The sequence below is a fragment of the Ictidomys tridecemlineatus genome, chromosome 10, assembly GCF_052094955.1.
Source record: "Ictidomys tridecemlineatus isolate mIctTri1 chromosome 10, mIctTri1.hap1, whole genome shotgun sequence".
NCBI lineage: Eukaryota > Metazoa > Chordata > Mammalia > Rodentia > Sciuridae > Ictidomys > Ictidomys tridecemlineatus.
This window is the reverse complement of record NC_135486.1, coordinates 41,242,170-41,314,258: the sequence shown is the minus strand read 5'-3', so window position 1 is coordinate 41,314,258 and position 72,089 is coordinate 41,242,170. Positions and strand designations below refer to the sequence as shown.

Here is a 72,089-nt window from a genome sequence, read left to right as displayed (position 1 = left end):
TTAGTTTCCCCTAAATCCCAGGGCTTTAGGATGACATTGGTGGATGTGGAAGATGGGGGTGTCAGCCCTTCAGTCATCAACTCTCCAAGCTGGCCTCTGATGAGATGACCTAACATTAACCTGCTGACTTTCATCAGCTCTTGATGGCTACTCCTAGGTCATTCTGGAAAGACTGCTGTGCTGCTCCAGGGTGGCAGGACCCAGCTCTGGCTTCTTGGCTCTGTGAACTAGGTCTTGCTTTGCTTCATCACAGGCACTTCTTTGAGTTCCAGTTGCCACCCACCTATTTAGGAAGCCGGGCAGTGCACCCTCTGGTCTTGGAGCTCGCAACTGCATCAGGAAGGGGTCTGTCTCCCTTCTGTCCTCCACTCCAGGAAGGTCAGGGGCAGGGTTCCCATTTCCCAGCGACTGCCAGCTTCAAAGCTTTCATTACCTCCTTTTGGAACTTTCTTTCCATTCCATTCAGGAATTTTCTTTCCATTCATGTAAATGAAAGTGTGCCATATTTTTCTCTAGCTTTTGGAATCTTCAGGTTGTGGGATAAAGAAATGGGGGTAGTGGAAAAACTTGGCTTTTAGTTTTCATGTATTTTCCAAATTTTTCTTGTTTAGGTTTTATGTTCTCAGTTTTCTCTGAGATATCTCTCAAATCTGTGTCTTCCCTTGTCACCTTTTCTGAGTTACAGAATCCAGGAAGTTCTAGCTTGGGGCTCTCAACCACACATGTACATCTCTTTGAGCACCCAAAACTAATACGCATGCAGTAAGTCCACTGGCAGGGTTTCTGATTTGATGGGTCTGGAGTGGGCACAGGCATGGGGATGGGCGTTATTTTAAAAGTTTCTCAGCAGGTTCTAGCTGTAGTTAGGTTTGAGAACTGCTGTTGAGCCGAGTTGTTAAGGACAGATCCAGAGTGTTAGAGAAAATGCAGAAAAAAATATCACTTAATATTACAAAGTGTTATCTAGTTCCAGGAGGTTAGAAACGTATTTAAAGATCCATGCTTTCTTAGGGAATTTTGAATTTATCACATTGGGAATGTAAAATATTAAAAGAAAAAAAATAACTAACATCTCCTTGCTTACCCTGTGCAAAGTGTTATGCTTTACTTATTATAAAATTTTTGTTGTGAATTGATAAATTATAGTTGTATATATTATGGGATGATGTTGGTTTATGACTACAGTGAAGATTAAATCAAGCCAGACTGCTAAATCTATCACTTCAAATACTTCTTTTTTTGTTGTGAGAACATTTGAAGTTCACTCAGTGATTCTGAAATGTGCAATAACAATACACTATTATACTCACCATGCTGTGTTATTAAAAAAAAAAAATCAGACTAATCTCCTGTCTAACTGAGACTTTGTTCCCTTTGACCATCATCTCCCCATTTCCTCCGCTTCTCCAGTTTCTAGTAACCATGATTCTACTCCCTGATTCTGAGAGTTCAATTATTTCATAATCCACATGCAAATGAAAATGTGTGGTATTTTTCTCTTAGGCATGGCTTATTTCACTTAGCATAATGTTCTCCAATTCTATCCACGTTGTGGCAAACAACAGAATTTCTTTTCTTTCTTTTTTTTTTTTTTTAAGACTGAGTAAGGACTGGGATTGTGGCTCAGTGGTAGAGTACTCACCTAGCATGTGCAAGGCCCTGGGTTTGATCCTCAGCACCACGTTAAAAATAAAATAAAATAAAATAAAGGTATTGTGTCCAACTACAAGTAAAAAATAAATATTTAGAAAAAAAGACTGAGTAACCTTCCACTGTTTATATATACCACATTTTCTTTATTCATTTGTACTAGATTCATTCCGTAATTTGGTTGATATGACTAACGAACATGGGAATGCATACATGTCTTCAACAAACTGATTTCACATCTTTTGGTTAAATACCCAGAAGTAGGATTGTTAGATCGTAGGGTAATGCCATTTTGAGTTCTTTGAGGAACCACCATACAGTTTTTCACAATGGCTGTATTAATTCATATTACCATCAACAGTGTATAAGGGTTTGCTTTTCTCCACCTCCTCACCAAGGCTATCTTTCATCTTTTTGATAGTTGCCATTCCAATAGGTAGGAGGTGATATCTCATTGTGACTTTATTTGTACTTTCCTAATGATTAATGATGTTGAACATTTTTTAAAAAATATTTGTTGGCCATTTGTATGTCTTTTTTGAGAGATGTCTACTTATGTTCTTTGCCATTGGTATGGTTTATGCTTTAGATATTTATCAATTCTAGCCAGAAATGAGTCTTGCAATGTTGGTCTTATTTACCATCAGTTTTGCAGGTAGGGAAATGGGGATCAGTGAAATTGGATGAAATTTCTAAAGGTCACTGGTTAAGAAAATGGCAGATCACCGATTAGAATCTAGTCTGTCTGATTCAAAAATCCAGGTTATTTTGAAATACTGTTGCCTCCCAAAGTGAAATCATAAGATAATGTATTAATTGAGTAAGTTAGTGACTAGTTCTAGCAATAAAATCGTTGAAGGGCAAAAGTGGAGCTCTAGGAAATGGATTAGCTTCTTGGCTGTAGTTACCTTCTCTCCTGGTGCTTGTCACCATCTGTTGAATGGTTATTCTTTCTTAGGCCTTAAGCTTTCTTTCATTGTGGATAATTAAGGGAACCAGAATTTAACACACTTGCTTGTATTTGTTGTACAAAAATATAGTTTTTCACTAAGTAAATTTTTTTTTGTGTGTGTGTAGGAGTACTTGGGATTGAACCCAGAGGTGCCTAACCACTGAGACAGGTCTCCAGTCCTTTTTTAATTTTTATTTTGAGCAGGTCTTGCTAAGTTGCTGAGGCTGGCCTTGAACTTGTGATCCTCCTGCAGTCTCCCAAGCACTGGGATTACAGGCATGGGCCACTGTGTCTAGCTAGCAAACAGTTTTTTAGTAATAGATTTTAGTATTTTTTTTTTTTTGGTAAGTAAAATATAATGTCACAGAGGAAAGATAGCAAACCAAAGTCCAAAGTACCTTTGCTATGACTGTAAATGAGTTTTTTTCCCCTAATCTTTTTTTTTTTTGGTACTTATATATGGACAGGATGCTTTTATTTATTTTTATGTGTTGCTAAGGATTGAACCCAGTGCCTCACACATGCTAGTCAAGCGCTCTGCCACTGAGCTACAATCCCAGCCCTGTGAATGAGTTTTAAACCTTTGCTTTTTTTTTTTTTTTGGATGGTACAAGCAGGCTAGGCAAGTACTCCACCACTGAGCCACATCCCTAGTCCTTCCTTTGCTTTCCTTATATATTTTGGAGGAAGGTCTTTATTTTATTTTCCTTCACCTGTATGTTATTTCAATCCATTTTCATCAAAGTTATCAGCATTATCAAGTAAAAGTTGCTAATTATTTTCTTAATGGTGACAATTTTCTTACTTTCTGCTTGTCATTATGTAGGGCACATGAATATTCATGCCTACAGTCTCTATTTTTATTTCTTAAGGTGAAAGTGGGCAAAATTCCTTATTGAAAGCTCATTGCTGAAGCATGGCACAGTGGCACATCCTGGTTACTCAGCTTCTTAGGAGGCTAGGGAAGGAGGATTGCAAGTTTGAGGCCAGCCTGAGCAATTTAGCAAGACCCTGCCTCAAAATAGAAAGAACTGGGGATGTAGCTCAGTGGTAAAACATTACTAGGTTCAATCCCCTGTACCAACATACCAACAAAAGCCAAAAGGACTTATGTCTGCTGAATAATTTACTTGCTTAGATATTGTCATTCATTTTATATGTGGTTTCTTATAGAAGATTCTGGAAAACCAGAATCTATTCAAAGAATGACTCGCTTCCACTGCCTATCCTGTGTTTACTTATCCCAGTAACTGAGGCCCTTGTGGAGCACCCCCATACAGCTCAATACACGTTGATTCTAATGTGATCTTTGTGTTAAAACTGCGTGGATGAGCCAAATACAATTCATCATCCGGTGTGAAATGCAAATATCCTTGTTATGCATTGAGCGTCCAGAGGTCTAAGATTCTGATTTGAGAGGAATGCATAATGAGTCCCTCCTCTTCCAACATACAACATTAATGCACAACCCTCCCTGGACATGATGGTGAGCTTTCCTTTGATGTCCCACGATCTCCATATTTGTTTCATTTCCTCTTCTAGTCCCACACACTTATTTATTTTCCCTGTGTATGTTTTGGGGATGTATCTACTTAGGGAAAGAACATTTGCAATAACCTCTCCTGCTTTTATGATGTTTCTGTTAGCCTTATTCTTTTATTACACAAGTTCACCTGGGCCTCATCAAAGCAGGAAGAGGCCTTCTGGATCCAGGTAGGACAAAAGAGCAGTGGAAGCAAAATTTGGTACTAAACCCCAGGGCAGTTTGAAAACAGGAAAACTGATGGCTAAGAGGAGAAGTCATGAAGGTGGGTGGTGAGAGCAGAAAGGTGTGCCGAAGGAGGCATGTGTGTTTTTGAAAACCAAGGGTGGAGAAGAGAAATGGCCTAAGAGCTAAAACATAAATATGTTGGTTCATTTTAAAGAATTATAGTTGAATAGGAACCCTGATTTTTCAAGTCTCTGATGAATTCTCTTGGCTTATTTACATTTGCATTTTGTTAAAGCCTATTTTATTATTATTATTATTATTATTACTGAGTCCTCGATGTTGTTCTGATCCTATGTTAGAGCAGCTTGGAGGGCACAGGGGAAATAGCTTTTAAGAATATGTAACCTGGGGGCTGGAGTTGTGGCTCAGAGGTTGAGTGCTTGTCTACCATGTGTGAAACACTGGGTTTGATCCTCAGTACCACATAAAAATAAAATAAAGATATTGTGTCCACCTATAACTAAAAAAATAAATATTAAACAAAAGAATACATAACCTGATGGGGGTTGTTTTGAAAGTTTCATGGTCAGAAAGGGAGGGGCAAAAAGGAATTGGATAACATTCTCCTATTAGGAAGGAACATTTAGAAGACTTGAAGTTTGAGCAACTGCTCAACTAAAGGGATCACTTTAAGCCGCAGGGTGTTTAGAGAGGGGAGACTGGGAAATAGGGACAGAGGCATTGAAGGAAGCTGCTGCGCAATGCTGTTAAATTTATGAATTTGATGCTTACTCTGTGGAAATAGCTGCCCCAAATTTGGCTGTATTTGACCCCTTTGCAGTTCTCTGAGCTGGTTCAGCCTCAGTTCAGGATGAGGCTGACTCTTTCTCTTTTGTCTTTTATTCCATTTTGATGAACGAGGCCTGGGTCAGTGATAGGAAGCAAGTGGGTTGCCATATAAAAAAATAAGATGGAGGAAAATGGTAACAAAATGGTGGCCTAAAAATGGCTTCCTTAGCCCAGCATGGTGCACGCCTGTAATCCCAGTATCTTGGGAGACTGAGGCAGGAGGATCACGAGTTCAAAGCCAGCCTCAGCAACTTAGTGAGGCCCTAAGTAACTCAGTGAGTCTCTAAATCAAATACAAAAAAGGGCTGGGGATGTGGTTCAGTGGTTAAGCACCCCTGGGTTCAATCTCTGATACCAGGAAAAAAAAAGAAAAGAAAAGGAAATGGCTTCCTTCAGATTATAGATAATCGTACACAGATGCCACACTGCTCTCCCCAGTTTCATCTCTGTGGAATTCTACTCCAGCTCAATTAATCTCCTTTCTATCAAAACTGTCCTACATCCCCAGGAGGGCATATATTTGCTCCCTTTTCACTGAAAAAAAAAATTCAGTGTTCTTTTATTCTTCCTTCAGAAAGTCTGTGTTTTAAAGCTTTAACTTATATATATTAATAAATATTTATAATAATTATAAAAATTTATTAAAATTAATAATAAATAAAATATTTATTATTAATTAATAAATATTTTTAAATTAATTGCAGGTTAAAATGCATGGAAAATATTAAAGCAATGTTTCCTTTTGGATTGAATTGGCAAGTTCTGCTTTCAGTTTCTGTGTGTACACACATGTGCACTAATCTTTAAATGTGCATGCACATGTTTGAAGGCAGTGGCGGTAAAGAGGTCTATCATTTTGCTTCTGGGCCCACGGCCCACCTTGACTCTGTATCCTGGATTTGCCACTCCCCAGCTATGTGATCTTGGGCAAAGTCTTCAATCTATCCTCAAGATGTGTGTTCTTTTGTGTAACTGGGGATAATTCTAGCATCTGTCTTGTACGACCAATACTCAGAGGACAATGACATAATGCCCGCAAAGGACTTAGAACAGTGCCCTTCACTAGTAAACATGTGATAAATATTAACTATTGACATAATCATTATTATTAGGATACTTTTGCTTAGAAGTTCTTTCATCTGTGTAAATCTTGTGTCTTGTCCCAGGTTATAAACTTCTTTTGGATAGGGACTGTTTCTCTTTATTCTGTCTTCTTTCTCTTCTGTAATCCTAAGCATAGAGCAAACCTATATATGATTATGAATTCCTTACTTGTTGGAAGTAGAAGGACACATCAGAGTCCAGAGGACCCAGGGTGCTTCCCAACATTTCCCTGAAACATTCCAGGCAGTAAAAGTGTAAAGGTAAATGATAGTTCTGAACCCAGGAGAAACCCATATTTGGTCAGAAAGGCCAGTGGCCTCTGAAACTTTCTGAGATAGTCATAAGAAATATTTATAGCTATAGGCAAACCTTTTTTCAACAGATAACATTAAAAAGAAACTATATATACTCCATGCTCTAACCAGGCCCATATTTTAGGGGTCCTACATTCCATGGATGATGAATTTGGACAACTTTTGTTTTTTCTTTTTTTCTCTTGTTCTTGTTTTATTTTAGAAATATGATTTGAACTTAAAGTTCTGCTTCATTTCTATGTCCTGAATTAATCTTATCTAGGACAGAGTTGGTTTCTAGTCAGGGCAAAATTAGCCTGAGACTATTTAGTGCAACTTTTCAGTCTCTGTATTTGAGAAGGAAAAGGAAGAGAGGGCCTAATAAGACTGTGGTATTAGAAAAATGTCTTCATCTCCTTTTTGAACATTTTGGGGTGAGTGAAACCCCACATACATATTATTAATAAATATCTCCTTTACCACAAAACTGTCAAATATTACAAGAGAAATTAAATCCTTCAGACTCTGATTCTTTTACACTCGACTCATCAGAATCTTCTTTTGTAAAAGCAACTTGATAGCTAAAAAAAAAACCTCAGAGCCTTTATTCTTGAACTAAGAGGTCACATTTTTGCCAGCACTTATTGCAACTTGAACCGAAGAGAATCTCAAGTTCAAATTTAGAACCCACAACCTTGAAGAGTTTCCATGCTGATAAAATCCACCCTCCCTGCAAACTCACTGGGGATAGATAGGTTGAATACCTTTGAAAAAAAATGTGTTCTAGGGAAGGAAAGCACTGTTGGGTTAATGGAGTTATGTTCAATGGGTCAGGTGATAGGCAGAAGTCAGCTCCTGTTGTGACATTCTGGGAAAGATGAGAAGTGGATTCCAAGGAAGTGTGCCACTAGCCCATCAAAGAATAAAATGTCAGGGGTGTAGATCAGGTGAGTGGGCTTTGTAGACTGAAATCTCAATGAGTTATCCATAATGAGTACTCATAATATGTTATGTGTTCATATATTCTTTCTTTCTTTCTAATTGTAGATGGACATGGTACCTTTCTTTTATTTATTTATTTTTATGTGGTGCTGAGGATCGAACCCAGTGCCTCGCATGCGCTAGGCAAGCTTTCTACCACTGAGCTACAGCTACAGCTCATGTTCACTTATTCTTTTAACAGATACCCATTAAGTAGATGCTGTAAACAAACAAACATCAGAAATACAGAAGTAAATACAACAGAAGTGTCCCTTCTGTCATAGATAACCAAAGCAGGACACTAGATCAACTGCTCAGAACAGATTTTAATTAGTAATAACTACTGAAATAAGAGCAAGAGTCCAGCATGAATTGAACTCAACTTCAATTTGTATATTGGCAACTGAGTATTTTAAAAATAGAATGGGGGAGAAGGAGAAAGGTGAGTTGGGGCTTGATAGAATCAGAGATGTGAAACATTATCAAAGCAGGAAGGGGTTGTGTTGGTTAATGAAAACCATCTGGCTTTGTTAACTGGGGCTTATTGAAGTTAGGTTCCTACCTTCCCACTGAAACTGGGAGTCAGTGGCTCTGTCTTTAGCTGTTAACTGGAAAGAACAGAAAATCCTTTGTAGAAAGAGTGCTTATTGTACACTCCAGATTGTCCTAGCAGAACTGGTAAAGAGGTAACTTATCCATTTTACATGAAATAAATTAACTTGGGAAATACATGCAAGAACCACATGGTATAGTGTATAAATGAGGCCATCTTCTTTTTGAAGTGTTCATTTTCAGGTTCTCAGAAATTGGGATGCCTGAGCAGTCCACTCTTCCACCTGGCATAGCAGAATGCGTGGAGACTATGTTCAAGATGAATGTCACGTTCACAACCTGTGAACTCTCCCAAATCAAGGATTCAGATGAGTCAATTCAATACATGAACACATACTTATTTCCCTATTTTAATTTTAACCAGATGATTTGAACTTTTAGAACCAACCATGGCCCAATTCTTAAGATACCTTCTTAACTCAGTCACTCTCTCAGTACCATCTTCTGACCATGGTTTATCTTTTCAAAGTGGGAAACTCATCATCTCTGGTCACAAAAAAATATGAGCAAAAGTAGAACCTCAGTGCTGGTTTCATTTCCTTCCTACTTGCTCCGTGATACAGGATAAGTCAACACTTTGGTGCTTCCATTTTCTGCTCTCAGCTCAGCAGGATGCAATGAGATATACCCAGATGGAGGAGTACAGAGATTATCGGAACACACCCTGTGTGTATGCAAGTTTCTATTAATTTCACAAGTACACATTGTGCATGGAGCATCCAGCTCTGGATTAGGCACCACAGAATTGTCCCTGTGCCTTCACATATAATAGCAGATGAGAGATGAATCAACAGCAAGGGCAAAGCAGTGGGGGGTACAGGACACAGTACAGGTCCCTCTGGTACCTTCTTTTATATAAAAATTATGCTACATCCCTCTGGGAAAAAACAGTCACAGCTTAGGAAGGGCATTAATAACAAAAACTCGCTGAAAAGCCCAAAAGGATGGAACCCCTAGGCCTGATTTTCCTTACTTGAAATGCATGTTGTTGCAAAGGCAAGTGACCTTCCATTATTGATGAAATACCTTGAAATCTTCTTTCACAGTTGGTGGCTGCCATGCTCCACAGAGCACATCGTGCTGCCTTCCTGTACTCCCTAGAGGAGTACCTCAGGACCACACTGGAAAAAGTGAATGATCGATTAATGATGAAATTGGCCAACTTGCCAATAACAACAAATCGCTTTGTTCAACTCACAGCAAGGATGCCTGCTCAGTGTGTGGCCTTGTGCCTGGAGGAAAAGGATGGGAAGTCTGGTCAAAATTAACATAGATGAGTTTTCAGGCCCATAATGAGCACAATAACAACAGTAAGAGTGGCTTACATATCTCTCTTGTTTTTGACCGACTTTGTTTCAGGCAGTCTCAAGATCAGATATTTATATTTGCAGAAGAAATGCAAGAGATAATGGAACACTTTCTGACTTTGCAGAAGATCAGCCATGGTAGCAGTCAGAATTTGGTCAGAGCAAGCTTTTTTCTCCTTTATGCGTGTAGATGAGAGTGTCACAGATGAACATGCAAACTTCAATGTGTGTAAAACTCTCTGAAGACAACAAAACAACTAGAAGATCCACTAGGAATCAGCAGTCCCCTTGAGGAAAGAAAATCTGCACATGAAAGAACATGAAAATAAATACAAAACATCATGTCAACAAGGACAAATTGATATACACAGTCACTATTTTTATTGAGTATTTGTGAAATCATGGAATGAACTTTTGGCAAAATTTTAGAGTAATGTTATCTTATGTAAAATTTTAGAGTAATGTTAATAATGTTATCTTATGCAAAATTTTAAAAATACATAAAAAAATAAAGATGAAAATGAAGAAACTATTAACTGCAATTGACTCTCTCGAAAAAGGAAAAGCCATCACTGACCATTATTTCTTTTTTCTTTTAAACTTAGACTTTTTTAAATATCTTTATTTTACTTATTTATTTTTATGTGGTGCTGAGGATTGAACCCAGGGCCTCGCACCTGCTAGGTGAGTGCTCTACCGCTGAGCCACCACCCCATCTCTAAACTTAGATTTTTTTAAAAAAAAAAAAAGTTTTTTTTTTTTTTGGTTTTTTTTTTTTTTTTAGTTGTAGATAGACATAATACTTTTATTTTAATTAATGAATTTATTTATTTATTTATGGTGCTGAGGATTGAACCCAGTGCTTCACACGTGCTAGGCAAGTGCTCTCTTTGCCTCTGAGTTACAACCTCAGCCCTAAACTTATAGAGTTTGATCACAGAAGAATTAAGCTTACTCATAATGTGAAATTTAACACTGGAAATCATTCTTAAGTGTTGCTAACTGGAGTTAATTGAAGTTAGGTTCTTCCCTTCCCATGGAAACTGGGAGATGGGCTTTGCATCCAGTCATTGACTGGACCAAGCAGCACTGTGAAAGGGCACATGCCTATTATGGAGCCAATTCTCACCTTTAAAAATATTTATGTATACATAGATGTGGTAGGCTTGGATTATACTTATTTTTGTAAGTAACATTTTCCTAGTGTGAAAAATAAGCCATTTTTTAGTACAAAAAACACCCATTTAAGAAAAAAGAAAGGTAAATTTCGCTGATTATCTTTGCAATGTTTTTCCATGTAACTGTGTGTGTGTGTGTGTGTGTGTGTGTGTGTTTGTATCTCCATCATTAATATTTGAATTTATGAAGACAAAATTATACCAAAGATATCAAATGCCTTTTTCTTAAGCATGATTTTGTAAATTATCTTAGGAAACTAAATATGTATATTGCCTGATTTTTTTCTGTTTTTTTTTGTTGTAGTATGGCTTCATGCAGTTACTATCCATAAAGAGGCCAGATGGATTTAAGATAAAGGGAAGTGAAAGAAGGATTGTAACCTACTAGGATGGAGCTTTCTGAAGCAAGCCCCACATCCACTGTATCTGCCATGCTCCTCTCAGTTGTCTCCTGTTGCTCAGGCCTCTGAATGGCGTAAAGCGTTGCAGGCTGGGCTCACTTTCTACTGTAGGTGCAGGACAAGGGCTCGTTTTGTGGATCCTAGCGTTGTAGGTGTCCTCCCTGTTGGAAGCCAGGCTTCTCGGTGAGAGGCGTCCTCCTGATAGACTCTAAGATCAGGGTGCTCTTACTGAGCACTGACTTGAACATCAAAGGGGAGAGGAGATGATACGGAAGGGCAGAAACTTCTCTGCTGCCTGCTAAGGGATTATGTTTCAAGGTACACAGAGAATTTGTAAGCACTCCTTAAAATCTGTAATCATTTCGAAAAATTTCCAGCTCTTATAACCAGTAGCACTGTAGCCAGATTATAGAAGGTGTGAACTGTGTCCTGGGGCTCAACAAATTGAGGCCCTGTGTTTATAGCTATCCTCCTTAACTGGCAATTCATATCAACTGATGGTAAATCATTTTGTGCAGTAGCCACACAGACTGCAGACAAGCTGAGAGATTTGCACTGAGGTTGTCGGTAGGGGTGAAGTGGCATGTGCGATTGAGGTTATGGTCATTCACTTACTATGGAAAATCCTAAATACAAGCTTCTCAGTGTAAAGAGATCTTACTACTAGATCAGTGGAGTGATCTTGGACAGTCTTAACTTTCTCTGTGCTTTGGCTTCCATTTCAGTATAATGGGTTTACTACACTTTTTGTGAGGCTTGTTGTTAGTAGATTGGAAATACTTTAAAATACAATAAAGATATGTTATCGTTTGAGGTCTTTTTTTTTTTTTACAGTGGCCCAATAAAATGATTTGGAAAATGAATTAAGAGTACAAAATTTGTTTTCCATATGGATTCAAGTAACTGAATGGCTATTATATTTGGCAGTATGTGGGGGAAAACTTTCTATGTAAATGTATATTAACATAAACTCCTAAGAAAAATTGAGCATCTTTAAAAAGACATATCACTAAAAACACACCTTACTAAAAGGAATATAGTTATTTTCTATACAGCCTAATTTCATTTTCTAATGACCATGTTTAAATTTGCATTAAGGCATCTGGTTGCTGCTTGGGGCAAGGACTGTGAATTAGTTATAGCCCCATCTCTAGCGATTAGTTCAGCGTCTGGCACATAGAAGGCATTCTATGCTTATTGAATGAATGAATGAATGAATGAATGAAAACTGGTGCTAGACATAGGCTTTAGCTATTTAGAAGATGATATGGTAGTTACTGACAGCTATTAGGAAATATAGTTTGTATTAGATACTAGGCTTTTGTTCCATATACTATAACATTAATCAAAAATTCCTTGTAAAATACTCTTATGTTACAATTAGCTATTGCATGATAATGACTTGTTCCCCAAAAGCACACAAATGAAACATGGATAGAATAGGAACTATTTGCACAATTCATGCAAGCTATGGGACACACATATCCATCCACCGACCATTCAGCATATACATGTGCATGAAATGAACACACACAAACATGTACATGAGCATGTACACATATAAACATACACACTAAATAGAAACACAATGTGTATTTCCATTATCTGATTGGGTTATAAAATCTCATAATTTTGAGGCAAACCAGAAAACAATGTATCTTCTTGCTTTATAGTTGAAAGAGTTACTGAATGACTTTGCTTAAGGAGACACAGCAGATTAGTAATATCTGACTTTCTCTCATGGGGACTCAGGGGACGTTGATTTGGATTGGAGTCCAGGGATGAGTGTGTGCAGAACTGATATGTGACAGCAGGTCTTGGAAGTCAAGTCTGAGACCCAGAGATAGACCTCTGAAGGGTGAGACTAGGGTAAAGTTAGGATAGGATGATTTAAGAAGCAGATCCCGGAGGGTAACTCAAACAACACTAGGTTAGGGGCAGAGAGACAGTGTGTGAGAGTAAGTTAGCTTTTTACCAGGGACCTGCCACACAAATTGTTAAAAATGCTCAGCTAATTCAGACCTGTACAGAATTATACCTAAAGCCTGGATGTTTTGACTCCTGGAAATTCCTGAAAACCAGCACAGAAAAGCAAGATATTCTGCCAGCAGGACAATGCACCAGGCATATTCCAAAAGTCAAAAGCCCAAAGCAAAAGATCAGCATGGTGCCTGTTGTGATGGGTGCTCCCCAGGTCCCTGCTCAGAACAGAGGACTTTTCCTCCTGCTGGAAAACCCTAGCCTGTCAGTTGCTTCTAGGCATTTGCCTTTGCTGAAGAAACCCTTTCAGAGAATGCCTGAGTCCAGTGACTGTTCAAATAGGGAGAAAAAACTTACAGCCTCCTCACGCCAATCCTGAAGGGGCACTCCAGCCCCATAGCTCCAAGCAGGATGGGTTGAGGACTGCAGAGTCGGCCTCACAGCTCAACGTCCCCCCCTGCCCTCGCCTCTTCCTTCATTTTCCCAGGTGTTGATCCCAAGAACACACACTAAAAATTACCTGTAAGTTCATTTCCACCCTAGAGCTACTTTTCAAGGCTGATCAGCTTGTCTTTCAGGAAATTAGTAGTTACACTAGTTTGTTAACATGGTATGGAAAGCAATGTTAAATTTTAAAGAAGTGGGAAGACCCGATAAGATCATACAGGTATTTTTCTCTTCAGGAATACAGTCAGTTCACTTTAAGTTTTAGCCTTTTCCACATTTGGTCATCTCAATAACCTTGTAAGGTAGGCAGGACAGGTTTGTCTGTTTTTGCCCATTTTGCAGATTTGGAAACTGAGGCTGACAGAACAAGCAACCTGTGACTAGAAAGTGCAGAATAAGAACTTTGGACTGAACTCTTTCAATCCTGGCTTTGAACCCTTCTAAAATATGATGGAGCTGTCCTAAAAAAAATCTAAAGGATGGAGATTTGTGGGAAAACTACAGATAGGGAGGCAGAAGAATTGTAAAAAGGATCTACTGAGGTATATGGCATGTGTGACCAGTGAAAAATCACAGCAACGGAAATGCCCGCTGGCCAGGGAACTCTCCCAGACGGTGGGGAAGAGAGATGTGGGGATCGTAGAAGATGCTTGGCGCTCTCTGCGATGAAACTGAAAACAGACCTGGTTAAGGGTTTCTGGGGTTGGTAACTCTAACTTTTAACTGAAAAAGCAACTTTTCTGTTTCGGATTTCATGGTCCTACGTGACTCACACCACTTCCATCAAGATGGTCATCTTTTCATAACGAAGGACGATTCTCTCTTTGGTTGCACAAATGACACACACGTACCTATAGATGTGACATTTAATTTTATACTGTATGGATGTTGTCTTAGATCTTATAGATGTAACCCCCCCCCCCAGGCCCCCCGAATTGTTTTCCACGGCTTGCTGTACTGTTTCCAAGCATCCGATATTTTTGCTGCATGGACGATTTCCAGATTAGTCTCTGATTACATTTATTTCTAAAGGCTATCGTGCGTCCTAAAGCACTCGCAGGAGAGCAGAGCGCGGGAGCTGTTTTCTCACGGGTTCCTGTCCCCGAGCCTGGTGGTGCTCGCTCTGAGCGCTCACGGGCAGCTGAAGGCTTGGCTTCTCTCGCGCTGTGACGAGCGCTGCCTGCCCGCTCCTCTTGCTCTGCCCCATCCCCTGCAACAGACCACAAGGTACAAGACGATGATGAGACTGAGAGAACAGCCGCTCTCGGGTGTCTGTGACCCGCAAGGCGACCGCGGAGAGCACACACCGATTGCCCATTCCTCGTAGGCAATTAGCTGATTGCTGCCCGCCCGCAGCCGCAGCCAGCGAGCGAGGAGCGCGCAGGATCTCGCTGCCTGCCCACCTCTCCTGCAAACAGAGGCACGTTCTCTGACTTTGATAGCTCCCTGGGTTCCCGTGAAAAACAACCGCTGCGTTTCCAGAGCGTGTTTCTCAAATACCAGCATCAGGGGATCGCAGAATTACAGCAACAAATGTTACGAGGTAATATTTTCCAAATAGACACGAGGAACAAAAAAATCCAAATAGGACCATTAAATAATAATCTTCATTAAACCCCAACCAAACCAAACACAATCATTCTTAAAAGTGTATTAAAAAAAAGGGGGGGGTGAGCCTCAAATGTTTTAAGAGAAGATTAATAATTTGCTCATTAATTTGATTGGATAATTACACACCATTGGTCTTTCCGGAGCAGTGCACTTTTAAAAATTATTAGAAAAGCCTTTTAGATTTCTCCCATGCAACATACTCATCAGGTGTGCAGAAAGCTTTTTAGCATACAAAAAATGAATCACGATATTAGACAATGTACTGATGGTTTTTTTTTCCCCTATAAGGAGACAGCCTTTCCTAAAACATTAATCTGCTGCAAAAAGATGCTCCTAATTTAGAAGAAATTAGACTCAGAGTCTACTCAGCAAACACCTCTGCTAACGCTTCATTAGTATGTATTTTCACATAATTCAATTAGCCAAAACACATACGCATGCTAGCAGAGCTTTAGCTGCTCTGGGAGTGTCAGCAAGGCTTTAAGCAGATCTGAAACAAAATTGCATAAATGGCATGTAAAGCTCTGTGCATACAAAGATACCTTCAGGGTTCTAATAAATTCATGAAACTTTTTAAAGTATGATTTCCTAGCAGGCAATCACTTTTAATTAACAGGATCACCTACAGCAACACATGTCCTTCAAAAACTTACATTATTTTTTCTTTTTGAATTTCAAAGTTTCTGTAGTAAAAGTTGAATAGCTGAGTAGCTTAACCTCAAAAGGATTCCAGGCTTTTATGACAGTTATAAATCACTGTGGTGCCTTCTTTATAAGAAGAAAAGATTCTTAACACAACAGAGAAAGAAGGAAATCTCTTTTTAGTCATAGCTAGAAGCAAGCATTTTCTCCAAAGGTCAAAAAACTTTTCCTCAGTTAAAGAATAATTTTAAGGACATTGCAGCTACTTGTACAAGTAATCTCTTGTAATTTACTCTATGAATTAAACATTCAATTTCTAGGATTGTGGTTTGACACAGGATGGACTCCCCTCTTTTTCTGGAGCTAGCTTTGTAGAGTTTTCCCTCTTTTCGTTTTTAGTAAACATGGGCCATGGCTGAATGTAGGGTCTTATACTTAATGAGCCCTTCTCCTTGAGGAAAATCAGAATTTTGTAGATTCGCCCAAAGATTCATTTGAGTGGTTCTTGCCATTTCTTTTACAGGCCTTTGTTTGAAAGATAGGGATATGCTCAAAGGCTGTCTAGGGCTAATGATTAGGTTGCAGAATCAGAAAAAGAGACTTTGACAATTTTGAGATGAAGAATGAAGGACACTGAAAAGAAAACCTGTTCGCCTTCCCTCCTGTTGTCCTCAAGCAAAGTGGATCATTGCGGAATGGTAACTGCAGCTCCCACAGGACACCTTGGTGGAGAGACTTGCCCTAGTCCCTTTCTGCCTCCCTGCCACATCCTCTCAAACCCAGTATTTTTTCTCTACCTTGTGAGACTCCCTTTGTTTTGTGATTTTCCCAAGTGCAGGAGAGTAATCACTCAGCGGGACATGTGGGGAGTGTGATCAGGATGGTGACTTCTGCCCTTCAGAAAGTGTGAAGAGACATGATCAGGGGGCAAGGGAAGAGGGATCAACCTTTGTGGGTTTATATCTAAGCACTTCTCTCCATTGCAGGGTACTTCCTGAAGGCAGCCAACATTTCTCAAGCGACTGTAGAAGATTTGGGGTTGGTCCACCACCTCTGCGAGTGCTCCTCTCAAACCCATTCTCCATATTGAGTTCATTCATTGATATATATATATATATTTTAGTTGTAGTTGGACACAATACCTTTACTTTTATTTATTTATTTTTATGTGGTGCTGAAGATCAAACCCAGCACCTCGCACGCCCTAGGCGAGTGCTCTACCGCTAAGCCACAACCCCAGCCCTCATTCATTGATTTTTTTTTTTTTTTTTGAGAAATTAGCCTAGCCATAGACTTTATTTAATGTCAGGGATGAAGAACTTTTTCAAAATGTAAATCTGACTATTAAATGCCCAAATTTGGAGCAAAACTCCTTTATGATCTTACTCTCTGCTTATATTTTCAGCTTTAACTTTTGCTCTCCTTTTACATATTTGAGTTCCTGCCATATGGGACTAACCCCTCTACCAGGTTATTTTCTTTATAATTTTTTTTTTTTAAATGTGACTTTTTAGTCCCACATGTCTCCAAGATCCAGACCCTTCTAGGCTGTGCCAGCACACCTTCTGTCTATGTTGGTGAATATTTATTAAACACATAATCTGTGCTGGGTACTGTTCTGGAGACACAATGATGAATAAGACAAACCTATGTTCTAATGGAGCTTATATTTTAGTGGAAAAGAAATATCCTATAGCTACTCAAATAAATAAATAGGAAAAGTTGTGACTGTGATAATTGGGATGAAGGTAGGAGGCCAACTTCAGGCAGGTATTGAGCAGGTCTCTGTGAGGAATACAGATCTGAACTGAGGTGTGACTACTGAAAAGGAACCAACCTGAGAATATCTAACAAAGCTCATTTCTTTGCAGATGAGAAATAAGCATAAAGTTCCTGAAAGAGGTAAGAGATTGGTGGGTTGAAGACAGAAAGTCAGTGTTGATATTATGTATCAAGCATGTCATGCTTTTCAGGACCTGTCTCAACCTGGGGTCCTGCTAACAGGCCCATCTGGTCTTCTTACTGAGCATTACAACTAAGACTTTACCAGAAATAAAGTTGCTATTTCTTTTCCTTCTTTTTAAAGTCATATATGTTTATTTATTTTTTTAAAGAGAGAGAGAGAGAGAGAGAGAGAGATAGAGAGAGAGAGAGAGAGAATTTTAATTTTTTTTTTTTTTTTAGTTCTCGGCGGACACAACATCTTTGTTTGTATGTGGTGCTGAGGATTGAACCCGGGCCGCAAGCATACCAGGCGAGCACGCTACCGCTTGAGCCCCATCCCCAGCCCAAGTCATATATGTTTAAAGTATAGATATGATGTTTTCACACCACATACACAGAGCAATGATTTCTGCAATTAAACAAATTACCCATCATCTTTACATAGTTACCTTTTATTTATTTATTTAGTGGTTAAAGTACCTAAAATCGACTTTATTAGCAAATTTCCAGTATATAAGACAAAATTAACAACTGTAGTCCTCATCTTGTCTGATGGATATCTAGACATTTATCCCATATATCTGAAATTTTATTTCTCAGTTTGAAATAAGGAAGGGTAGAGGGGTGTCATTTATTGGTTTCCTCAAAAACTTCAGCATTAGTATATTTGTCTTTTCTTCCCCCCACTGTAGTTTGTTTATTTACTTTACAGAGTTTCTTTACTCTTATTGTTTGGATGTGAGGTGTCCCTCCCAAAAGCTCACATGTGAGACAATGCAAGATGGTTCAGAGGGGAGATGATGGGCTTGTGAGAGCCTTAACCCAACCAGTGAATTAATCACCTGATGGGATTAATTGAGTGAAGATTGGAGGCAGGTGGGGTGTGGTTGGAGGAGGTGGGTCATTGGGGGTTTATATTTTGTATCTAGCAAGCGGAATCTCCTTCTTTGCTTTCTGATCATTGCATGAGCTGCTTCCCTCTGCCACACTCTTCTGCGGTGATGTTCTGCCTTACCTTGAGAACTGAGGAATGGAACCTGCTGTCTATGGGTTAAGACTGCTAAAACTGTGAGCCCCCAAATAAACTTTTCCTCCTCTGATATTGTTCTGGTCAGGTCTTTTATTCACAGGGGTGAAAAAGCTGATTAAAACATTTAACATGCCAAACTTTTTTATTTTTTATGCAGTCAAATTTACTGTTTTTTCTTTTATAGTCATTTCTTTTATAGGTGATAATTAAGTTTTTCTCATTCTAAAATTTAAAGTTTCTCATTTTTTTTCTAGCACTTTTAAGGTTTCATTTTTTTCTTCTTTGCATTTAGATCTTTGATCTTTCTGGCATATTTGCGGGGGGTATAATATGGTAGCGATCCTGATTTCTTTTTAAAGTGCCTATACAGTTGTCTTGAAATTTTTATTGAATAGTCTATCTTTTTTCCTAATGAATGTCTGAGCTAACTTTATTAAGAATTACAGTTTTTTTTTTTTTTTCCTGGGCCCAATGCATCCCTGTAACCCCAGCGACTCGGGAGGCTGAGTCAGGAGGCTTCCAAGTTCAAAGCCAGAATTGCCAACTTAGCGAGGCCCTAAGCAACTTAGTGAGACCTCCAGGGATGTGACTCAATGGTAAAGCACCCCTAGATTAAATCCCTAGTACCATACCCCCCAAAACTGCATTGGGGGGGCACTACATTTGGCTGTTCATGTGTGGGCTTAATCATTTGCCATTTATTCAGCTATTTTAATTACTGTATCTTCATAATATTTCATATCTGACAGGGTAAGTCACTCTTGTTTTTTTCCCTTGTATAATTTTCTTATGTATTTATGTATGTTTACATTTTGGTTTGAAATTGCCTTCATTTTGCACTTAATGTTTTCTGTCTACAGTTACAGCTTAATGGCTAGTTCTTCTCAGCATGGTGGAAGATATAGTTCCACTGAGTTTTGGCTTCCATTGTTGGGGTTAAAAGCATGCTGTCAGCTGGGCATGGTGGTACATGCCTGTAATCCTAGAGATCCTGAAGCAGGAGGATGGTGAATTCAAACCAGTTTCAGCAACTTAGAGAGGCCTTAAGTAACTCAGCAAGACCCTGTCTCTAATAAAATATAAAAAAGGGCTGGAGATGTGGCTTGGTGGTTAAGTGCCCCTGGGTTCAATCCCTGATACCAAACAAACAAACAAAACCCCAGACATGCTGTCTCATCATTCCTTTGTGACTCATCTAGCTTTTCTGATTTTTTTAAACATTTATTTATTCTCTGATTGCTTTTAAGAATTTCTCTTTGTCTGATGTTATATAACATGTCTCCTTGAAGATTTCTTATTGCTTGGTGCTTGTTGTGATTCCCAAATCTGAGCATTCTATTATCATTCTATTATTGGAAGTACTCATTTCCGTCTCTGTAATATTGTCTCTACTCTTTTCTTCTGATATAAATGGAGGTATATATGTGACCTTGTCATTTTGTCTCTCATACTATTGATCTCTCCATGGTTTCCCTCTGCCCTAATTCTAAACACCAGAGTGCTCCAGGACTCAATCACTCTCCTTTCTCTTCCTTGGCAAATTCATCCATCTTATGGATTCCACACCATTTCCATGCTGATGACTCTTCAATTTTATTTTCTGCTTTTTCTTTGCTCCCTTCTGACTTATGCATTTATTTGCCTCCTTGCTATTTCCATTTGAAAGTCTCAGAATGCAACTGCCTGTTCCTCTAGTCTGCTCTTATTTCAGAAAATGACATCGTTTTCATCCTGTAGTTCATACCACAAACCTGAGTCATGTCTTTCCATCTTCTTTAACTCTATACCCAACCAGTGAGACGTTATGTCTTTTAAACTTTTATTATATCTTTCAAACTTTTAAAAAAATATCGAAGTTGTTCGTTTCACTTAGTTTTTTTTAAATCACTACTCTCATTCAAATCACCCTTGTCTATCATTTAGACTTCTGTGCTAGCTCTAACTAGGCTTCCTGTGTGCATTTGTTTCCCTGGGCAATCCTTTCTCCCCTCAAAGATTTTCTTTAAATGTAAATGAAATTGTGCCCTTGTTAAAAAACCTGTTAACACCTTCCTATTATTTTGTAAAAATCTACATGGTCTGATCCTATACTCAATTTCTTCAACATCATTTCATATCATTTTGCTCCTTTATTACCACATTGGAAACATAAGATGTGTAAGATAGTTATCTATAAAATGGTTATCTTTGTTATATATATATATATATATATATATATATATATATATATATATATATCCAGAAGTCTATTTTGTCTTATATTAATGTAGCTATTCTACCTTTATTCTAATTTGGTATATACCTAATATGTATTTTTTGTCCTTTGATTTTTTACCTATTTCTTCTTTATATTTAAAGTATATGTCTTATAATAGGCACACCGTGGGGTCCTGCTTTTCTTGTTTTTTCTTTTCTTTCAGGATGACAATCTCTTTCTTTTAATTGGAGCAGTTAGAACATTTACATTTAATGGATTGCTTGGTGAAGTTGTTTTAACTCATCATCTTACTATTTGTTTTCTATTTGTCTTTTTTTCTCTCTGCTCTTCCTCTCTTTCTGTTTTCTCTTTCAAGGAATTAGCTATTTTCAAATATTTCATGTTATATTCCTTGTTGTGGATCAGCTACACTTGATTTGGTTTTTAATGGCTCCTTTGGGGTTTGCTCTTTGTATTTTTAACTTATCACAGTTAAACTTTGTGTTAGTTGGCTTTTAGTTGCTGTGTAAAATGCCTGACACAAACAACTTGGAGGAGGAAAATTTATTTTGGCCCATTGTTATTTCAGAGATTGGAGTCCCTCATCAGTCAGCTCCATTGCTCTGAGCCTGAGGTGAGGTAGAACATCAAGGCAGAAGGTAAATCTGCTCTGCTGTGGGAACAAGAATGGGTGGTGGTTCGGGACCAGAGAGAAAAGATAAATTCTTCCAGGTCACACCCCTAGTGACCTACTTCCTTGAATTAGGTCCCACCCATCTCCTGGTAGTTTTTCAGCCATGAATACATTAATCCACTGAAGAGGTCAGAACCTTCATGATCCAATTATTTCCCCAAAGCTCCACCTCTGCACAGGTGAGATTTTGGGGGACATTCCAGATCCAAAGCATAACAAACTATAAATGCTATCTTACCACTTCATGCTTAGAAACTTGTAATAATGTACTTTCTTATCCTATTATTTTTGACATAAACTGTGTTCTTTACATATGCCATAAGTACCATAATATGTTTTTTTTAAAGATTTTTTTTAGATGTTGATGGACTTTTATTTTATTCATTTATTTATATGTGGTACTGAGAATCAAACCCAGTGCCTCACAAATGCTAGGCAAGCGCTCTGCCACTGAGCCAAAACCCTGGCCCCATGGTTTTTTTTTTTTTTTTAAATAAATAATTACATAAGGGGCTGGGGTTGTGGCTCAGTGGTAGAGCGCTTGCCTAGCATTTGTGAGGCACTGGGTTCAATTCTCAGTACCACATATAAATAAATGAATAAAATAAAGGTCTATCAGCATCTAAAAAAGATTTAAAGAAATAATTATACAAACATGTAATTATTAAAATATAATAAGAGTATTTTATATTAACTTAATATTTATCATTTCCAATGTCCTTTATTCCTTTGAGATACTTCCTATTGCTTTTCTCAAAATATTTATTTTATTTTATTTAAAAAAAATTTTTTTTTAGTTGTAGATGGGCACAATAGTTTATTTACTCATTTATTTTTATGTGGTGCTGAGGATTGGACCCAGAGCCTCATACCTGGGAGACAAGTGCTTTACCACTGAGCTATAGCCCCAGCCCCTTTATGTTCATTTTGGATGGAAATTTTTACTGGGTATAGAATTCCAGGCAGGCTTTTTTTTTTTTTTAATTCCTTCAGGACATCAAAGATTTATTATGTTGTCTTCTAGCTTTAATTGTTTCTGATAGGAAGTTTGACATTCTTATCTTTATTCTCCTGTGTGTGATATATTTTTTCCATTGGTGACTTTTTATGATTTCCTTTTTTTCACTTGTTTATATCAATTTGATAATGATGTGGCTTGATGTGGTTTTCTTATTGAAAAAAATAATAAAACTTCTGCCTGAAGTTTTTTTTCTTGATCTCTAGGTTTCTTGCTTTCAAGTTTTGAAAATTTCTGATCATCATTTCTACAAATAATTTTTCCCTTCTCTGGTATTTCAGTATACATATGTTACACTACTGATATAATGTTATAGTCACTGAAACCCCTTTGTTTGATTTTGGATAGTTCACACTGATCTGTCCTCAAGTTTACTGACTTTATTTATTTATTTATTTATTTATTTATTTATTTATTTATTTTTTAAAGAGAGAGTGAGAGAGGAGAGAGAGAGAGAGAATTTTTTAACATCTATTTTTTTTTTTAGTTCTCCGTGGACACAACATCTTTGTTGGTATGTGGTGCTGAGGATCGAACCTGGGCCGCACGCATACCAGGTGAGCGCGCTACCGCTTGAGCCACATCCCCAGCCCCTGACTTTATTTAAATAGTGTTCAACCTTTAATCTCTGATAACTTTATCCACTGAATTTTCCATTTGAGATATATTTTTTTTTATGACAGAAGTTTCATTTAGTTATTTATTTTACTATCTTCCACTCTTCATTATGTCTACATCTTCCCCTAAATTCTTTGGCATACTTATAATAGCTGTTTTCAATATTCTTGTTTATTAATTTCATCATCTCTGTCATTTCTGTATAAATTTCTATTGACTTATTTTCCTTCTAATTATCAGTCACATTTTTTTCTGCTATTTATCATGTGTGGTATTTTTGATTGGGTGCTGGACATTGTGACCCTTACATTGTTGAATGTCTATAGAGTTTATTGTTCTATATTTGTATAGAATTAAGGTAATTAAATTAATTAAAGACCAGCTTTCTTTTTTTGACGTTACTTAAAGCTTTTAAAGGACACTAGTCCTTATTAGAGTAATTTCTATTCTACTTAGAGCTAAATTAAGTAGCTCTGGAATCTCTGCTGAATGAACCAGTCTCTCCATTTTAGCTGGTTAGACCTTGAACTCCTTTTAGTATTGTGTAAGTTGCAAAAGGTGTGTTCAACTACAGCTCCTAGTTGTTCCTTGTTTGGCCTTGTGGATTTTCATTTTGTGTATTAATAGCATATTCTTCAGTGAAAAGTTCAGAAAGTCTACTACACATATTTTACCAAATTGTACCTCTTTGGTCCTCTATATAAATTCTGGATGATTATGCTTCACCAAACTCTTCTTTTTCTTCTCCATTCAGGGTTATTTCCAGATTCAACTTTGGTACCTCTTCCTTGTGCTGAAGTTCAGAAAATGCCCCCCCCCCCCCCGTAGTAATCTGGGATGAAAAAAATCCAAGATGACATATTGGCATGTGGCAGAGCCCACATTCAAGCCTAAGTCTCCGAGTCTCTAGAGCCCGTGTTCTCTTTCCTAGGGATGTTGTAGAGCAAGTCACCCTGGTTTTCTGGGCTGCAGGACTCAGAGGCCACATAAGTGAAATGCCTTTCAATCAGAATAAAATGACTGTGAATTAACCAAGGCTCACTGGCGGCCAAAGCAGATGAAAGAACTGAGTTTGCAAACAATCAGTAAAGGAGAAAAAAATAGCAGAAGGAGTATGAACATACATGATCATTGCACCAGATTACTTTTCAGTTTTATAATTGTTTTGGTTTTATATTGTTTTGGGTTTTTTGTTTGTTTTTACCTTGACTGATAGGTAGCAATAGTACATTAAGCTGTCGGGTTGTCAAAAGTGTGCAATAGATGTTAGCTTGGCAGATCAAAACATTTTCATCCCAAACTGTTTCTCCCCAAAGCATGTAATACAATGATCCTTCTTTGATGTTCACTAACAATATGTAGATTCTACTAGAAATCATTAATTTTATTTTTCTATAGTTCCTTTTGCTTTCTATTTTTAGAGTGGCTGACCAAACTAATAAAAACTGCAATAAGTCAGGCATCCCTGGTTGGAAAATTCTAAAAATAGCAAAAACATCTGTGCTCAAGTTTGCTCTTGTTCTATTTGTGAAGGATTTGTCAAGCAGGTAGAAGTATCCATTCTTTTAATTGGATGTACTTATTTCAGATAATGTTTATCTATTCCTTAAAGCCATTACTCAAATGATTTCTACTTGAAAATTTCACTGAAAGCAAACTATGAAGGTATAATTTTGTAATATTCTTGCATGAAGAGTTTTCACTAGGTCATACTGGCCTTCCTCCCTGTTCACATCATGTTCTAGTGCTTGGTTATATTTAGAGACTTGCAGAAATGATTTTTACTTGCATTGTAGCATAGCTCATCTCCAACTGCTGTCACCTCCCAGACAAAACTTATTTCTTCTATAGGAGGAAGCTGGTTTCCTAAAGGGTACCATGAGCTTTCAGAATTTTGTTTTATTAGCTGTTGCTGCAAGTACCACATGGGTAGAGGCTGGGAGTGCTCTACCTCAGCAGAGGCTGTCCCCTGCTCCCCATTTCTGCCCTGCTACAATTGCTTTATTCAGTGTCACAGTAAGACTCACCTACTGTTGTTGCTGAATGACAAGCTTTTCAGGACCTTACTGTCAGGAATTTTAAAGGGATCTGGGTAAGAGAGATTTATTTGACTTTTCAAACTACTTAGCAAAGACAACAAGTTTGTAAACAGATACCTGAACATCCAAAGTTAAACTTGTTATCAGAAACAATTGGGCAAGATATTTAAAAAGAAAAAAAAAGTAGAAATCAGTGCAAATATTAACATTGGTTTCTCCTTGCAAACTCTGGAGAAATTGTTGAGGGAACAATTTTTAAATGTAGTTGCCCATGCTCAAGGTCACATCATTACACATCTGGCAACTGGGCTTGTGCTTTCAGATCTCTTGGGTTTTACCTCTGTAAGGACTCTCAAATTGTGGTGAAATTGAACGTGGAGCTTTTATGGGTGAATACTAATTTAAGCAATGTTGTATGCGATAAACTGTTATCTAGCAGGATGGTGATCATCCTGCATAGATTGCTGCATAACAAACCATTCCAAAAAGTTGTGCTTTAAGACAACGATTTATTATTTCTCATGATTCTATAGTACACTGGGGTGGTCCTTTTGTACTCCAAGTAGTTTGATTGAGGATCCCTTGTGTGCTTGAATCCTTTAGGTTCTGGACTTCTTCACAGCAAAGAAGAGAAAGGAGTAGCAGCCACCAAGCATAAGATAGGTCTGCAAATGGCACATTTCTTCCACTGAAATCTGTTGGTTAGACTAAGTCCCATGGCCAGTTCAGGATTCAAAGGGAGAGGAACTAGACTCCATCTCTAGATAGGAAGAGCAACACCTGCACAGACTATGGAGAGAGGCCATCTTTGGAAGCTATCTAACACATACACCAGCCCTCCTGGTGTCTCCCCATTGTCCTTCAATAATTACTAGTACCTTCCTGTACTCTGACAATAGTCTTTGTGTGTATTATAAATTATATGGTTGCACTACTCATAAAATACCTTCTAATATGCCACATTACAAATTTTAACTAGTAAGACTGTTGTACCATGGAGTGAGGCCAAGGCTCCCTCTTGGTTTAATATCTAGCAAGGTTTTTTCCTCAAATAAGCACAATAATGGTTTTGCAAGTCAGTCTTTGTATTTCTGGGTCAGCTGCTTGCTGTATGGCATTTGTGAAGAGGACTTTGTATCTGTGCAGCCTAGACAGAAAAAGATAATGATCCTCTCTTCTCTATCTCTCTGAGGCATTTTAAGTTATTTATATCAAAAATTTCCTAGCAGCAGACAGACACAGCAGAACTGGAGCACAGCACACTTTGTGATTGTGTAGGTTTTAGCTATGTTCAAAACCCCTGCAACATAACTAAAGGATAAAGATTTAAGGATGTTCCCTGGGCTGGGCACATGGAAAACTGTGACCAAGTAGACCAAGACTGTGTTAATATCTTAGTCTCTCCATCTCCTCTTTTTCAGTCTTCTAGGCCCTTCGACTGTATCCCTGTCCATAGTACTTGTTTGTTATCCCTCACTGGTTGTGAAATTTTGTACAAAGATTACCCAGGTGTGGTATACCAGTCTCTTCCCAGGCACCTGATACAGCCTCATCCTCTCCCGATAAATGGTAACCTTTGCTCAATATGTCTACTGTCCTTAATTTGGGACTAGATGAACACTTCAATATTTAAGATGGAAATGTCTGTAAATGTGTTCTGTCTTCAAGGCACATGGTTCTAATTTTGATAGTAGATTTCTTCTGATGAGTGCTAATGTTCCTTAATGTTCCTCATTAACCTGTAACTCAACAGCAATTTCTTAGCATTGATTACTACTTTCTTAAGGGCTAGGGGTATGGCTCAGTGGTAGAACATTTGCCTCACATGTGTGAAGCACTGGGTTCAATTCTCAGCACCGCATATAAATAAATGAATGAAATAAAGGTCCATCAACAACTGAAAAAATATATTTTAAAAAATACCTTCTTAAACTCTCTCTTCTCCATTACTCTGTAAGAACGCAGGTCTCCTTCCTATCAATGAGTGTCCTCTGTGCCTCCCTACATTCCTTGGTCTCTCTCATCTCACTGTCTCAATCTGCTTTTCCCTCTCCTTCACCTTTAGGTACCCTACACCCTATAGTCCTGCCTGAAAACCTTCAGTGGGAAGCCATATCCCCACCTTTAGAAGGGGTCTAGAATTAACTTTATTGTCTTAATGTGGGTAGCTGCTGTTAACCCATATGTTTAGCTGCCACTCAGGTTTATATTATAGAGAAGTGCAGCCTGGGGACTGTCTGGTATCAGTCTGTAAAATATTTGCAGCTGGAACTTGAGGAGAGAAGTATAGACCTTGAAAGTCAATATGCCTCTATCTGGCATTTCTTCAGGCTCTGGAATTTATTGCCACAAGACCAAGTCTCTTCTACTTGCTCTTCATATTGAAGAACTTAATGCAATGATGTATATGTGTTTAAAAATGAAACAGATGTTAACTATCTAGAATGGAGAATTCAAAATGACATGATCAATGGTAGTGATAGGTTATATTATTTATTTCTAGTTATTTGATTCCTCCCCTTCATTGTGATGCATTGTTGAAGGCATGATAAATTCCTTACTCCTCTAACCTAGAATTGGGCCATATGACTCACTTTGATCTATGGATATGACTGTCATAAAATCCAAGCTGAAACTTTCAATGTGCTTCTGTGACTTGTCTTTACTTCCCCTTTGATCTTATGCCCTCTCCCATGGGGAAAACATGCTGAAGTAGTGGGTGGTCCTTCATCCTGGATCTCAGGTAGACAAGATCTGTCAGGCCAATCAGAATCCCACTGGAGCCCCGAAGAACCTGTGGAGCCAGTAGAACTCAGCAGAACTGTTCTAACCCATAGACTTCAAGCAACATGGCAAGAAATCAGTGCCAGTTGTTAAAAGCTACAGATTTTTTTTTTTTTTTTGTGGTTGGTGTAACAACAAAAGCTGATTAATATAGGAGATGGTATCAAGAGTGGGTTTTACCATAACAAAACCTTCAGAGATGTGTCATTGCTTCAGGTAGTGAGCAAATTATAATAGGGATCTGGAAAAACAACAGCCGCAGTATGCATTAATGAAACACTTGGCAAAACTATCCTAGGTGGATAGTTTGGTACCCATTGAGTTTGTGGTTTTGTGTCACAGGGCTTTGAGACAGAATGTTGTGGGTGATTATTACCCGCATTTGATCAGAAACTATGAAAATGATAAGCTGAGAAAAGAATTGTTAACAATGAGGAATGAAAGGGGAAAGGGAGAACCAAAAAATTCTGGGATTTGCTGATTTAATATATGCTACTGCTTTGCCCCCGCCCCCGCTCCCCCAAACAAAAACAAAAACAAAAAACAATTTCTCATTTTAACAAATAACCTGAGGGCAAGGGAATGTAGCCGCTAAAACAGCCTGGGAATAAGACCAAATCAGATCCATGGCTCACACCTCTGGTTCAGATGTTTGGTTGGATTAATAATGTGGCTCCCAGTGAATTATTTCAGTTGGACAGAATAGCTTAGAGCAAAAAAGGAGAGCACTGTCCCACTGAGGTCTGACAAGCTAAAGGTTCCTGTAGTTAAGGGAGGAAAGTACACCAGAGAGGGAGGTACATGAGTTGAAAATAATTGTGCATGTGGCTATTAACAAAGAAGTAGACTAGAATCAAATAGATTAAAAAATAAGCAAACCAAACACTCCAACATTTAAAATAGACCTATGTTACCAAAAGTGCTTTTAGCATGGACTAACAGAGACTTTACTATGATGTAAGATAACTTTGTAGGGACAGGAAGCAGGGTTAGGAAGCTGCTTGACCACTAGGAGATGGTATTTTCCAATGCCCTTTTCCAATATGGCTAAGGATGGAAATAAAAGAGAATGGAACTCCTGCAGAGTGGAGGAAGTAGATGGGGGGCAGTGCTCCCAGGGAATGGGAGTGGGCCCTGGAACAGTTTCTACCTGCAGTATTTTCTCAGTGAGATTTCAGAATAGCTGTGAACTGGTGCTTTCCATTCCTCTCTTTCTGAACAGAAGTATTCATTGAGGTTTCCTGTTCTTGACTTACTGCTGCATGCTGAATGTGCATATGGAGGTGGGAAAGGGAGCACTGATTTGTCTTTTAAATTTATAGGTCTCCAGATCAAAAGAAGATGCAACCTGATTTAATGGACACCATGGGATCCTGGGCTTGAAGCCCAAAGAATTGATTGGATGGGACTTTGGTTCTCAGGAAGAAAGCAAATATTTGTGATCAAGAGCATGGTCTTGATAGTACTGTTTGTTTACAATTATTCATGCTTTCCCTGTCCTTGCTTTGCTTTCCTCTAGTTGGAATATGCTTTTCTACCCTATTGACTTCTGGGTTGGCCCGGTATTTTTCTGGGCAGGGGAATGTGACTGGACATGATATATGCTTGTCCAAGCAGAAGTTTTAAATATGCCTATATGGTTTGGCTTGTCTCTATCAATCCATGATTTTCTACTTCTTCTATGAGAACCACAGGCCCTGGATCATGGGTGCTTCTTCATCCTGGGTCCTGAAATATGACGATATGTGGACTCAATTGGAGCTCAGAGGAGTCCAGAACAGTTTAGAGAGGCCCACTCTTTTCACAGTTCTACCTAAGATCTCAGTGAGCAAAAATAAGTGTTTATTCTTGGAAGGCCCTGAGAAGTGGGGGCTATTTGTTATTGCAGTAAAACCTGACTATTGCAAAGGTATTATAAAATAGGAGAAGAAATCATGGATGAAATGGGAAATATTATGCAGGTCAACTAGATCATGCAAGTGACCAAAATGATGTTGAAATAGAGAATTTATTGCATATAATTTTGGAAAGAAAAGAAAAAAATAAAAATACATGAAAATTCCAGTTTTTACATTTGAGATAATTTTATAATTGAAGAATAGCAGAAAACATCTTTCAAAGTTAGGCACTGATTTAAGAATGTCAAGAGCATTAATTAGTAGTGATGGCACTAAAGTGGTTGATTAGAGAAAAATGAAGGTGGCAGTGGAAGTAGATACATTCTTTACGTCACATTACGTGCATATTTTAAATTTGTTACCAGGAGATATGACATCAACTGATAATGATGATATTTTTTTGTAACACTTCAAAGATCATGTGCCCTCTTCTCTAGATCTGCCTAAATATGAAACATATAAAATTTGACCTTAAATCTACTCGAAGATGAATAAGAGACTGTTAACTAAATGCTGTTAGAGCGATTAGATTTAACTTACATAAGATAAGAGATTCACCAGTTAAGAAAAATGATAGAAAATTCAAAAGGAGACTGTAGATGTTGGTAGAAAATGAAATTAATTGAATTTGTGCTACACATGGTTATTTGGTATAAACTCTAAGTTGCTATATAATGTCATAAAAGATTACAAAACACTCAAATAGTTCTAAGCTTGGTTATTTCATTTACAAAAATGGCTTAAAATACTTTTAAGTTATATAGAGAATTTTTTTTATATTTAAAGGAGTCATGTGTGATATATGCAAAAGCAAAATTAAATGTAAATAAAAAATATGAAAGCAAAAACAAGGAAAGAAAAACATTTATATGACCACAGCAAAGAAGCAACAAGAAGTAGTCTCAAATGAAAAGAGATTTTTAGTAAATTGAATAGCATAATGCAAAATTTTTGGCTTTTTTCCTTAAATAGTCAAACTCTTGAAAAAAATTGAAAGGACATGGAAAATACTGTATCACTCTAGATACTGCTCTAAGAGATAATGAAATCATAATATGAGTGATAGTTTATATGATGAACATCCAATACTTCCTAATATTTTCTGCAATGAAGGTAATCTTCATATATGACTCCATTAATGTAAAACTCATGGTGTGTTACTAAATCTAAGTATTGCTTTTTCTACTGACAATTCCACTTCCTATAGCAAAATCTCTCCAAATTGAAATTAATAAAATGATTATTTCTCAATGGTTTAAGAAAAGTTAATAAATTTGGTATTACTGAGGACAGAACACAGATTACGTGAAATTTTTTATCATAATGTTATTAATGACTTTGCTGAAATAAAGGTAAGATAAATAAATTTTATGGATGAATACAAATAATGAGTATTTTATCTCTCCAGTGTGCGTGTGTGTGTGTATGCATATACATTTAGATCTATGTGTACACATAATATCCATGTGTGTATATATATATGTATATACATATACATATGTGTGAATAATATATATATATATATATGTAATTTTATTGCTCATTCAAATATTTCTGGCCTATCAATATAAAATTTAGACATGTTCAATAGTAACTGTCTGTTTGATACTTTACCCAGTTGAATGTAAGTATATATATAAATTTTAGCTTATTTTCTACTTGCTTCTCTATTTTTTCATTGTGAAGAAATGCTTGCCAAGGTAGAAGACTAAAACATACTGCATTTGAAAGTTTGTGAGTGCCAGGTGTGGTGGCACATGCCTGTAATCCCAGTAGCTCAGGAGGCTAAGGCAGGAGGATTGTAAGTTCAAAACCAGCCTCAGCAACTTAGTGAGGCCCTAAGCCACTTAGCAAGACCCTATCTCTAAATAAAATACAAAAAAGGGCTGAGGTTGTGGATCAGTGGCTAAGCATCCCTAGGTTCAAAGAAAAAGATTGTTATTTGATAACTTTTAAATGTTCAGATGTCTGACATATAAGCTTCCATTTGTACTCTTGTCCTGGTTCCTGGAGATGACAGAGGCACTCTTGGTTAGAGGAACCACTTCTGAGATCTTACTTTGCCCCTTACAAACTATGTCACCTTAAAAAAATTACTAAACTTTCCTGAATCTCATTTCCTTTATACATAGGTTTATGATAATATCTTACTCACTTGCCTTTTAGGGCTTTTTGAGAATCATCTGAAATGATGGTAGCTGGAATTGATGTTCAAATAGAAAATTGACCCTGAAAACTTCAATTGTCATTACCACTTTGGAAAAGCTCTTATTTTGAAACAAACATCATAGGCTATGTGGTTCAATGGGAACCCCCCTTTTAACATATTCGTGGTACTTAAAATTATCTCAGATCTACTAATTTGATTTGATTTGTACAAGAAATAGAAAAGTGAAAGGAGAAGATGAACCAGTTAAAAATCAGATAAATAGCTCAAAAATCCCTAAAAAAATAAAACCCCTCCAATTTCACACACACACACACACACACACAAAAAAAAAAACATAGAATTTTCTAATAAACACAATAATGAATAACTGAAACATTTAGGATGTCCCTGACCCTCCATGATTTTAGAAATAGACAAGTAATTTATCAAGCCATTATTTTAAAAGTCTGTTCTAACAACTATACATCACATTGTATTATTATAATAGTGAGCCTACATGTAGATTCATCTCAATCTTAAAAAAGTTTTAAAATTTTCATAGAATTGCTGCCTACAGAAGAGAGAAAAGCAAACTTCATAGACATCAGATGCCAGATGGTCATTTGAACTCATTCACTATGAAAGGCACATCTTGGGTTTTAGCAAATGGAAAGAGACATGCCCTGGGTCTTTGGGGTCCCTTGTGAACAGCTGAATTCTCTAATGTTAAATCTAGGAAAGATGTGGGCTCCACCACAATCATGTCCATATATATGGACCATAGGGTGAATAAGTAAAAAGACTGGTAAAGTCTTTTAGGTAAAAGAGTCAAAACTTAGGCATTCAAATAAAATTTCTACAAAGTTATTTTCTTAGGATACAATTTTTTCTTACTATAATGAAATGCCTCAGATAATTAACTTATAAAGAGAAAATGTTTTTTTTTTTTTTTATTTTTTTTTATCTCTCAATTTTGGAGGTTCTCACAGACCTATTGCTTTGGGCCTCTGGTGGACCATCCAGATGGCAACCGTGGGGACCATGTGGCTAGGAAACTGCTTACCTCATAGCCAGAAAGCAAAAGAGGAAGAAGAAGGAGATAGTGTCCCATAATCCCTTTGAAGGCACACTCCCAAAGACTTAAAAACCTTCCACTAGGCCCCACCTCCTAACCCTTCTACCACCTCCCAATAGCAGTACTCTGGAGACCAAGCCTTTTACATAGGGACTTTTGAAGGGCATTTAATGTTCAAACTTAGCAGATACAATATCCTTTTTCCTTATTTATCTTTACTTAAATAGAATTTCTTTTGGGAAAATTATTCTAAAATTTCTCTGATATTTTGGAGACAAGAGTTAATTTTTGTTTGTTTTCATTGTTTGAGATGTTCAGAAAAAGTGATTACTATTCCAGCCACATTCTCTCTTTTAATTATAATTGTTGGGAACAATGGCACTCTCACACCAGTGAATGCCCAACTAGCTTCCCAACAGCACTGCCGGAGCCACTGGGCTGTGGATGCTGTGTGCTCAGTAAGGGGAATCAAGAACATTTCCTCACAGCAGCACCCGCAGACTGGGTTCTGGTGGGAGGTTAATGGGCGATATGTTAAAAAAAAAAAAGAGAGAGTTTATATTTAAGCAAGTTTAGGAAACTGCTTAAGAAAATCAAATGTGTCTGTTTTTCCATGCCTAGCCTTCTCAGAACATTTACTATGTTAATAATCACTGTGTTCTCTGCAGGGGGCTATTCAAAGCTTCTAGCTGATGAACTAGCACACACTTTAAGGAATGATGCTTGTAGCAATACTTCATATTTCCTACTCAGTCCCTCCCAAAGGAATTGGGTTGTTGGGGGCGGGGGAAGGGAGTGTAATTTTAAGGCTGCCTCTGAATGTGAAAGAGGTGGAGTAGAAACCAGTGAGCCACACCTGCCTGTCCCTCCCCCTTCTCAAACAAGAACATGAATGGCTCCCCTCCCCTCACCGCTTCCTTTTCTCCCTCCAAGAACAAGAAGCAGGGCACTTGGAACAAACAAAACTGCTTGTGCAAAGAATCGGGCACAGTGGTTCTGAGTTGCTCTAAGGCTTATGCCTGAATTAAAGGCGAGGCCACATGAGAGGAAATAAAAAGGTCTGCTCAGAGATCAAATGAAGCATTTGTATAGAACCTTATTCAAAATGGATACAAATGCATCAATTCTTCAGAATTATAGGTGAATCAAAGGAAAATTACATCCAAGGAGATAAAGCAGCAGCCAGCAGTCCAACCACGTATGGAACAGAGATGCAACTTTGAAGCTTCCGGCCTGGCGTGCCAAAGGGCCAGATGTGGCAGGTGGAATTATAGCGGCTCCCTCTCAGCATCTGGAGTGTATAAATCTGTCCTACAGAAAATTAAGAGGTGCACAAGAAGGTGGTGAGAATGACCAGTTGAAAATATACTTTTAAAGAAAAATTGCTTTGAAGAACATAGAACACGCTTTAGGGAAAAAAAATAAAAATAGGTCTAGGTGCAATATTGCTCTATTTATTCAGGATGGTTTGAAAGGCTCTATATGTCTATATGTGGGTGAGTATTCTTAAAGTTCCAACATAGCAAAATTCCTGAGATTTCCTCCCTGAACTTGGTGGGGTGGGGCACATAGGAAGAAGCTCAAGGTAAAAGCCTATCATTGTGTGTATGTGTATGTATATATGTATATATGAAAAAAAAAAAGGATGCTGTTTGGGGCCAATGCCATCTGTTCATGGTGAGGACCCCAATTCAGTCGCTCTCCACATCTGAAGAAGGTTTATTGTATAGATTGTGCCTCTCTTCCCTAGGACTTCCTTCTTCTGGTCAGAGAATTATGATTGCTTATGTTACTAAAAGACACGTAAACTAAGTAAAGGAGGGGTCATAGATATGAGCAATTTCATAATGACAATATGCAGCAGTACAATTACTGCTGACTACTAGGCATTAATGTAGGTTACTGTGTGGCTTGAAGGGACCTTAGGGATGATCCAGTCAACCTTGTCATATTATAGAAGCTGCAACTGAAGAAAAGCAAGGACGAATGATTTGTGTGAGGAAGGTCCAGCTATGGCAGAATCAGGGGTGCCAGCTCCCAGATTAGGGGCTCTGGTGGTCTCCCCAACCTTTCCTGACCCAGAGATCTTCACTACTGCCTCCACCCATTGGGAAGTGAAATGGAGATGGCCCGTGGTGTCTTCAGCTCCAAGAGGGTCTCTTTTCTAGCTTGTAGTGGCTGTCTATACTTTCCCTTTTTGAAGGAGAGCAGATGGAAAAGGGTCTTCAACTTAGGTGTTGTGGAAAGGTCTGGGAAGATCCTGTGGGAGGTGACACAGCCTCATGGCATCTGTAGTCCTTAGGGAAGATTCTAAAAGCAGAGAACCATCAGTCGAATAACTCAATAACACACACGAAAGCTGTCATCTCCCTTGTACTGAGTGAAGATGGTGGATGGGGGACAGATGAGCCCTCCAGCTGGTGATTTATATACTGAGACGATCATCTTACTCAATTCTGTTCTGAGGCAGACACTCAGAAGCCAATGCTGGTATTCTTCAAGCTCTCTTAGCCTCGATCTCACACAACAAGTGAAACCGTGCTTGTTTGCAGATTAGAAAACAGAGATTCTGGGAATTTAAATGATTTGTCCAAAGGTAGGGTGCAAGTCCAGGTAATCTGACTTCCAGATTTGTGCATTGCAAGCCTGTGCAGCTGCTGCTGTCTCTGTGTAATGAAGATGTTGGGGGTTCACCAGGATGGTGCTTCCTCTAGGAAAGACTTGGTGCACACCGAGTGGGTTAAGAACTGGGCCCTGCATCTGCAAAGGATGAATCAGGCTAAAGAATAGATTAATGGGGTGGGTGGGCGGCCCTGATATGGTGGCAATTAGTGGGGGACACTTGCAGACAGGTTGAGAGATTTAGATTAATCATGATAGAGACTGCTATAGAGTCTTGCCTGTCAGGTGACAATGTCATGGATGTGATGGCACTCAAGGAAGATGATTCTCTCAGATAACAACAGCAACATCATCCACAATAACATCAACATCCTTCCTGTGCCTGATCTCTGGGGCTTCCAAATGTTGCCTGTCACTGTGAGAAAGATAAAAAGCTGTCTCTGCTGGAATCTGGCCAGCTAATCTCAGGGCTCCAGGACAAGGAGCAGTCCAGATGTGTCCTAGCAAGAAAACACTACGTGTTTGGATAAAGGCTTGTTCAGGTATAAAATATAGCTCTGGGGTAGGTGACAATTCCTACCACATGTGTAGGAAGAGAGAAAGTCAAGCTGGCGGGCATAACTGCTGCCTTTTCTTCCTACAGGAAAAATCTGCTCCACCCCTCTGTACAGAAGTTTGGATTGCGCTCTGTTCGCTAAGTATCCAGGGACTAACGTGTTTTTATTTGGAACCAGAATCAATTTCTTAACTTTTCATTAAAGCTCATTCGAAAATACCTCTGGGCTTCCTCATCTTAGGAGACACATGATACTAAGGACAAAGCATTGAATCTGGAACCAGATCTATCTTTAAGATTATCTGAGCCTAATCTTTCTTTGTTGTTGTTGTTGTTTTTTAGGATAAAGTACTGACCTTTTTTTTTTTCTTTTTAAAATTTGTTCTGTTTAGGTACACATGACAGTTGAGTGTATTTTGAGATATTATACATATATAGAGTATAACTTAATTCTAATTGAGATCCCATTCTTGTGGTTGTGCATGATGTGGAGTTTCACTGGTCCTGTATTCATATATGAACACAGGAAAGTTATGTCCAATTCATTCTACTATCTTTCCTATTTCCACCCCTAAGCAAAATGTTTTAAGACAGTGGATGTTCAATGAATTCTTGTTCTTGGTTAAGAGGGTGCACAAAATCAACTTGAGAGTTTTTCCAAAGGGTAGAAACTTACGCTTTTCCTATCTTCTACATACAAGTGTCCTAAAAGCACATGTTTGGAATGAGACTGTGCATCTTCATTTTGAAAATATCCTGGGTAATTTTGGCTCTGTCTAAAACCCCTACAAAAATATTGTTGCTGCTGCTTTAAATAGTTCATGAAGAATTTAGCACCTTGTTTGTATGCAAATAATTGCTGTGTATGACCATATTATCTTAGCTATCCATTAAAGAATATTCTCTACTTGGAAATGATTTAATATTTTTTTGTGTTGTGCAACCATTAATATTTTAAAAACATGTATTTATATTCCATTTCATTCTAATGGGGATTTGAGATGGTTCTTATAAAACAACTTTTCAGCATAAAATTTACTCTCCTTCAGATTGAACTTCATACCTAATTAGTTGGGATTAAGAAAGTTTTTTCAGTTTTTGAGAATTAATGTTTTTCCCAAAGTTCATTTGTCTGAAGCTGCTCCCCCTCTTCTTTTGATTTCTCTCTAAGGATGAATATGGCAGAAATGGTGAATTGTAATGGGTCTTGGGATCGCCTTAATAGAAAAACAGAAACCTCCAGATTGAGGCGGCCGTGTCAGATTCTATCAAAAGGATTTGGCTAAGCAGTCGGAGAGCAAGTCAGTGGAAGGGCCTCGAAGAGGAATACAAATGAGCTCATTATCATGTCAATTTCCCATCATATATGACTGCTCTGTTTCTGCAGGTGCTGTAGAGTCCACCAAATGTTCACCTTTTTTCTTCTCAGTCCGAGAATAGGATGCCAAGCGAAGCCATTACCCCAGAATCACATCTACCTTCCTTTCCCGAAACATCACTTTTAAAGGGAAGAAGATAAAGAATTGCCATTTATTGAGCACCAAAGATTCTATGGGTTGTTTTATTTTGAAACCTTATAAGGAAATTGAAGAGATGTTTGAGAACAGGTCATAAAGGAGTAGATCAAGTTAAGGTTACAAAGAACAACTTAATCACCCAAATGAATAAAACCCTCCGAATACACCAAGTTACAGGACTCAGTGGCATGTGACCTTTCTAATTCTCACTCCCACTTCATTAGCACTCGGATGAAACTCCTTTGTTTCAGACTCATCCATTATTTTGGTTTTGTATGTGGCCTAGTTAGCAGCAGAGTGTTGGCCACCTTCTAAAATGTAGCTGACAAATTAATTACAAAGGGTGCACAGACCTTCCATTTGCAAGTGCTTGACGTTCAGTGTGCTCATCATTGAATTTCGAATTCTGGAGCTGTCTCCATTCCTATTCACCAACAGCAAGCTCCTAATCCCCAGCTCACACAGGCAGAGGGCTGTGTGGGCCAGCCCGCAGCCTCTGCTCTTCTCTACTCCAGTGGATTGGTTTCTTTGAGGCATTTCCTAAGCTCTGGGCTGCAACCACAAGGCACACAAAAATGAATTGTTAATTATTTAAATTATTAGAATTTTGAGGGCACATTTATTGTTTCTTCCTTATATGTGGAGAGTTTTAATTTCAAACATCAACTTTAAGAAGAATGGCACTATTTGCAGTCATTTGTTTGTACGTCAACTAGAATTCTATCAGAATTTATTATTTCTCAGTTGTCACTCATTTCTCTGTATTCTTTCCCACGTGAGCTATGAACTAGATATTTGTGAATGACTTGTAGGATTTATCCTGCCTTCTTTTCCAGATCCCAGATGACTTTTTTTTTCCTTTCTTTTTTTAAGTTGTAGATTATTTTATTTTTTATTTTTATATAGTGCTGGGGATTGAACCCAGTTCCTCATGCATGCTAGGCAAGCACTTTACCACTGAGCCACAACCCTGGCCCAGATGACTTTTTTATTAAATTAAATTTTAATTTTTTTTCAGTAGCTTTTTGATGAGTAAAGAAGAATTTTGAAAAGGAGCATTGCTTTTACTAGGTAAAGTTGATTCATGTATAGTGTTACAGTGTCTGTGTCTTTAATTTTCTCTCAGGGTGTATCAACACAGCAAATCTAATGGACCTTCTGTGTAATATTTCCACCACGTGCATTGCTTAAGAAGTAGGAATGATGGCACACCTCCACCTCCACCATTCACCCACCCCCATTGCCAAAGTCAAACTATAGAATTCTAGGAGTTAGACCAAAATGTTTCATAAGCATTAGACTATTAGAATAATTAATTACTAATTAGAATAATTATGCTAATTATAAAGTCATGAAATATTGGCAAGCATACATAATAAGTGATTCTTATTATGTTATGGTATATGATGTGTTCTTTGTGATGTCCCTCATTAATATACATAGTTCAGTTCTTTTTGCAAAATTACAATGACTATGGTGTATTAATATAGCGTCTCCATTAATCTCATACATACATCTTGATGAGTAGCCTCAGATGATCTGTAATTCCTATTTTTACTAAATAAATTTATGCCTTTAGCATAACCGCCCCCCTCATAAAAAAAAAAAAAAAGAATTCTAGGACTTAAAGACAAAGCCAGACTCCCTACTCTTCTGAAGACATTCTTAACAAGGACCTGTTGTTCCTGTCCTTAAGACCTCAACAACTATAAACCAACAACCAGTTATGATTGTCTATTCCTGTTAATTATGTCACCAAGGAAGAAATTGAACATGATATTGAGGTAACTATCTGTATCCATCTTTTCTCAATCCACACTGGTGTTTTTCAGCCAGTGGTTGGAACATATTCATTAATGGGCGTTGAAGTCCATCAAGTGGATCAAGCTTGACATTAAAGAATAGAATAGAACAGAATAGACTAATAGACTAAAACATGTAGAGTTGTCATGGAACTTTTTTTTTTTTTCCAGGAATGCGTATGTGTGCTGGCAAGAGGTGTGGTCCTATAGATTATGGTAAAAAATATTTGAAAAACTTAAACTTTTGTGTTACAAAAATGGTACTTGGGATGGCAAGTAGGATGCCCCTTACATGAATTCAACCATTAAAAACATGTTTGTTTGTTTTTTTAATACTTTAGGGGTACAGTGTAAAATTGCATTTGGAAAAATTATTCTATTCCTAAATTAATAAAAAAGATTGAAAAATCACTGATCTATATCTAGAATATGTTGATGGGTGTCCAGATTATGTTGATGGGCTCTCGGTTTAGAATTATACTGCTCTTCCTGGGAAATACCCAAAGGTCCCTAGGTTTTTAGCCTTTTTTTAAAACTTATTTTTAGTTACAGGTGAACACAATATCTTTATTTTATTTTCATGTGGTGCTAAGGATCGAACCCAGTGCCTCCTGCATGCCAGGCGAGCGCTTTACCTCTGAGCCACAACCCCAGCCCGTTAGCCTTTAAATATTCCCACTTCCTTGAATTTTTTTTTTACTACTTTTTCATAATTCTTATCTATATGTACCCCATTTCTTATTTCTCCCTACCTTCCCAGATTTGGAGGACAACTGGGGTATAGCTATCATCGTTCTGTTGTCTAGTCTATGTATTTACCCAGTGGCACAGGTTTCAACCCACCTCTTTAGTAGCTTCTCATTTTGCAGCATCTTTCAAATTTGAGTAAGTAGATCTTTATTTCGATAGCACCTAAATAAAGACAGACTATGCCTATCTCACTTTCTCTGGATAGCGCTTCTCCCCAGTTTATTGTATAAAGGGTCCCTAATTTTTTTGGCTGTTTGGATACTTACCAATGATAAAGGATGTTGAGTTGAATTACAAATCAATTAAATAACAGAATTTTAGACTTGAAAGGGATGGAAACACTATAAACTGAAATAGTCATTTTTGATATTAGGAAACTGAGGCCCAGGTAACCAACTAATAGGGTAACCTGGGTCACAGGGTTTATTAGCTTACATTCCCTTCTACTCTGAGGCCTCGTTAAAAAATACTTAGTTCACTAAACAACATCTATTAAACATGAGAGATGTATCCTAAACAGTGGCTTTAGAATTTTTTTTTTAAACTGCAATCCAGTAGTTAAAACCCAATACAGTATAAAGAAACATGAAGACAGTAGAATGAATTGGGCATAACTTTCCTTTCTTCATATATGAATACATGACCAGTGTAACTCCACATCATGTTCAATCACAAGAATGGGAAGTTATCCTCTACATACACATGATATGTCACAATACATTCTGCTTTCATGTACATCTAAAATGAACAAATAAAAAGAGAAAGATAAAAGAAACATGTGTGTGAACAAACACGTACAATGAAACAAAAATTTCATAAAATAATAATTACCATAATAATAAGCGGTGTGCTCTGATATTTTCTATTTATGCATAGTTACACAATAGCTGCTAGAGCATAGTGATCCAAAGCTCTTGCCTTAAATAAAATAAATGTTTTTTTCTCATGCAATGAAATGTTTCAGGACTTGTCACGTAGCTTTGTCTGACTAGGTTGTTCAGGGACATAGCTTCTTCTGTTTTGCTGGTCTCCTTTGTCTCAGTATGTTGTCCTTATTGAGTTGTTTGAATCTGGCTCACCCACAAATTCATGTGCTAGCCTACAGGGAAGAAGAAAGGGATGTCCCAACAAAACAAGTTTGTCTTTAAAGAGACAACCTGGATGTGGCACACATATTACTACTTTTCCTATTTCACTGGCCCAAATTTAGCTATATGATAATACCTGAAAATTTATTCTAGTTTGTGATCATATGCCTGTCTACCTAAAACTTAGAATATATTCCCTGAAGGATAAATGGTGAGTGGGTATTTGCCTAAAAGTAGTGGCGTTTTTCTATTGTTCTATTCTATTCCAAATTTGCTGAAGAGCACCATTAAACTGACCTCAGAACCCACTCATAGGCCCCAACAAGCAGTTCTATTTATTTATTTATTTATTTTTTAAAGAGAGAATTTTTTTAATATCTATTTTTAGTTTTCGGCGGATAACATCTTTGTTTGTATGTGGTGCTGAGGATCGAACCCAGGCTGCACGCATGCCAGGCAAGTGCGCTACCGCTTAAGCCACATCCCCAGCACCCCCAACAAGCAGTTTTAAAATCCTTGTCCTGAAATATAATTGGCTACATGCTGAAAATAATTTTGCCAAACCACCCTTCTGGGGGAAGTTAAAAAATAGATATTCTTAAAATATTATTGATTTTTAGCTAGTTTTAATTTTCATCAGATTAAAAGGTGTGTCTCAAGTACCCACCAGCATTCCTAGTACCATCAATTTTTTGCTTCTTCCATTTTCTTTTTTAATTTTTTAAATAATTGTAGATGGATAGCATGCCTTTATTTATTTATTTCTATGTGGTGCTAAGGATCAAACCCAGTGCCTCATACAGGGTAGGCAAGCGCTCTGCCACTGAACTACAGCCTCAGCCCTGCTTCTGCCATTTTCAACTGACTCTTTTGACATTTACCTACATATATTCATAGAGCATATTAATATTTCTACTTTTTTGGTATTTTAATTTTAGGTATTCTATTGCTGTCTCACTTAAGAATTGAGGATTTGCCTTCCTGCCCCACCCTACACATGCTTCCTGTTCTTTCAGAGTTGGTTTTGATTAGACCAGTATTCAGTGTTCATATTATTATGGCTATGCAAATGCTATTCACAGATGCTCCATGCATTTCCTAGGATTATTTTTCTTTTACAGTATTTTGTATATTTTTACTATTTGTCTTTTCTTAAAAAAATTCATTTAGTGTTTTATGTGCTAATCATTAGTTCATTTCCCCATTTTTTCCTCTCAGGTATGTAAATCTCTATTCGATACTTTCAAACACAATGGGCATCTCATTAATTTCATTTCCCAGAGCCTCCTGGTCTGTTTCTACCTGGGCTGTCCTCCAGAAGAGCTGTGTAGCTATTATTGTAGGTCCATCCTTCACCATCATATATTCATATTTGAATATATTATCAGTGGAACTCCACATCATGTTCAATCCCAAGAATGGGAATTTATCCTCTACATAGATATGATATGTCACAATTTCTAACCCTGTTTTAGTCAGTTTTTAATTTAATTGGATATTCCTTCTACCCCCTCAAGCATGGGTTACATTGTTTTGGGGGGGTTTTAGTCTTCCTTTTTATTCTAGAGGAGCACATTCTCCAGTAATTATCTGAGAAATGGTGTAGGCGAAATACACATAACAGAGATCTTGTGTGTTTGAGGGTACCTTTATTTTACTTTGATATTTCATTCACAGGGATAATTTTTCTTCAAAAATTTGAAGGAAATATCTTCATACCATTCAGAATTGCTGGGGAAAAGTCTGGCCCCAGACCAATGTTTGATCCTTTCTAAGAAACCTGGGTTGACTCTCTGGGAGGTTATAGCCATTCTCTTTGTCTCCAGTGTGCTAAAATTTAACAATGGCATGCCTTGACATGCATCTGTTTTTATTCACTGTTGGGAGTACTTAGTGGATTCCATAAATATAGAAAATCACATCCCTTTACCCTTGGGAGATTTCCTTCAATTATTTGATTAATTATTTTCTCTTCTCCTTTTACTTTATTCTACCTTTTGGGACCCCAGTTATTATGATATTTGACCTCATGGGCTAGTTTTTATATTGTAGGACCATCCTGCAATACTGCTGCCAGTATTATGGAAGCCAAGTGGGGAGAAAAGTCATGGTGAGGGGGCAGGATAGTTGGGGCTCAATATTCATGACATGAATTTTCTGATGTTCTTTCTGTTTTCACTATAGTAACCCTGTTTTAGTCAGTTTTTAATTACTTTCACCAAAATACCTGACAAGGACATTTAAAGGAGGAAAAATTTACTTTGACTCATGGTTTTGGAGGGCGAGTCTCTTGTTGGCTGACTTCATTGCTCTGAACCTGAGGTGAGTTGGAGCAGTGTGACAGAAGGGCTCAGGACATGGCAGCCAAGAAGAGGGAGGTGGGGGAGGGGAGAGAGAAAGGGGGGAGGGAGGGGGAGAGAGAGAGAGAGAGAGAGAGAGAGAGAGAGAGAGAGAGAGAGAGAGAGTAGTCACACCCTCAGTGATCTACTTTCTTCGGCTACACCCTACCTGCCCACAGTTATTGCCCAGTTAAATCATATCTGTGGATTAATCCACTGATTTAGGATACCCTTTTCCTAATCTAATTATTTAACTTCTGAAAATTCTTGCATTGCTTCCCAGATGAGCTTTTGGGGGACATCTCATCTCATTACAACTCCAAACCTCAAGTGTCCCTTGTCCTCAGTCCAGAGGCCTTCTCCAGAGAGCAGGTCTTGAGTCTTCAGCTGGTTGATCAGAGGAGGGGCATCTGTCTCCCTTAGCCGAGGATGGAGATTTGTGCTTCTCACCAGACTTTCAACCAGCCCTCCTCTTTTTCAAGTCTACTTCTAAAAGTACAAGACTCTGGGTTTAAACCAACTTTATTGCTGTATTTTTTTTGGTGTGTGTGTGTGTGTGTGTCGGGGGAGATGATGCAATTTTCTTGAATCTGCTGTCAATTATCATTTGGGCATCTGTTTTCCAGATTCCAAAATATGATTTTGTCTTTTTCCCTCATCTTAGTTGTCCCTATGAGTTTATTTCTTAAACAAACAAAATAAAAAGATTCTCATCTTAGTGGAGAGTCTGAAGGAAACAGAAGTTCAATGCATGTATTCAGTCTAAGGTGAACAACTGCTATACTTAGGTATCTTAAATTATTTTAAACAAATAGTTTTAACCCTTTACTTTTCTTCCCTTCAATACTTGAAAAATGGATATGTATGACAGTTATCTAATCTGCATGTCATTTCTATAATGTTATCTTCCCCCCACCCCAAATGTATGAATAGTTGAGTTGGGAAAGAAGAAAAGTGTTGGCAACTAGTACTCAAACTTCATTATCTTGAGTTATCAAGAGGTGGTTATATCTAACATTTTACAGGTCTAACACGTAGAAAGTATTTCTGAACACTGACATTTGTGTAAACTGCATAGATTATTTTCTGGCATCTAAATGTTTTTTGGGGAAACCCTTCAAATCTCTGCATTTTTAAGATGTCTGGCCTTTGCCCTGTGTCCTGAAAATAATGAAGTAGCCTTGTAACTTCTGGGACTGTGACAAAAACCATGCTTATGGTTGTGGGGCTTTGCTCTCCAATCACAAGAGGTAAAAGGACCCTTCAGATTGTGACAGGAATAATGACAGTGGTAGGTGACGCGGCACCCAGATTTCTAGTGTTCATCCCAACGTATACATGATCATTCATTCTACCCAAGAGTAGCAAAAGGGGACAAGGTGATTTTGGAAAGGTGTGTGAGATTTGGCATTCAATAGACCTAATGGGCTATGATCAGCTTCTGTGTGGCTTTATCACTCAATGGCTGTGAGAATGTGCACTAGTTACTTAGTGGTTCTGAGCCTCATCTGTAAATGAGGAATGATAATTTCATCTTTTTTTGAAGGATTGGAGACAGTGCTTGTCAATTGCAGAGCACAGTTGCCTGATACTTAACAGGTGCCTAAGGAGAGGTGGTCACCAAGTTATTATGGCAGAACAAAAACGTGGAGGTATCTTCCTAATGGGTACAGCAATACCCAAAGTAGTGTGGGGTGGAAGAAAAAAAAAGGAAGAAAAATAAGAAAAGAACAGGAAAGACAGAGAAGAGAGAGCGCGAGCGCCCTCAGTTGGAAATCATATCCCCTCCATTCTGGATAAACGGCTCCATGTGAACTATCCCAGATTAGTGAAGCAGGGAGGTGGTGAAGTAGGGCATATAATTCACGCTGCAGTCCATTAGGATGGATCAAGTCTCCTCTGCTTCACAGAAAGCTCATCTCTTGAGCTCCATTTAAATAGTGTGCTGAGCCCTAGTGCATGCAAACCATCATGTCCCTAGTTACTGCCAGCAAATAACCTTTCTTTCTTTCTTTTTTTTTTTTCTCCAGCAATGAACTCCAAAGCCTCCAGAAATTAGTGTGGAGTTAATTTTAGCAGAGACATAACAAATGAGGCAGCTTGAATTGAAGGGAGAAGGAGGGTAGATGCTATCTCCCAAGTAGGGCAGAAGCAGCAATTGAATTATGCAAGAGATCTGAAACCTCTAAGTGGCCCAACTTTGGGTGCGTGCAGGTGTCTACGTATCAACTCCGGGTGTGTTAGAAATCTGTAGATGCACAGATCTCTCTGCCATGAACAGCCTCAACAGGGCTGCGTGGGTAGAGACCCCCGGGAGGGAGAGATCCCAGGGGCAAGTGGTGAGACTGGGCAGAACCGTTTTGCAGGCACAAGTTCACCCCAGAGACATCTATCTATTCTCTGCTTTCCCTTCCCTTTTCGACTTATATTGCTTTATATACAGAAAACTGGTGTTTCCCACACTGTTTTAAACCATGAAAAGTAACAAGATTGCCTTGATCTTTTGTTCCAAAAGCCTTGAAAAATAATCCATTCGTGAAGCTGAAAACCAGGAATTTAAAAAAAAAAAAAAAAAGAAGAAGAAAAAAAGAGAAGGGGAGAGAAAAAAAAATCCAGCAAAACCCTTGATGTTTTACTTGCCTAAACCAAAGTGTTAACTCTTATTCCTCTTCTTTCTAATAGTCATAAAACAAGCTTCCCTGGGTTGGGAGTCCCTTCATTCTGTAGCCACTGGTTTTAACAAGAGACAGCTGCCTTATAAAGAGAAGCAGCAGCACTCCTAAATAGCTTTTCTTTTATTTGTTTCTAATTTTATGGACCACCACGAGCAGGTTGCCTGATTTTACTGCTCACCATCCAGGGCTTTTGGGTGGTACCGAAGTTACGGTGCAAGGTGACGGCCCCTGGTCTGGCTTAGAACCTGGCAGCGAGGAGCGACTTCAAGCAGAAGTGTAGAATGTGGTCATTTGATTTGAGGTCATACTTAATGTTCTCTTTAAAGGCTGAAGCACTTATTAGAATAAGTGCAACCCATGTCTGATAAATGGGAACACATCTGGCTCTATCGGTGACACAAACCTCACAGTATTAATTATCCTGATAGTTAAAGCTGAGAAGGGAGTAGAACATTATTTATAGTGATCTTTGCTAAGTAAATCATTTTAAAAATGGCTTTCTAAATGTAATATTTCCCTTTTAAGAAGCCCTCCAGAATTAAAGGGGCTTTACAAGAGAACATGAACCATATTGCAGGGAGAGAGACAGAAGCTGTCTTGATTAATGCCCATGATTATCAGCGATGCAAATCGCTTTCACTTATTAAGTCTTGTTTAATATCCTAATGAAGGCTTCCTGAGCAGATTTGGTAATTCCAGAGAAAGTGACTGTGAACTAATGCCCTTTCAGCATGTTGAGAATGAGCAGTACTATAAAGAAAACCTCATTTACCATAATTCCTCCCCTGCCCAGGACCCTTTTCTCAGCTTCTACTTCGCAGCAGGAGACAATTAACCTTTTCAGTGCCAGAAGTGATTCTCAGCACATTCCAGCTGTGAAGGCCAGCGGGGTCAGGGGAAGATGGAAGTCCTCTTTAGTCTGTACTGCCATAGAACAGTTCTAAGAAACTGGACTGCAGAGGAAGGGGTTCACATGTAGCTGATGGTTAGGTTATTTGACTTGGGCATATGTGGTATCTCCCACCCTACCAAAGTCTTTTCAAACACCCACCCCGGCCAGCCTGGTATTGCTTATTCAGCTCAAATCAAAGACCGCCTGAAATGAAAGCAGATACACTGAAGAAAGCCTATTTTTTTTGCCCCTAAATGCTGGGCTGCCTTTGTGATCTGTCAGGAAGTAGGTTTTATTGCCGTTGAAAGTCTGGGAGGTGGAGCTGGGGATAGTGATTTAGGGACTTGCCTTTGGCTTCCTTTATAACCACCCTGCTCCCATTTTGTGACTCTGCTGAGATGGGCCAGAGCTGGAGGCCGGGATGAGCCCTTCTCTATCCACCTGGGGACAGGTAGTGACTTCCTAACATCACCACTTTTTGTTTCCAGAAGCAATATGTGGAGCAAGGGGGGGTGAAGGACCCAGCTGGGGCAGAGGAAGTAAATGAAGCCACAGAGCTGGAGGGAGCTCTCTGACTTCCAGGGCCCCACTGGGGTGAATGCCTCCCCTGAGCATTCCCCTGGGACTCTCAGGAGTGTCCTTCTGGGTCTTTCCCTACCTTGATCTGGATGTGATGTGTCAACCCCTGTCCTGGTCTACAAGAAGAGGGCTTGTGCTTGGGCAAAGACAAAGAACCCAGCGATTTCCTGGTTTGCCTTGGGATATGAAATGGCTCCAAACTGACCACCTGTCAGTGGTGGCTGAAGTGACCTTCTCTTTGCTCGAATGAGGTCAGAATCAAAGCTGAGCAACCCACAATCCAAGGACTCCAGTGGCCAAAAGTGGAACCTTCTCATTTCATTGGGTGAACCCGTGAACACTGGGCTATTGCTTAGGAAAGAAAAAACCATCACACATTTTCTTCTTCCTAAAGATTTTCAGAGCAGAGCAAGGTCTGGAGACGGTGGTGGTGGGGGGGAACAATGGGTTTAGGGGGGAGAGGAGGCTAGTGAGGGGCTGGAGGATGAAATGTTGATTCTCTCAGAAGAGGACAAAGGATTGAGACTGAATTGCAGGCCACATTTTGCACCCTACAGACCCAAGCTGGGAGAGAGACAGTCCATTGGGGCTCTTCCCTTGAGGAGTGGCACAAGGGTGCATCATGGACCTAAGATTGTTTATAATTTCAGCTTCTTACCCTGGCATCCAAATTCATGATACAAGTGATCACCTCTTCCTTTTGACTTATTTTTTTTTCTTTCATTCTTCATCTTTTAGCAGCTTAGAACTTTCTTCAGTTGGCTTGTTTATGGCATAATTTGTGTTCCCTCTTGCAAGGATATAGGCACTACAGTGGATGCTTTTTCACCCATGGGCTCAGAACAATGTAACTGGCAGGTGTTCAGTAAAGACCAGCTGAACAAATGAATGAATTTGGGGTTAAAAGACCCATGTTTCTTGTTGGCACGGTGGAGAGGTCTTAGCCTAGATGTTGGAGGAACTCATTTTGTGCTGGTTTTGCTTTGTTTAAGCCACTTTAAGCCACTGAACGTTTAAGACCCTAAACTGACTGTTTAAACACTGAGCCCACAGAGACTCATCCCTGAAGTGGAGATCACTGTGGCCTTGGCCCTGGCTGCCTCCCAGGCCTGCAGTCTCAGCAGCAGGGTAGAAAGATGGATGCGGTCATGCTTTGAAGACCACAGGTGCTGTGAGTCTGGGTGTGGTTATTAGTGGGAACAGGCCTGCAGCTGCTTCATGTTATCCAGGTCTCGGTTATTCATTCTCCTTTTCCATATTCAAAGCCCATATGTCTCCTCTAAGAAAGTTCCCTGATCCTCCCAGGCAGATCCCCCACCCCTTAGACTGCCCTATCCAGCCTGTCTTGTTATCATGTCTTTGTCCCATGCTTCTCTCAACCCATAGCAACAGCAATTCAACTAACGTTCTTGAGATTCATTATGTGCCAGCACTATTCTTTTTTTAATTTGTTCTAAGTAGTTATACATGACAGTAGAATGCATTTTGACACATCATACAGTGTAATGCAGTATAACTTTCTCATTCTTCTGGTTGTACATGATGTAGAATCACACTGGTCATATAATCATATATACACATAGGGTAATAATGTCTGATTCATTCTACTATCCTTCCTACCCCCACATCCCCTCCCTTCCTGTCATTTCTCTCTGCTTAATCCAGAGTGTATCTCTATTCTTCCCTAGCCCAAACCCTTGTGAATTAGCATCCACATATCAGAGAAAACATTTGGCTTTTGGTTCTTTGGAATTGGCTTATTTTGCTTAGTGTAATATTGTCCATCTCCATCTATTTCCCAGCAAATGCCATAATTGAATTCTTCTTTAAGGCTGAGTAAAATAGTCCATTGTGTATATATACCATATTTTCTTTATCCCTTCATCCGTGGAAGGGCACTTAGGTTGTTTCTATAGTTTAGCTATTGTAAATTGAGCAGTCACATCACTGTAGTATGCTGATTTAAAGTCCTTTGGGTTTAAACCTAGGAGTAGGATAACTGGATCAAGGTTTTCTGAGGAATCTCCATACTGCTTTCCAGAATGGCTGTACCAATTTGCAGCTCCACCAGCAATGTATGAGTGTACTTTCCCCCCTACATTCTTGTGCCAGGCACCATTCTAAGTGGTAAATTTATGAACTCGTGTCATCCTCAAACAAGCCATTTCACGGATGAGAAAGACGAGGCACAGAGGTCTAAGTCAGAAGGTCCAGGGCATGCTGCTGGGAAGTGGGCAGTCGGGATTTCAATGCAGGCCGTCTGGCTCCAGCTGTGTCCGTGGCTTCCCATGCTGCAGAGTGTTCTGCACACTGGGACAGTCAATGTTGGAGGGGTGGGCTCATCTACAGAGTGAGGTGATGCTTGCTGTCCTGTCTACCCCTCCAAAGTTGCTCGGAGGAGCAAATGCAAATGGATGTGAGGGTGCTTTGTAAATGAAAAAGCACTAAGCAGACTTAGAGGTTATTGTTATAATTAAATATTTTTAATGACAATGAAAATAGAAATGTCTAGAATATAGCTAAAGAAGCAAGTATGAAAATATTGACCATCTGTTCTTGGGCAGCTTTGCAAATGCTGTCTGAAATGGCTCACGGATTTCTAGACTTCTTTTTTGACCCCTTGCCAAACTTCCAGGTTAATGGTATTTGAGCAACTTTGCTTCAATCGCACTCTGAATCTTTTTGTGGTGGTGGTTGTATGTTGATTTCTTCATTTTAATTTTAAAAATTAAAAATATGTCTTAATTTTAATTTTTAAAATGGTGGTAAATTATATGTAACATAAAATTTACAGTTTTAAGCGCTTAGTAGCTTTAAGTACGTTCACATCATTGTGTACCCCTTCCCACTGACCCTCTCTAGAACTTTTCATTTTGTAAAAGGGAAACTCTAGATCCATTAAACAATATCTCTTCATTCTTCTCTCCCCCAGTCCCTGGAAACCACCATTTTACTTCCATCTCTAAAAATTTGACTACTCTAGTCATTTCATGTAAATAGAATCATATATTTATACTTTTGGGATGCACTTATTTTATTTAACATAATGTCTCCAAGGTTCATTCATGCTATATTATGTGTCAGCCTTTTTAAGGCTGAATAATACTTCATTGTGTGTGTGTGTCTGTGTGTGTTCACATGTATTGGATTTTGCTTATCCATTCATCTGTCGGTGGTCATTTGAATTGCGTTCACGTTAGGCTACTGTGAATATTGCAGCTATGAACATGCTATATAAATATCTGTTGGAGCCCTGTTCCAATTCTTTTGGATATTTATCTAACAGTGGAATTGCTGGATCCCTTGGAAGTTTTATTTTTAAGTTTTTGGAAAACCCTCCAGAACATTTTTCATAGCATCTGTACCATTTTTACATTCCCACCAGCACTGGACAATGCTGCCAGTTTGTCCACATCCTCACCAACATTTGTTATTTTTCTGTTTTGCTTTATTGTTAATAACAACCTTCCTAGTAGATGTGAAGGGGGTCACTCTGAATCTTTGAGTGGTTCAGTTTTACCTGCTTTTAGTTTACAACTCATCTTCAGAGAACAATCATTGCTGTATTAAATTGACTTAAACCTGTCATCTTGAATGTCTTCCTTCCTTTATTTATCTAGACTTCAACTAGATAGCCCAATATCAGATATCTACTGTCCTAGGTTCTGGGAAGTCCCGATGAGTAGGACCACCTTGGCTTTCTAAATATTCAGGGTTGAGTTTGGCAATGAGTGTAAAATTATGGTGTTTTTTTTTTTTTTACCCAAAGGTATCAATTATTCCACTGATAGCTGTATTTGAAAATATTTTTGTTAGTCAGCTTTTTGTTGCTGTGACAAAATAACAGAAATAAACACCTTAAAAGGAGGAAATGTTTATTTAAGGTAGCATTTGCCAGTAAATAGATGGAGATGGACAATATTATGCTAAGCAAAATAAACCAATTCCAGAGAACCAAAGGCCAAGTGTTTTCTCTGATATGTGGATGCTAATTCACAAGGGGTTGGGCTAGGGAAGAATAGAGGTACACTCTGGATTAGGCAGAGAGAAGTAAAGGAAGGGAGGGGATGTGGGGGTAGGAAAGATCGTAGAATGAATCAGACATTATTACCCTATGTTTCAAATAAATAAAATTACGTTTTAAATAAACGTAAACCTCATGGTTTCAGAGGTTTAAGTCCTTGGTTGCTTGGCCCCTTCGTTCTTGACTCTCTGGCAAGGTAGCTCGTCATGGCAATTGAGACAGGAGTGGAGGAGGCTGCTCACCTCATGGAAGCTGGGAAAGAGAGAAGGAGGAAGGAGTTGAGGTTCCAATACCCCCTTAAAGGGTACACCATGAGCCTTACTTCCTCTTACCTTAAGGGTTCCACCACCTCCCAACAGGACCACGCACACTGGGACCACGCTTGTAGCACATATGGATGTTTGGGGGACTCTTTCAAGACATAAACCATAACAATTGCCATTCAAATTATATGTGACAAAAGCTTCATTACCTAGAGCCCTAATGTTATGACTTCTGGATTCAAGTTTTCTGATATAGGATGTCTTTTAGGTCCTAATTTTTATTTTTATTTATTTTATTTTTGGTGATTCCAGAGATTGAACCTCATTTTTAATTTTTTAAAAGAAATTTTATTGGGCTGGGATTGCAGCTCAGTGGCAGAGCTCTTGCCTCGAACATGTGAGGCACTGGGTTTGATCCTCAGCACCAATATATGAATATATTATATAAAAAAACAAAATTAAGATATTATGTCCATCTAAAAATTAAAAAAATTTAAAAAAGAAATTTTATGTTTTAGAATTTTTTTTTGACAAAAGTTTGAACTCATAGGCTGTTAACCACTAAGCCATATCCCCAGCAGCTCCCCCTTCCTTTGTTATTATATTTTATTTTTATTTTATTTTTTTGTAGTTATAGATGAACACAATGCCTTTATTTTATTTGTTTATTTTTATGTGGTGCTGAGGATGGAACCCAGTGCCTCATGCAGGCTAGGCAAGTGCCTGCCGCTGAGCTATAGCCCCAGCCCTATATTTTATTTTGAGACATTAAGTTGCTTAGGGTCTAGCTAAGTTGCTGAGGCTGGCTTTGAACTTGCAATCCTCCTGCTTCATCCTCCTGAGCTCCTGGGATGACAGGTTGTGCCTGGTTTAGAAGAGTTTTGACTTTGCTATGAAGTTAGTATAGAGTTCTCAGAAAGCCCTCAACCTATTTCTACCACCCTATGTTAGGATGGTGCATTTGTCACAATGGATGAGCCAATATGGTAACACTTACATTGTTTATTAATTTTCCTAATTTGTACCAAATGTGTGCGTGTGCGTTTTCTTTTCTTTTTTTTCTTGATCCTACCCAGGATACCACATTTGCACCTACGTTTTTCTTGATTGTGACAGTTTCTTAGACTCTCCTTGTTTTTGATGACCTTGATAGTTTTGAGGCATAATGGTCAGGTGTGCTATACACTGTTTCTCTACTAGAATTTATATGATGATTTTTCTCATGATCACACTGAGATTATGGGTTTTGAGGAGGAAAACTACCGAGGTAAAGCATACTTTCATCACATCCAGCCAAGGACGTGTACTATCAACGAGACTTCCTGTCAATGGGGACCTTCATCACCTGGCTGAGATTGTGCTTGTCAGTCTTCTCCACTGTAGAGTTACTCTTTATTCCCTTCTTCATATACTCTATGAAAGGAAGAGTACATCCTGAAAGAGTGAAAAGTGTTATACTCTCTACTTTAGGATGGTGTATCTACATGAATTATTTGGAATATTTCTGCATGGAAGATTTGTGTCTTCTCCCACATTTATGTATCCAATAAATTGTTTATGTAAGTGAGACCAGTGGGTATTTGTTGTATATATTTGGTCATAAGTCAGTAAGATACTGTTTATTTTGTGGCTCAAGTTGTTTCAGCTTTGGATATTGGGAATTCTACTTTGGTTTCTCTCTTTGGTATATTCCCACCTCATTGTGTTTGTGTTCTATTATTACTGATGTTGACTGGAGCTTTTTCTTAACTTCTGGCACAAAAAAAATGGCTCCAGGTTCCTCTTGTTTACATACTTTCTGAGTCCTAGAATTGGCCATTTCTCCAAGAGCCTGGCTCCTTTGTTGGAGAATGGGGTTAGAAACCAAGATCAGGGCACTGGGTGTGCTTGTTGGGACTGGAATATCACTGCATCTAGGCCTTCTCGGCTGACCTCCAATTTTGATGATTGCTTTAGGCATTTTGGATAAAAATACTGATAATACTTATTGCACACTTTCCTGCATTGAGAACAGAATATATCAACCTAATCTAACTTGTTCTTGGGGACTCACGTACTGAACGCTGGTTATCTGGCTATGATACAGAGTTCATCTCTGTTCCCAGTGAGTTTGGAAGATGATTTGCTGTAAACTGTGGTGCCAAGCTGTCAGGGTATTGGAATTTCATTCTTTTCTTTTGTAATCTTTCTAATTCCTTTTCCTCTTGGTGTCTTTATTAACTCCCTCCCCTTCCCTCTGATTTATTGTTTATAATCTACCATCTGCCTGGGAATCAGATAACCAAATTTGGTTAACTTGTCTATAAAGTAAAAAGCAAAGAGGCACTGAAGAATGATCTCAGGTTCACTCCAGTAATTACAGTGGATTTTGTGACACCCAGAAGTGTACACACAGAAGTGTCCTTTCCTTTTTTTTTTTTCTCTCTTCCTGTTTCTCTGCTCTGTTCTTGGATAATGGGACTCAGTAGATTCAGTCAGGATATGTTTTAAATTTGAATGCTGAACGTATCTGCCATACTAGTTGGTTCAAGAGGTCAGTATAGGCCCTAGGGTTATCCTGAGAAAGCTATAAGGTACAGGGGACAGAGCAGGAGCCTGGACATCAGTAGGCCTGAAGTGTACTGAAGCTCAGGCTCTTTTGCTCTGTGATTCTGGCAAACACTCAACCTCTCTGGCTTTAATTATTGAATATAAAATGAAAAAGTTAGCCTATGTGACCCCCAGGCTCCCTTCCAGCTCAACATCCTGTGACTTCAGAGTATGCTTTATTAATCTTAGGGGAGCAATGTGATCAAATGGACTAGAGAGCATGTAATCTCAGTTAAGCTGCCTACAGACCGGGTGACCTTGGGAGAGTCACTCTAAAAATACCTACTTTGGAGACACGCATGGGTACATGTAGGCACTTATTGTGCAAAAAAGGAGGCACTTCAAATCAAGTGGGGGAGCCTGACTGCAGGGACAATATCAGGACAACAGGATCACTTACAGCAGGGGAAAAAAAAAACCCTGAATCTGCACATTAAATCACTAGGATGGATTAAATTGCTACATGAGAAAGATCTAATTACAAACGGATACAAGAAAATCCAGGAGAATATCTGTGTGATGAGGGGTGGGAAAGTCTTAAACAAATTTTAAAAACACAAACCTTAAGGCCAAGGGATGGGGGGATGGGAGAAGAATAAAGGAATAGAAAAAGAAAAAGAGGAGATGAAATCAATTCCATCAAAATTATATGCATGACAGGAGCATGGGTGGGATCTGACATGGAAAAAAAGCAGAGAACAGAAGATGATATGTAGTAATACCATCTGCAAAATTAAAAACACATTCATTCAAACCAGCCATATATATTTTGCAAGAACACATTCAAATAAAAGGATAAGGATACTCTTTAAGAAGGCTGCCTATGGAGAAGACAGTGGAGTAAAAGAGAATATATACCTAAATAAATACAACCAGAAAAGTACCTTGTATAGTTTTCTGATATTTATTTGAGGTACACACACACACACACACACACAAAGGCTGGAATGTGCATTTATTTTTAGTATATGTTTACACAAATGCCAACCTCTCGAACTGGGAGATTCCTGAAGACAGAAGTCAGCACTCAGCACACATTAGGTATTTTTAACTGATGGGATGGATGAATGAATGTAAAATGATTATCTCAATAACAGGCACCTTACTAAGATTTTTTGTGGGAACAATTTGTGGTAATAGGAATAAACACTGTCTGAAATGCTAAAAATTGTTGTCCTAGAATGATCCTTAGAATTCTTCAGACACATCTCAGCAGACCTTTGAATTTTGTCGATGGGTTTTAAAAATAAAGTAGATGGATTGAAAAAATTAAAAAGTTGCATGTAGCTGTCAACCCGACCACCTTTTCCTTAACTCGTGTGTAAATGTAAAACACATATTTATCATTTTTCACAAAGGGAAGGGCTTTTTAACATCACAGGGTAAGATAAATATCAAGTACTCTAGGAATTAAGGGAACCATCAGGATAGATTGAAGATAACTGAATAGGCTTCTAAGAGAAGCTAGTAGTTGAACTAGGGCTTGAATGATTTTTTTAAAAAAATATAAGAGATAGAAAATGTAAAGGATAACACATTTCAGCTTAATGAAAAGAATTTACTACATTCTTCCGATTCTTCTCACTTCTCCATGGAAACTACACCTGGCCCGGGAGCATGAACCACTGAACTTGGTCCAATTCAGAGCGTTAGTGTCTTAGCTGGTTCTGGTAGATCTAAGCTACTATCAAAGGTTCTAGTTTGTAGGGGAGCTTTTATCAATCCAATATACTAAGTTATTTAGAAATAGTTCCCAAGATCCTACTAACACCTGGTGAAAAATTTTATTATCTTGTGGCCAGCTCTGGGTCAGCTGACAGATATTTTTTTTTTAAAAAAAAATTTCTTTTGACCCATTGAAGGGCAGGCGGTCCTTTGAACTCAGGCTGGAGAGGAACTCAAGTTCATCAAGTCTGCATCCCAGACCTGTTGCTATAGCACCTGAAATAAATGAGTCACAGAGGAAACGGTGGGAACTAAGACAGCCATATGTGCAAATTGACAGTTGGTTTCCCAGCCAGCCAACAACAATAAGCTTCCCTTTGACCATGAACCTGACCTAGCTGTGGGGTGTGAGCAAACCTGTGCAAATGGAGAGAGAGGTTTATTTCCCATTGTCATTGAGTCCTTTTGAACCTTGACCTTCCTCAAACTGTCCTTATTTATAAATGCAAGGTACCAGCAACGGAACAAGTAACAAAACACTGTGCACGAGTCATCTGACACAGCAGACCTCAGAGTCAGACAGGGAACAACTGTTCTAATGCATGAAAAGCAATAAAGAAATATGTGTAATTCTGGCTCCACTAAAAGCCCTTGATAGAAATAAACAAACAGTGGAGCTAATTCCTTTATCTCCTTTGATTTATTACGAAATGTCTCAATTCGTCTATAGTTAAAAAAGAATAAACATACCAATAAACATAGACTCTTAAGTATTTTTCATATTTCTGACATCTCCTGATAGAGTCTAAGAAGAGAAGCCACAGGAGCAAAACTAGTGACACTGTGGCTATTTCTTACCATGCTAATAGTTGTCTTCTCATGGCTGTGAAAAGTGAGGTAGCAACGGTTTTGAGTTCATTGGAATTCTCAAAGGATGAGAGCACCAAGAAGACATAGTTAGGCACACTCCCACACATGCACACTTATCTACACATGCTCATGAGCAGCATCCTATCCACATAACCTGCAAGAATGGATTAGAAGGGGAAGGGGAGTTAAATTCTAATGCAGAAAGAAAGGCCATGAGATTTTGGCATTACATTATTCAGATCGACAGATATTTGCAACTTTCTTCTGTAAATTTTCCTAGAGTAAAATGAATGAGTATAGGAAAGATATAATGGTGGAGCTGAATGACAATGTGGTGAGGAATTTTTCAAGAAAGACAGTGTAAGGATGGCCTCAGGCCTTAGCCCAAGCAACTCCATTTTAAAAACTCCACTTTAAAACCTGCAGTCTCACCAGGCACGCCTACAGAGCCCTCCAATATGATCATCAGGCATAGCCCTGACATAAACAAGTCACTTCTCCCCTCTCTGACAAGCTCAGAGTGAAGTCTCTGTCATGTTGTCCTCACCCCAATAATGGAGGGAGGCAAGAAAATCAGGGTGGGGACCACCAGACCAGATGCTTTAACCCCAGGGCAAATGACATCACTGAGAAATCCGGTGGCAGCTGATAGGGATGAAAGGGTGGTCAGAAGCCCCAAGATTTAGTATAAATGATGGAGCAAATGAACAGACACTCAGCGGGCTAACACTGAGCCCTCACACTGGTGAGCCTGATGAGGACCTGGACCGACATCCCAACTCTTCTCATCATTTGTCTGGTCCTCTGCATCTTCCTCACTGCTCTCAAACTCTACAGCCACATCTTGACCCTGGTGAGATCTGAGACTTCCAGCCATCAGCTCCACCCTAGGAGAACCCTGCCTTGGTTCCTGACCTGATCACCATGGTCTGAATGAGTGTGCATCTGCTGGACTTAAAGCCTAAGGCTTGAGACTTCTGATCTGACACTTGGGCTAAGCATGCAGAGGGAATGTCCGTTATGAGCCTGTCATGATTATGAGTTTTTGCAGTGCTTAAAATTAATCTAAAATTGTTTGCTGTCAATTGATTATGTCTATTGCAGTGCCTAGCATGAAGGATTGTCATTTTCTTGATTAGGAACCAATAGAGTGAAATTGTATTGGGTGATTTGAGTGAATAAAGCATTGAAAAGGGCAGAAGCACGTGGACATTCTTTATTTCTCCCCTTCGACTGCTTAAGTTTCACCTTTTGCCCATGGCAACAAACAGGGGGCATGATAAGTGAAGGAGGAACCCATGGCAACATGGACTTAGGTCCTTGAGTTCCTGAGAGCCTTTAGGGAGCCACCTCTCCCTCCCTCGCTGTGGTGTTCTGAAGGTCAAGGATAATCCAGTATCATCTAGTGGCACTTCTTGTCGCTCTGTTCTCTTCCACTCATCCTGTACATCATTACCAAATTCATTCTAAACACAGTCCTAATATATAATGCTTTCTCTTGATCATAATTTTCCTATGGTTGTCCTTTGTCCATTGAATGAAATATAGACTCCTTAATATTAGATTTCAACTTTCCCACTCCCCAATTTCCACTAACTTTCCTAGCTCCCCGCATCTCTCTCTGTGCTTGGTTTCTGCTCCTGTTCTTTAAGCTGGGAGTCTCCCATTTCTGCCTGGAGTCTCTTTGCTCCTGCCCTGCTTCCTGGTCAATGCCCAGCTCCCACAAGCCCCAGCTTGGTTGTTCATTCTTGCTCATCTTTCAAGGCCTATTTGAACTGCTCCTTTCTGTGCCATGTCTTCAGGAGCAGGCAGGCTACAGAGCGTAGGGGACTATGGCAGTGGCTGAAGAGTCCCAAGATGAAGGCGATTGGGGGAGCCCCATGTTGGTAGATGGGGGTCCATGTGGGAGTGGTGGCTGTAGCTCCTGTGCTTGGGTAGCAGTTGGGGATCCTGCATGGGATTGGCCTTCAGGATTCCTGCACAGGTGGACGGCCAGGGGCCCTGCGTGTGCGAGTAGTTGTGGGTCCTGCTTTGATCTTGAGGCCTGTGTGGGTATGGAGGTGTGATTCCTGAGTGGGAGCAGCTGTGGAGGGTCCTCTATCACTCCCAGTGAAGCAGTATTCCCATTACTTGAATCACAAGTCATAGGAGTGACACAGAATGCTGCCTTCCTCTAACCTGCCATCTTGGATCTCAACAGCTCCTTTCTTATGAAGCCTTATTTCATAGCCTCAGGCTATCCCAATGCATTTTTTTAATTCCTATAGTGACCTTGTCTATCTTATGGCATTGATCACACGTATCCTTTGGCTATATGCAAAATAACTTTGTATGTTATCTTCTCTACTTAATTGGGAACTCCTTGATACGGTTTTCCATATATTTTTCTTCTTTCTACATTTCACATTTCTTTTTATTCTGAAAAGTAGCTGATGATTGTAAAACTGCACACAAACCCCAACATACTGCTTAATAAATTATTACAAAGAGAACAGCCAGTTACCAGCACCCAGATCAAGAACTCAAATGTGGATAGTATTTCAGAAGTCCCCACCATTTGCAGGCATATGCCAATCCCCACCCTGACTCCACCATATCCACATTCCTCTCTTTCTTTGCTACAGAGGTTTGGGCTTAGTGAGAGAACAGAAAATGCTGGAAGGATACATGAATATAAGGGGAGGTAGGTACAGTCAAAGGGAGCATGGGTTGGATTATCACCACAGGAAAAAGGACCCAGTTTTTTCTTCTGCCACTTAATGGTGGGACAGAAGTCTGTCTCTAGATGCAAGATTCAGGCTTCTTGATCACCTTGTTATTTTAAGAGCACTGTCAGGCTGAAGAGCACTGAGCCCTATGGGATCAGAGTCCTGAAGGAGAGGAGCTGCTTTGCTAAGTTGCCATTGGAGCCTTTAGGAATTGAAAGTGAAATCGTGGCTTTTGACAAAAATGTACAGGGACTTGATTCTTGGAAACAGCATCAGGGAAAAGTTCAGGTTGTGGTTGATCCAGTAAAACCAGGATCCTGAGGTCAAATCCGATTTTCAGAAGCCCCAAAGCAGGACAATATCTAGAACAATCCAAGGGTAAGAGATCCGGGGAAGATAACAGCATCTCACGCCATCTTGTTGCTGTGACCAGTCACCTTTTCAATATTTATGTTTTATTTTTATCTCGGTATTAGAGAGGCATTATTTGTGCACAGGCTGTTAAAAACAGGTCTGAGGGAAACACTTCCAGCTGCTTCCCCGTGTTTTCCATCTGCTGCGTTTATGCGTCTTTGTATGCATTTAACTGTTGCTTGTCGGTGTAATTGGGATTTTCTGAGGACAGGGGAAAAAATTCCCTAAGGGCGGGTTGTGAGTTCAATTGATCTGAAAGAGATTATCTTGGTTAGTCACTAATGAACATTGAACTTAAAAGTGGAGCAGTGAAATAAGCCCCAAGTAACTTCAAGTTTTAAGAGTTAACTTGCTTCGGTTATATCTTTGTATTCCTCTATTTATGCATCAGTACTCTTTCTCCCATTTAATCTTAAATATGTAAATCCTCAATTTATCTGGAATTACTTAGTGAAAGGCTGATGTGTGAGTGTGGCAGATTATAATATTCCATCGCCACCCCTGATCCTCTTTACCTCTTATTCTTTTCATAGCAGATCAAAAAAGCTGCATGCGTGCCACAAGAATATATTATTTTAAGAGACTTGGACTTAGAAATTGATTTCCTTGATGAGAAAAAGAAAAGTCTCCTTCTGACCCAGAGGGTCACTTCATAATCCTGTCACTTGACATCAAAAAAGCTTTCCCCCCCACCCCCTTTTAGGACGAGATGAGGATATTTCTGAAAAGGAATTAATTTTTCAGCTATGGTAAAAACAGTGACTTGCAGACTTAGCCGTTGGGAGAAGAGTGGTCCTATTCAGAATACATCTCCTGTGATTAGAACAAGCTCCTGATATATTTAGGATCAGGCAGTTTCAGATGGAGATTGGGATTTGTAGCATGGGAGGAAACTGATATTATATTTTATTGATGATTTTAAGGCTTAAGCTAGACTCTCTCTCTCTCCCCCTCTCTTTTTCTCTCTTTTGTAAAGGGATTTCACTGCTTTCAAATGTATAATAATGATGGTTGGTGGGAGCAGCCTATTTTCCTTGTGTGTGGATTTAAATTAATAAGCTATTAAGCAGCACATGATTTTTGTCACCATCGATGGAGTTCAGCTCACAACACTGATTTCTCTGCATTTCACCAATTCCTGGGCCTGTGGTGACTTACCTGCCTCACCAGAGCAGTGGTGCTCAGTCCAGCTGCAGCTTTAAGCCATTAGAAGAGTCTTGTAAACTACTGATGCCCCGGCCACACTGGGCATCGGGGATTTTGTTGATGGGGGAACCTAGGTGTCTTCATGTTTAGAAACTTTCCAAAGTGATTCTACTGAGTGGACAGGATTGAGAGCTACTAAGCTATGGTAACCTCAGAAACCACATGTCAGTCTATCATCGAATCTGCTGCAGAGACCTAACATCTGAATTTCTAGAGTTCATTGTTTAACTTGTATACATAAATGGGAGAGTTCTAATCTTTTTACAAATATGAAACTTCAGAACATCTCTTTGAATCACCTAAGCGATCATGCAGACCATGTGAGAGGAAACTGTGCCTTTAGAGGAAATGAAATAAAATTCAGTGTGTCTGGAAATACCAGGGAGGAGGGAATACTAAGAAATTAATATTGTAATGTCAGCTTTACTGATGGAGAGAATGAGGTTAGAAAAGAAATCTTTTTTTTTTAAATTTTTTTTTTAGTTGTAGATGGAAACAATGTCTTTATTTTATTTATCTATTTTTATGTGGTGCTAAGGATTGATCCCAGTGCCTCATGCATGTGAGGCAAGTACTCTATCAGTGAGCCACAACCTCAGCCCTAAGAAATGTTCTTAATGCAGCAAATAAATATGTATATGTATATAAACTACACATACATTTACAAGTACTAAAATAAAAAAAAATTAATATGGGATGAGAGTATTAGCAAAATAATGAAATTTAAGTTTTTGCTTTGCCCTTTAAGCCCCATCAAAAGTATTTCTGTTACAGAGGCCAGAAATTCCACCATCAGTTACTCATTTCTTAGTTTTAAGCTTGTCAACTCAGCTGTTATCTTAAAAAATCATTTGATTCCTGAAGAGACAGTGCATAAGTGCCTAATGAACTAGAGGGAAACAGTGTCAGATCCTCCTGGGTACAGGGTTTTTGGTCAGGGCTGGCTTCATGGGCATAGGACCTGTGCAGTAGCATGGGGTGCCATGCTTAGGAAGCCCCCATGCTTTTATTGCTCTATTGTCACCATCTTGAAGTTCCTTCTTTTTTCTGTGTATGCTGGGGGTAGAACCCAGGGACTTGTGCACACTTAGCATGTGCTTGTGCTCTACCATGCTCTACCACTGAGCCACACCCATAGCCTCTTGGAATCCTTTTTTTTGTTTTTGTTTTTAATCTGTATTATAGTTGTAAATGGACAGCATACCTTCATTTTTTTTTTCTATGGTGCTGAAGATCAAACCCAGTGCCTCACACATGGTAGGCAAGTGCTTTGCCACTGAACTACAGCCCCGGAATTCTTAATATGTATTTATTTAAACAAGGGTAACTACTGGTCCTAGGAGCACTTGTCCATTGCTCTCCAGTGTAGTCACTGCCTGGGACTAGGTGGATTCAGAGAGAGGTATTAGAGTTATGATTCCCTTAAAATAGTTAGTTTCCCTATGGCTATAAATAATCAGGGATGAGAGGCTTGAGCCAAAGCCCATCATCTTCTTGGGCTCTCAGAAGGGTGATTGGGTGCCATGTGTATTCCATAATACTATTGTGGCCATCACTCATTTATAAATATTTAAGCATATTTAAGTATATACCAGGCACTGGACCTAACTTAGGGAGATCATGGGAAGGCTTCATGGTGCATATACTTGAGCAGGAAAGTAGTCAACTGAGAAGTGACATGGCACGGAATACATGAGGTGCCATAGTAGCACACACAGGGGCACCTAACTAGTGTGAAGGATGATAACAATTATCCATGTCAAGAGAAGGAATCAGAATATCCTACACAGAGAGAATAACAGGTGCAAAGGCACAGACCATGAGAGAGAAAACTGTGCCCTTAGAGGAAATGAAATAAAATTCAGTATGTCTGGAAATACCAGGGAGTAGGGAAAACTAAGAAATTATGTTGGAGAATTAATGAGGATAAAGCCCTTGATATAGCTTGGATAATAAATGTCCCCCAATGGCCTACATTTTAATAGCTTGGTCTATAATCTGTGACTCTATTGAGAGGTGGTGGAGCCTTTAAGAGGTGGTGCTTAGTGAGAGGAAGTTAGATCATAGGGGGTGTGACCTTGAAGAGGATTGTGGGACTCTGATCTCTTCCTCTCTTCATTTGCTGGCTACCATGAGACGAACAGTCTTCATCTGCCTTATGCTCCCACCAGTGACAGAGGTCCAAATCAATGGGGCCAATGGGTCATGAACTGACACCTCCAAAATTCTGAGCCCCAAATTAAACTTTTCTCTTTATAAGTTAATTTATCTCCAATATTTGTTATGATAACAGAAAGCTGACTTACACAATCATCAATGGGGTTCATAACTCAAAGCTAAGAGCTTTGTGTATTTTGTATAATTTTGGCCTTACAAAAAAAAAAAACCTTATGAGTACAGTTGTTAAGCCCATTTTACAGGGGAAAAAACTGAGATTTAAATTATGTAACTTGCCTGAGATTGTGTAACTAGTGAATTATAGAATTAGGATTCAAATGCAGATAGTGTCTTTTTACAAAGCCAGAGTTCTAAATCACTGTATTATATAGTGAAGAGATTTGAACAACTTTAATTTAGAGAAATGGAAAACTATTAATGGATTTTAAGGAGAGAGGTGACATGAAGAGCTATGCATTTTAGAAAGATGATTTGTTGTTGGTGGTTTGGCTTCATTATGGAAAATTATCTGTATATTGCAGCTTCATATACATGAGAAATAAAATGGTTCCGAAAGGCAATTTTCATGATGAAATTAAGGAAAAATTTAAATCTTTACAGCACCTAACAAGATTTAGTTAAAATTAAACACACACACAAATGAGAATTAACTGAAAACCTCTCTCTGTCATTTCTATGATTCTCCCTGCCCCCTTTACTTTCTGCTTTTTGCACAGGGTGTTTTCCAAATCTTCCTGAGAGTTTCTTCATCTAAGTGCCCAATCTTCTATGTAGAGACCTTTTACAGGTCCATCAACTTCTTATTTGTGAGACCTTTTATATGTGATAAAAGATCTCACCTTTCATGCTTTCCAAGAAACAGGAGGAAAGTGCTTTGGGGATCTGCCCTAACTGGATCCCAGACTCAGAAATCTTTGACCCTAAGGCACTTAGTCTCCATTTCCTCATCTATAAAAAGGATAAGTTAATATCAATCCAGAGGTTTATTGGCAACAAAATGAGACAAATTATTTGAGAAGATAGTATTCTCCCCTTGTCCATGGTGTGTAGGTTCCAAGACCCCTAATGGATGTCTGAAACTGCATAGTACCAAACCTTACACCTGCTGTGTTTTTTTCTTAAACATACATAAGTATGATAAAGCTTAATTTACATAGTAGACACAGTAAGAGACTAACATAATAATTAATAATGAAATAGAAGATTTTATTGTTCTCACTCTTCTTCATGTGATGCTGTGAGATGACACAACCCCTATATCATAAGATGAAATGAGGAGCCGGGCACAGTGTCACACACCTGTAATCCCAGGAGCTCGGGAGGCTGAGACAGGAGGATTGAGAGTTCAAAGCCAGTCTTAGCAAAAGCAAGGCATTAAGCAACTCAGTGAGACCCCATCTCTAAATAAAATGCTAGGATGTGGCTCAGTGGTCAAATGCCCAATACAAAAAAAAAAAAAAAAGAGAGAGAGAGAGAGATATGAAATGGGGTGAATGATATAGGTAAGGCATTGTGGCATAACATAGGCTGCTATGTAAGGGTTGCATGAACACTAGCACTAAAATACAGCACTAGTTGATATAATAACTGGGGCAGCTACTAGGTAGTTAATGCTGTAGCATATACAGCATGGATACACTTGTATTAGGGTTCTCTAGAGGAACACAATCAATAGGAAGTACAATTATAAAAAGGGGACTTATTAAGTTGGCTTATGCAACCAGAAGCTGCGTAGTCTACAATGGCCGCCTGCAGGCTGGGGAGCTGGAAGAACTAGTAGCTGCGCAGTCCAAGAGGCTGAAGCCCCAGAATAAGAGGGATCAAAACAATGCTACCCTAGTCTGAGACCTAAGCCTTCTGGAGAATCACTGTCAGAGTCTGCTTTGGGAAAGTAGAAAAGCCAGAGTCCAATATCATCAGACCATGGAAGCAGCAATCAAGAACCTGTTCAAGAATAGAGTTTGTATCTGCTGCTGCTTCTTTGTTCTTCCAACATTTATTCTATCCAGGTCATCATCCATTGGTGCTGCCCATGCTTAGGGAGGGTCTCCATTTCAATTGGCTATCCCACATGCCAATCATTCCTAGACACACACTCATTGACACACCCATAACCCTCTTAATCTTTGGCATCTCTCAATTCAATCAAGTTGACATTTCATATTAACCATTCCAACACTGAGCAAGGAATGCGTAGTGACCTGGATGGGAGAGAGTAGGACAAAACAAGATTTCACATGCTACTCAGAATGACACACAATTTCAAATTTATGACTTGCTTATTTCTGGAATTTTCTGTTTAATATTTTTGCACCATAGTTGACCACAGGTGCCCAAAATTGCAGAAGACAAAATGGAAGGATGACTGAAAATAGAATGGTGGCTATGGGGGACCACTGTACTTGGTTTCTTGTAGGTTACCTGTGATCCCCTTTCCTTCCTCCCCACTGAGACTTGGTCATCTAACAGCCCTCTGAAATTCAGCCATCTGTCCCTATGAACTTCATGATCCAGACCCCTTTTCACTTTGTCCTTTCAACAACTAGAGGCCCTATGGTAATACCTTTTTTCCAATGGTTTGCTCCTTCAGATGGGTGTGTTAGGAGTCTCTGTAGCCAAGCTCCCAGGGGGCAAAAGCCAACTTTGAGAATTTTTTGGAACATTCCTACAGTATCACCTTAGGGAGGGAAAGTCACAAATGTGGCATTTGTTGGTCATCGGGTAGAAAGGACACAAACACTATGGAGGGAATAGAATGGTATTTCACCACAGAAATTAGTGAAATAATAATTTGTTGGAATTCCTTATGCTTTTTATCTTATGCTTACTCAGGACCAGTGACTGTGCCCATGGTTTCTTACTTATCAGTTAAATATCACCATTATCAAGTTCCTGAAAAGCTTATTGAAAAATAAGCTTGTTGTACTTCATCCCTGAAGAGGCAGATGTGGTTATACTTGATTTTTTATTGAGGAGTTAATCTCTCAGGATTTGGGGCTTTCTAACCCCAAACAGAAAAAGTAGAAAATTTTATTTCTTTATTTTTTTCCTGCTTGGACTTAATACTTTTGAAGAGAAACCCACAAGGGAGGAAGGGAAGGAGAGTGGAAGGTGTTCATCTATGTGACCAGGCTAAGTCCATAGGAATACCCAGCCATAACCACATCATGGATGCACAGAATGGTACTTACTAGGAGCCTGGCACTATACCTTCCCAATTATAATTCTTTTAATTTTCCTAATAATAGATTCTCATTATTCCACTTTATAGGTGAGAACACTGTGACAGAGAGAGGTGAAAAAATTTGCCTAATTGTACTCAGCCACAAATGGCAGAGCTAGGATGTTACCAGATGAGCTGGGTTCTAGAACCTGAGCTTGTGATACTTATGTTCTGCTGCCCATGCAGCCCAGGGAATTATGATAATAAAGACTTTTTAATTTCACGTATCTGCATGTGAGCATGTTGATACATCTGGGCCCCTGTGCCACTTGAATATAGAACTGCAAGTTCCTAGAAAAGGAAAGACCAGGGTTTCCCCTACCGCCTCTCTAAGCCTGCTCAATTTCTTCTTTGCATGCCTGTGTGAGGATCCTGTGAAAGCATTTGAAAGCCCGTGGTACAGTCTCTCCACCTCTGGGTATTCAACAAATAACCTGGTCAGTCTCCCTTACCTTTGGATGCTCCACTTTCAGACTCTGATGGACATCGATAACTCTGTTGAGCTCCTTTTCCTCTAGAACCAGGACACGGCCTCAGGATGCTCTAGGGAACCACCTCTAAGAGATGACAGTTGGCATGGAGGATGCTTGTCATGCTTGTCCCGGTCCACAGGGATAGAGATCATGTCATATTTGCATTATAATCTAGTACAGCACTCAACATATTGTTGATTTTCAATGAATGAATGACTGCATGAATGAATACTTATGGAACTCGGGCACATTTGCATTTACCATATGGATTCTAGTAGGACTCCCGATTAAAACCAATGGTTTTAATCAAGGCAGAATATCTTCTTTAAACACAAGGATTAGCCTCCATGAAAAGAGAAATGTAAACAGGACTCTAATTAGAGAATTTACTAATTATTCTTCCCTGCTGAGGACATTAGCTGGGGTTTAGTCTTTAGCTGTGACAGCCGTATGACTTTCTCTTTATCTCTAGAAAGGGAAAAATTGACTGGAAAGATTCATTTCAATACCCTGATTCCTTTCCCGCTCTCTTTCACCCTCAAAAAAAAAAAAAAAAAGCTTTTCCAGCATGAAAGATCACAGACTCAGCCCAAAACAGTGGACCCAGGTTGATGGCATTCAGGAAACAGCACTCTCCTGGAGCCCCAACTGCTGAGGCAAAGATAAATCGGCAGGAAGATTTCTTTGGAATGATGTGAATTTAATGAATCATGAAAAATATCCCCAGCTGTTCTTAAATTTAAGGGAGATTGAGTGATAACAAAAGATAGTTTCCCTTCCTCTTAGATGTAGGTTGGAGCGGAAAGAGCTGTGGTTTAAAAAAAAAAAAAATAAAAACCCTGAGGCCAAAAGCTTGCCTTTTCTTTTCCATCTCTCCTATTGTTAAGGGGGAAAAAAGCTGTCTGCAGTCAGCAGCCACTGAAGGGCGTGATGAAGAGTGTTTGCTATTACCAGACTCCAAGAATTCTCCACTCTTGATTTCAAAGATCATGCAGGCAAAACATGTAAAAAGTGACGGGCTCTTCTCTTAACGCCTCCCCGCCCCCCAGTCACCATCCTCTCATTTCATTCAACACCTTTATTAACACATGGACTTGCTGAAATTAAAAATAATGGCTCTCCTTCTCCTCATCCCAGCTGCTGCAACTCTCACTACTCCAGCCCTGGAAAATTCGCATTAAAACCCATTGATTCCTGTGGTTTCCCAGGCTTGTCCTCAGCTGGGGGAAGGAAGCCATTGTGGGTTTGGCTAACCTTCAGAGATTCCCAGTTTAGATGCTAGAGTCTGTGCTGGAGGGCAAGAGAAGCGTCCAAATGACTTGGGTGACTCTCCTTCTTTCCTCCTTTCCCCTCCAGTCTTCTGTCTTGGCTGACATGGATCCCCCTCTGCATGCCACATACCACCCCAGGAGGCCAGGCCCCAGGCATGGTGTCCAGGGACTCAGCTTGCTCTTCTTGCTTAGAAAAGCACAAGGCAGGTGGAGAACCGTGAAAGTCATGAGGAGATGCCTGTTCACCTCTGCTATTCTGCTATCCTAGAGTCCCTACCTGTCTTTAGAAATAAATCCCCTGGCTTCAAGGTGGATTAAGCAAGGTCAAGAATAATGGTTGCTAGGAGATATATATATATATATATATATAAATAAATAAATTATTTATATATTTTCAACTTGTAAGTTGGGGGTGAGAAATGTGTTTGAGGAATAGAAATGCTGGCCTCTTTCTACAACCATTAGGAGGGGAGCAGACAGGAGCACAGGTAAAGAAGATGGTACTCATGTCAAGTTTCAATGACACACAATAAAATTGAGGGTGTACAATGTACCAGGCCCAATGTTATATGTGATGTATTAAGTGCACACACATGAAAAACCCAATAAATAAATAAAACAAAACCCCCTCCAAGAAGTTGGTCATTTTAATTGCTTATTGAATAAACCATTGGGTGAGATTTATTTTGCAAGGATAAGATGTACTTGTTCCACCACTATCCAAACCACATTGGATCTCACAGCTATTCAGTGGTATATGGATGTCAAGAGCTGTGGTGGATGAGCTACAACAGCTGGGATGAAGAAAAGAGGTATAATTGTATTTTATTTAAGTTTGATAAGTCAATATGTAAATAGACAGTATAAGAGAACTGGTTCAATGTGGTACTAGCTGGGGATTAGAGAGGCAAATAAGAAATAAATTCTTTTTGTAGAATCTTTTTCTACGAATCTCTTCATCCTCCCCTTCAAACTTGTCTGATTCCCAGCACTTCTTCAAACTACTAAACCAGGAACCCCCAGATCACTTGAGCAAAGTCTAAGGACAGTGCAACAGCTGGAAGTCTTGCTCCTACAGTGGGGGCTGACCCGGCTCTAATTAGGGGACGATGTAGGAAAGACTCATTTTCAGGAAACAAATTGGTAGAAGGTACCCTTAGAACAAAAGTGCCAAAGTATCATGGATGAGAAATGGGACAGGAATCTGGCAATGGAGAAGCAGAGACCAGGGGAGGGAGACAGCAAACCGTCAGTAGGGTGGGAACCTGGAACTGCCCAGTGGAGTTGGCAAAGAACATTAAAAACAAAATATCCCATGAGGATTCGGTATTGCTTGAGGTGTAAACCATTTCCATCCCCTAAGCATTCAGTGAAGGCGCTGAACATGGTTGGGAAGGGGTACAATCAAGGACAGAACGACTTTCTATAAAGATTGAGTAAGACCCACTGTTTATGGACACCAGTTCAGAGCCAAAAGTGGCCCAAGAAGCACGCCCCCACCCCCGGAATCCGCAGCAGTCTTGAGGAGGGCATTGGGCTTTCCAGTGGCCATCACAGTCAGCTTGAGCTAATTTAATCTAAATCTCATGTGACAGGGCGACTGCAGCTGACATCTGGGTTTGTGTGCAAATAATCAGAAGTCCTTTTAAGAATCTACTTCGTAACTCCTTCCTCACTGAGCTTTTTACCCAACTTGCTAAAAAGAATAGTCTTGAAATGACTTCTATTTGATTTTCCATGCCCGGCCTTTGTGAGAAGGCGCCAGAGAGGAACAAAATCGACGTGAGAGAGAGTGAGTCAGATTAAGGAAGAGAGAACCACGTGGCGTGAGTAATAGGATAAATTGATGATCAGCTCACAATAATTAAGTTTGATCAGCGAGTTAGCAGAAAGCTTGCTCTGTGTGTACGTGTATGCGGGGCGGCATTTGAGAGCCGTGCTTCTCAAATTTTAAAGTGCACACAGATCTCGTGGTGGGGTGGAAAGTGGTTAGTGGGAGTCTGCATTGTTGGCGGCTTGTAGATGCTTTGAGTAACAAGGTGTTAGCTCAGGGGGCTGTAACTCCACATTCCAGAGGGCATCAGTGGTACCAGAGGAAAACTTAAAAAAATAATAATAATAAACAAATGAATATTAAAAAAAAAAGAAAAGGGAGATGAAAATTTTGAGTGTAGATGAAAGGAGGCGGAGATTAAAACAACAACAACAATAATGACAACCTAGCATCAGGAATCTCCAGTGAGAGGAACAGGTCACCAGCAATTATTCCAGAACTCTAAATAAAGAAGATCTAAATAATAATAAATTAGATCTAAGTAAAGATCTAATTTATTAGATCATAGGTCATTTTTCTCCCTATTCAATAGCACAAATACATGGTGTCCCCACAGCACTTAAGTTTCAAGGAGGAAAAAACAAATGTCTGATTTTCTAGTCATTGGCTATTACTTGTTCATATATGTCACATAACACCAGTGCTAGTGGCTTCCAAAACTCATGATAGCTCAGCATCTCTTATATATATGTTCACATGAATTTATAAATATGCATATATCATTTGGACATCATTTTGCTGACTGGAAACAAATTCTTCCATTTCTATCACCCCATTGATATTATCTTACTCTTAATAATGTGTATCAACCCTAAGTAGTTCTGTAGTCTGACAGACAACCTTAATAATGTAATAGAGCTGAATTTCCGCCTAAATTGCTCATGCTGAGAGACGTGCATGTTCATTGGTGGCTGCCCAGTGTAACTTATTATGCATATACAAGTTCATTAGTGGATTGGAATTTGCTTTAGGAGAGTCTGGTGGTGATGGGGGTGGTGACAGGAAGGGCGATACTGAGCCAAGCTTCATATTTATGTTTTGTTCTGTTCTCTCAGCAACAGAGCAGACAGGGGCTGTTGCACTCCTGTAGCCTCCTGACTTCATGGGCAGCGAATAGCAAGTGTCGCTGAGGGACAGTTAGGTTATGAGCTGGAGATTCGGGTCCTCTATCCTTGATCCTGCCCTCTCCCCCAGACATATTTCCATTGATAAAATCTTTTTCTTTCTTTCTTTCTTTCTTTTTTTTTTTACAGATCCCCAGTCTTTTCATCATCTTAACGCCTTTACATTCTAGAGTGTGTGTGTGGCTGAAGTAGACAGTTGAAAACAATCTCAATATTGATTCTACTTCTTTTCCGCTGCTTGTCTGATGCAATAATTCCTGTCA

General features: G+C 39.0%; 1 long non-coding RNA gene across 3 annotated transcripts; it reads left to right on the top strand.

Moving 5' to 3' along the window:
* Positions 1 to 14,533: 14,533 nt before the first annotated feature.
* Positions 14,534 to 31,400, top strand: LOC144367219 (uncharacterized). Of its 3 annotated transcripts, XR_013426551.1 has the most exons (6): positions 14,534 to 15,008; positions 16,705 to 16,756; positions 17,590 to 17,620; positions 21,479 to 21,548; positions 23,089 to 23,158; positions 29,365 to 31,397. It is a non-coding gene; the product is annotated as an uncharacterized LOC144367219 (long non-coding RNA). The 3 variants fall into 3 exon arrangements; XR_013426550.1 differs by having other exon boundaries at positions 16,705 to 17,620; positions 29,365 to 31,400; XR_013426549.1 differs by having other exon boundaries at positions 14,534 to 17,620; positions 29,365 to 31,396.
* Positions 31,401 to 72,089: the final 40,689 nt, after the last annotated feature.